Genomic DNA, 72,089 nt, shown 5'->3' on the forward strand with positions numbered 1-72,089 from the left:
TCGGAAATATGTGTTTTCCGATGGTCTTAGGCGACCCCTGGGAAAGTGTCGTTCGACCCCCAAAGGGGTCGCGACCCCCAGGTTGAGAACCGCTGGATTAGAAGAACTGAATTTTTTCTCTTTTAAGAAGAGGAGATTAAGGGGGGATATGACCAACATGTATAAATACATCAGTGGTTCATATAGTGAACTCGGTGTAGAGCTATTCACCCTGAGGTCATCACAGGACAAGTGGCACTCTTTACGTACTGGAGGAAAAGAAATTTAATCTTTAAACATGGAAAGGTTTCTTCACAGTGAGAGCTGTGAAAATGTGGAATAGACTCCCTCAAGAGTTGGTTCTGGCTAGCTCAGTGGATTGCTTCAAAAGGCCTGGATTCTCTCTTAGATACACAGAAAATAACTGGATACTAACATTTATAGGTAAAGTTGATCCAGGGAATATCCGATTGCCTCTCGGGGGATCAGAAAGGAATTTTTTTTTTCCCAGCAGGAGCAAATTGGATCATGCTTTGCTGTTTTTTTGCCTTCCTGTGGATCAACTGTGGGTATAGGATTATAACTTTTTTTTTTTTTAATGGTTGAACTGGATGGACTTTTTGTCTTTTTTCAGCCAGACTAACTATGTAACTATTAGAAATGGGTGGATGCAGGGCAGTATATTCTAATGGTGGGCATGCCACACACATTTTCTGGCAGAGATTTCTTCTCTTTTCTTCAATCAGCTCAGAAACTGCATAAAAAAAAGAACATAACATATATGCCCAACAAGGACCAGCGACATTCTGGTGCATCACTGTACTTTGAGTGGTTATACTAGGATTATGCCTGATATCCTTTTTTTCAACCGTCAGTTGGCTTTCATGTAAAATCAATCCTAGCGGCTAATTAGCCGCAGGACTGCTTTTACAAGCAGCTGGAGGAGATGCCCCCCGCTGCCTCTCACAACTTTCTCGGGATGCTCCATACCATCAGGGAACCTGAGAATGCAGCCAGCATTTCCACCAGCTGACCATACAGCTGATTGGAGACCGGAATGGCTCCAATCATCCCTATAGTCTAAGAAACCGGAAACTATGAGCATTTCATCACTTTGGTTTTGCCGGATATAAACAGCACCATTTTGTAATTTGGAAACCATCTGATAACAGCGATCTTGGTGAGATAAGGGCAGAGGAAATATCTAGAGTCTAATAGACCCCAGATTTCTCAGAAAAGAGTGCCTGTCACTGCCTATTGCTATCACAGGGGATACTTACATCACTAAGTGATGAAAAAAAAATGAAAGGAACAGTGTAAAAAAAAAAACAAAATAAATAATGAAAAAAATTAAAGCACCCTTGTTCCCCCGCACTCGCGCGTAACAGCATATGCAAGCGTTGGCCCTGTGCCAGTATGTAAACAACGGTTGCACCATGCATGTGAGGTATCGCCGCAAACGTCATTTTTTTAGGGCAGTAATTCTAGCATTAGACCTGCGTAAATCTAAAGTGGTAGCCTGTAAAGGCTTTTAAAATGTCGCCTATGGATATTAAAATGTATGTAGTTTTTCGCCATCGCACGGGGCGTGCATGGTTTTAAAGCTTGCCATGTATGGTATCTATTTATTTGGCATAACATCATCTTTTATACTTTACCAAACAATTGGTCAATAGACTGTGTTTTTGTGCATTAAAATTCAAAAAAGTGTATTTTTTTCAGATACATTTGCATTTTAAAAATTGCTGCACAAGTACTGTGTGACATAAAAAATTGCAACACCCACCATTTCATTTCCCAAGGCATCTGCTTTAAAAATATATCATGTTTGGGGGATCAAAGTAATTTTCTAACAAAAAATACAGATTTTTTTGCATGTGAACAAAAAGTGTCAGAAAAGGCTTGGTCTTTAAGTGGTTAGAAGAGCTGGGTGGAGCCTGACTATGACGGCACGGGAGAGCGTGCAGTAAGCACTCTCCGTTAGCCTTCCCTGGTTTATCCTCCCCAGGAGTCTCCGATAGAGAGACCAGCTGCATCGAGGGTGAGCGGTGACTCACCCGACTGGAGACGGTGCGTGGTGTCCGTGTCCCTGGAGACGGTCGGCTTCCTGGACCTGAGAGAGAGAGATCTGGCAGAGAGTTGGGGGAGGAACGCCTCGGGGCTCTCCTCTGATGTCCGGTGGAGGAGGAGTGGAGTTGCCGGGGAGACGGTCGGGCTGTCAGTCAGATAGCCTAGGAGCCAGGAGAAAGCCGGCTTCGGAGGGGGAGTGAGGTTGTCAGGGAGACAATACTGAGACGGACGAGGCAGTGGAGCGGCACCGACACGTGGGCAGCCGCAGAGAAGCCTTGGGAGATCCGGGTGTGGGAGAGCTTGCCTGACATACAAACAAGTAGGAGAAGTGGAGGAGGTAAATCAACACACTCCTTTCACATTACATCATATCCACCCTGTCTTCCTAACACCTCAAAATCTCCCTGCTGCCATACCACTCCTGCCACTCCATACCACTCCTGCATCATACTATTCCTATTGCCTGACACCACTGCTATAATAAGGCTAACCCTCTAAACTTCTATATCTTTCCCAATCTATAATCTAATATATATCAGTACATCGCCTCCAAAATAAGGACGTATCGGATGAGAAAGATAAGTGACTTGAGCTATATTGGACCCACAGGAATCCCCCTAAGAACTTCTAATGAGAAAAGAGGACTGCTTCTGGAGTGATATCCCAACGTGAAGGGTGAGTGAGGACCGTGGGCCTTCCTGCAGGTCTTATTCTATATTATATATTGGACCTATACAGTGGAGCCTTATATACATTGATTCCTCGTATTAGACTTTCAGATGACTGTGGTAAAACTTTGCATTAATTATAAAATCTGAAAATAAAAGAGGGGATTCCTAGGGCGGGTCTGAAGATCGGGAGGGGTAGGTGTCCAGGAGAGCAAGAAACAAGAGTAAAGGCTTTAAAAATAAAATGAAAGGTAAAAACATCAAAGGGAGTGGGCCTAAGAACTCACAATCTGGTACGATCAAGAAGTATGTGTCACAAGGAAATGTTACCCCAGAAAGATCTCAGGCAATAAATGAAAAAAGTGAATTGGAAATAAGTCTGGATAATAGCCCGAGACTCTTCCTGGGCCCGGTATATAATAGCCAACAATTAATGGAAAGCCAGGATCTGAGAGATTGTGAAAGAGATATGCAAATACCTAATAAAAAAGAAATGGCGGAGATGTTTAAAGGCTTGGAAAAATCAATGAAGCATGAAATGGGGATGATTCGGGAAGAAATGGGACAATTGTTAACTAGAGTGAAAGAAATGGAGGAAAAAGTGCAAAATTATACCCAAACCATCCCAAAATTAGAAAAAAGGCTATTAGAAGATAGAAAAGAACAAAGGAGATTGCTCTATAAGATGGAAGAACAAGAAAATAGAGAAAGGAGAAATAATCTCAGAGTAAGAGGAGTCCCAGAACTATCACAGAGGGAAGATATAAAAGACTTAAAAGAGCTAATTGGCAAAATTTTGAACTCCATAATGGACAAAGTGGATGAGGAGATGTTTAAATTGGGCGGAGTATACAGGATTGGAAAGTATCAACAAGACAAAGGGATAGAAAAACCAAGAGATATAATTGTTAAATTCCATAACTACGGAGATAGAGAAGAGATATGGAAAAAGATTAAAGGAAAAACAAATATTATATACGGAGAGAAAATTATTCAAATTTTTGCAGATTTAACACCAGAGACTCTGAGAAGGAAGAGATCACTGAAACCCCTATTAGAAGTGATGAAAAATCATAATGTGAAATACAGATGGGGCCGCGATACAAGTTTAATCGGGTGGAGGGATGGAATTACAGCTATCTTAAAATTTCCGGAAGATTTAGAAGACTTCTGTGATAAACTTGGACTGCAGAGACAAGCGATACCGGGTTGGGAAGTGGAAGAGGGAGAGTTGGACACGGGTAGATGGCAGTTGGTTAAAAGAGGAAATAGAGAGACATTGGGGAGGAGGGGGGGGGGAAGGTGAGCGGTCATAGTTGGAGTCGAACCCCTGTAGAGGGATCAAAGGTGGAACATGATCCATAGGCAAAGGAGGCCTAGGAGGGGGAGGAGGTTGGGGAGGGGGGAGGGGAAAGGGGAGGGATATGGTGAGGGAGGGGGAGAAGGATGGTATAGGGGGAAATTTTTAAAAATACTCTGCATAGTGAGGAGATGTATACAAGACATATGGAAGATATAAAGTTTATAACCTACAATGTAAAGGGGTTGAACAGTCCTGGGAAGAGATTTAAGTTATTTAAGGAGTTGCAACATAGAGAAGCTTCGGTAGTTTTTTTACAGGAGACGCATTTTGAGATTGTCAAATATTAAATTAATCACTAGAAACTATCCAACATGGTTTTATGCAGACTCCCCAATTAAGAGAGCTAAGGGGGTGGCAATTGGGTTTGCTAAAAATGTAAGGTGGGAGGTAGAGGATAGAGTGACGGATCCTGAGGGGAGATTTTTGTTTCTGAAAGGTAGGTTGCAGGAAATAGAGTGTACAATAGCGAATATATACTGCCCAAATAAGAGACCTGAAGTATACCTGAAAGGGATACTGAGAAAGCTGATGGATTTTAAAAAGGGAAGATTGATAGTGGCGGGAGATCTGAACTTATGTTTAGACCCACAGATGGATACAACCTCTCGTGTGCAACGAGAGGGAGGTAGGTCTATGAAAATCTTAAAGAAGGAGATACATGAGGGCCAACTAGTGGACATATGGAGAATAATGCATGGAAAGGAAAGAGACTATACCTTCTTCTCTAATGCACACGAGACTTACTCGAGATTGGATTATATAATGGTAGATCATCAACTTATTGAGAGGGTGGTTAAAGTAGAAATAGAGACAATGACTATCTCAGACCATGCCCCAGTTATAATGAAGGTAAGATGGGGGAGGCAGTTGACAAGGGGGGTAGGATGGAGGTTAAATGAGGCCCTTTTATTAGATCAAGAGATCGATCAGCAGATCAGAAAAGAGATGGAAAGATACTTTCAAGAGAATGAAACAGGGGATGTATCAGTGGCTACTGTCTGGGAATCCCATAAGGTATATATTAGGGGTATATTGATCGAGCTAGGGACAAAAAAGAAAAAGGAAAGGAGTAAGAAACTGACAGGGCTCTTAAAAGAAATATACGACCTGGAACAGATCCATAAAAATAGAATAACAAGTGAGATAAGGCAGAAGGTATTAGGAAAGAAGGAGTTGGAGATATTAATGGAAGAAGAAAGGAGGAGAGTACTTAATAAAGTAGCAGTAGAGAGGTATAGATGGGGAGATCGACCAGGAAAACACTTAATGAGAACCCTGAGAAAAAAGAAAAATAGAAATTATATAGAAAAAATAAGAAATCCCAAGGGAGAAATGGCTCACTCTACTAAAGAGATTGGGAAGGTATTCAAGGAATATTATAGCAAGCTGTATAATATTAATTCCCAGAATTTAGCAAATAATAGTGAAAATAATAACAGAGAAAAAAGAAGGGCATATTTAAAAAATGCAGGACTACCAAAGATAGATGAAGATCTATTAAAATCCCTGGAGTTGGAAATTACACAGGAGGAAATAAAGATAGCGTTGAAAGATACTAAGGTGGGGAAAAGCCCTGGCCCAGATGGATATACCGTGAGGTATTATAAAAAATATAGTGAACTGTTAATACCTAAATTGAAGGAGTATATGAATGCCCTGGGTGGAGAAATGGAGATTAGACAGGAATCCCTACAAGCCCATATAACACTTATACATAAGGAAGGGAAGGACGCTACTCAATGCTCTAGTTATAGGCCAATTGCACTCCTAAATATAGATACAAAACTATATGCAAAGGTCTTAGCAAATAGGATGAAAAACTTGATGCCGGAATGGATTCAGGGAGATCAGGTTGGTTTTGTATCAGGGAGAGAGGGTAGGGACAACGGAATCAGAACTTTGTTGCTGATCCAGAAAGCTAAAAAAGGGAAAACCCCAGCAGTGGTGCTCTCGATCGATGCCAAAAAAGCTTTTGATAGAGTAAACTGGAGCTTTATGATGGATACCCTAGAGATCATGGGAGTAGGTGGTAGAATGAGGGAGTGGATAGGAAAGTTGTATAAAATGCCATCCGCGGTTATTTTGGTAAATGGTGAAAAGTCTGAGCCCATTGGGATGTCAAACGGGACAAGACAGGGATGCCCACTGTCCCCATTGTTGTATGCATTATCATTGGAACCCTTGTTGGAAACAATTAGGAAGAACGTAGATATAAAGGGAATACAAATAGGGGAAACTGAACATAAAGTGGCAGCTTTTGCAGATGACCTGTTTTATGTGGGAAATCCTAGGATAACACTCCCGAATTTAATAAGAAGTTTAAAAGAGTATGGGGAAATATCAAACTTAAAAATCAACCCGACAAAAACTGAGATCTTAAACGTAAATCTTCCAAATGGTGAGAAAGAAAAGATACAAAGAGAATTCCCTTTATATGGAGAGATACAGAGATAAAATATTTAGGGGTTAAACTTACTGCTTCATATACAAAATTGTATAAATTAAATTATATTGCTCTTCTAAATGAGATCAAAGAGGAACTGAAGATAATGGGAAGAGGAATTCCCTCTTGGTTAGGACGAATAAATCTGATAAAAATGATAATTGTACCCAAAGTCTTGTATAAATTTCAGATGATCCCAATAAGTCTCCCAGAGGCCTTTTTTAAAGAAATTAAAAAGATGATAACAAAATTTATATGGAAAAATAAAAAACCTAGAATATCCTATGACCTGATGAGTAGAGGTAAAGAGAGAGGGGGATTGGGAGTGCCAGATTTTAGGAGATACTATAACGCTGTAGTTTTAACAAGAATTTATGACTGGACACACAATATAAGGGGAAAAAGGTGGGTTAAGATAGAGAACGAACTGAGTGGAGTTGACCTGAGTAGAAGCATATGGGCACCAATACAATATAGAGGTTTAAAAAATACCACGAGTGTATATACACTGAATGTTCTAAAGGTTTGGGATAATTTACATAAACGTATGAAGTGGGATTTTAATTCACAATTAATGTCACTAAGAAATATGGAATATTTTCCACCAGGTATAGAGGGGATTATGGGAAAATGGATTAAAAAGGAAGACATTCAATTAAGGGATATTATGGATGGACAGAAATTGAAAACATTAAAAGATTTAAAGAAAGGTGGAGGGGAACTTTTTATTAAGATCGATGAGTGGAAATACCACCAATTAAAACACTTTGTTGAGAGTCTTCCGAAACCTATGAGAGGGAGAAAGGATTGGAACTTATTTGAGAAGTTGTTGGAATCACGGGGAGAGGGGAAACAGGGCACGGCAAAAATATATAAAATTCTCACTGAATTAGTCACAGAGGTAAAACCAATGTATATGGGAAAAGGACTTGGGGACAGAGATAGATGAGGATAAACAGAGGAAAATATATAGACTCACACATGAAAATATCAGCATGAGAGAAGTAGAGGTAAATTATAAAAGTTTGGTAAGATGGCACATCACACCAAAGGTAGAACATAAAATGGGTATAGAGAGAACACAAGAGTGCTGGCGTGGGTGTGGAGGGATTGGTACGTGGTTTCATATTTGGTGGGAATGCCCAAGGATTCAAAGTTTTTGGGAGAAAATGGTCAACTTAATAGAGAAAATCTCAGGGATAAAGATAGGATTAGATCCAGAAGTGTGTTTGTTACATAAGATAGATATACCAGTGAATAAATACAAGGATTCGGGTATATGGTACTATGTAAATGCAGCAAAGGGGTTGATACCTAGATTCTGGCATAGTTTAGAGGTCCCGAGAGAAAAAGATTGGGTAGAGAGAGTAAATCAGATTAGTAAGATGGAGAAATTATACTATATCCAAGAGGGTAAGATGGAGATATATAATAGGAGATGGGAGAAATGGGAGGATTGTGTACTTCAAACGAATATATATGAAGCAGTAGAAATGAGAAGAGAAGAGGGGTAGGATACGCTTGCTTTAGACAGAAAGTAGGGAAGAACGCAGAGTGGGGGGGTTGTTTGGGGGGGAGGAGGAAGGGGGTAATGTTTTAAGAAGGGAAAAATAAAGGATAAGAAGGAATTCTGTATTTATTATGAAAAAGATGAAAGTGTATTGTTATCTTTATGAAAAATTAATAAATATTTAAATAAAAAAAAAAAAAAAAGTGGTTAGAAGAGCGAGTGATGTGTGGCATAAGCTTCTAATGCTGGGCATAAAATGCCAAGATAACGACCCCCCCCCCCCCCAAATGACCCCTTTTTGGAAAATAGACACCCCAAACTATTTGGTTAGAGGCATTTTGAGTCAACAAAAGAATTAAAATTTTTGGAAAATGACAACTTACAAAATACATTTTGCTACTTCTCCCGAGTATGGGGATACCACATGTGAGAGACTTTTCCGCAGTCTAGCAGCATACAGGACCCCGTAATTCAATAAGCAATAATAGGCTGTTAAAGGGCTTTATTTCCTCATTATACTTCCTGACTACCTATCACAGTTTTGGAGGCCCTGAAATGCCAGAATAGTACAACCCCCCCCCCCCCCCAAATGACCCCTTTTTGGAAAGTAGATACCCCAAGAAATTTGATAAAAGGCATGGTGAGTATTTTGCAGATCTCATTTGTTTCCACAAGTTTTTGGAAAATGAAGAAAAAAAATAGATCTGCAAAGTACTCCCCATGCCCCTTATTAAAATCCTTGGGGTGTCATTTGGGGGAAATATTCTCAGAGTATCCCAGGTATAGCTAGTGATCCATCCATCACTGTAAAGCAAAAGAGAGGAATCAGGATGTCGATTTGGTGGATGCCCAACAAGATCCCTCACAGAAGAAGTAAAAGTAGACCTGTGGTGCCATGGCCTGTGTCATTGTGATCTAGGAGCAGCATCTGGGTGCATGTTAACCCACAAAGCAGGCTGAAGAAAAGAGCTGTACCAGTCTGGAAGTTCCACAGCCAAAAGGTCCAGGGAGTCACAAAAAGACTGCAGATCTGCAGGTGTTCTCAGAATTGATGTATGACTGAGAGACAAAAAGGAAATTTCCAACTATACGGAATGCCTCTAGTGCACAAAATATTAAGCAAAGGTTGCAGATCACTTCTATGCTGTAAAGTTAAATTAGAAAGATCTTGGAAGATCTTAAACTCTATGCCACTTGGAAGAGACAACTTTGCATCCGGTCACCCCTATGGATGTCTTCTTTAAATGAAAAGTCCTGTTCCCTAGGCCTGAGAGCTGTGTGACAGCTTTCCATGTCTTTAGATGATTTTGGCAGTCTGCTGACAGGATTGTTAAAAAATAGCCCAGACCAGCGGCTCCAGTTGGGGGCCTTTCACAGACTTAGGTACCCCCTGATACTGAAGTTATGTCTCTGACCCTTGGGCCTTGATTCACTAAGATGTGAGTGTATTAGCAGAGACTGACCATTCAGGCAGACTCCGGTCAATCAATCAGTTGTCTGACCAGCGTCTAGCAAGCTCATTAACGAGCGTCTACTTTGCCATTAGTGAATGTGGTATCCTGTCTGGCACATTTTTAGGTGCAATACCGGATATATTCGCTAGATGGCGCACAAGCACAGGCTTTATTAACATTGGCGTTTTTCTGATAGCAAAAGAGAATTTTTAGAATGTAATAAAGAGTACAGCTGTATTAGAATTTTCTGGGGCGTGTCCAAGATGGCGACCGGAGCGGCCGCATAATCCGGAGCTCCGGTGCCGAGCTTTTAGATCCGCTGCCATCCGTGCGGCGGCGGGTCACGGAGTGCCGGCGGAGGACCCGGGTAGTATCCCTGATCCCGGGGAGTCGGAACCCAGGTGATATTTCCACCCCTCGTGGCGGCTGACGTCCGCGGCCTGGTGCGGCCGCGCGGGCCGGGGCTCCGGCGCCGCCCATCAGCTCTCCCATCCGCACCTGCTGCCATCCGGTGCCGAGCTTTTAAGTCCGCTGCCATCCGTGCGGCAGCGGATCACGGAGTGCCGGCGGAGGACCCGGGTAGTATCCCTGATCCCGGGAAGTCGGGGCCCGGGTGATATTTCCGCCCCTCGTGGCGGCTGACGTCCGCGGCCTGGTGCGGCCGCGCGGGCCGGGGCTCCGGCGCCACCCATCAGCTCTCCCATCCGCACCTGCTGCCATCCGGGCTGTGGGAGATCGCCTGGGGACATCCGCGGCGCCCTCTGCATTGCTGGGACTGGGGGAGAGACGCCACTGAGCCTTGCTGCTTCCCGCGGTGGCGGCGGCCTACATCACCGGTCTGGAGCCACCATCTGGTCACAGTGAGTGGGGGATGCGGGTGCCCTCTTATTATTGGCTCCCCCCGCAGTGACCTGGGAGTGGGCCTCACGTTGCTGACCCCGGAGCCTGCCATCTCCTGTAACCACAGCCCCTGTTGGGCTCAGAGGCCTACTGGGGCCTTGATATTGCCCCGTGGAGTGTCTCCCTGGAGGGCCCTGTGCTTGGTGTTGGAGGTCCTCTGCTTCCCACTTGTCCCTCTTGTGTCCTAGATTGGGATCTGGTGCCATCATCCTGCTCCGGTGTGCTATATCTGCGTGTTACTGTGATCTATGTCCTCTCTACCCTTCCATGACTTGCTAATTATCTTTACAATATAATGTTCTCGCAGATGAATCTAACCGCATTCATGTAACTACAACCCTAGACCTATTTTGGGCGTTATAGGTCCCCTGGGGTTATAATCTCCATTCATTATCCTATTTTCAGTTGATCACCCCCAGGAGACTCCCTGTATGCCGTCCACAAAGAAAAAAAAGGGACAAGCCCAGAAGTCCCTCACAACATACCTACTTAAGGCACACGAGCTTTGTAACATGTCTCCAGTCAATACAGAGCGAGCATCCCTGTCCGATCCCACACAGGATACCACCGCTCCCTTATCGGCCTTGGTCAGTGAAAATACACAGCAACTTACAAAAGGAGACTTGGAGTCCTGCTTGGAATCTATGTACGCCAAACTAGCCGCCAAATTTCAATCAGAATTGCATAAAAGCACTAATGTTCTCTCTCAGGAAATAGCCACATTGGGCTCCAGGACAGACCGCTTAGAAACCAAACACGATGAACTTAGCCTGGCCTATGGTGAACTTTCCAGAGAGCATGATCATTTACAAACGGCCTTTTTTCAACTACAGGCGCAGGTGGAGGACCTTGATGATCGCAATCGCAGGAATAATCTGCGAATCAGGGGAATCCCGGAGTCTATGTCTGACCTCTCCTTAATCGTGACCAAATTATTTCAATCACTCCTCCCGGATCGTGACCCTGGGTCTTTTGCCTGTGACCGCATCCATAGAGCCCTGCGCCCTAAACCTCCTACTGACAAGCCACCTAGGGATATTGTCCTGTGCACGAGGGACTTTTTGACCAAAGAGGAAATACTCAGAGCGGCTCGCAATACCCCTACGATCTCCTTTGAAGGCTCGGTCTTACAAATCTTTCCGGATGTTTCCCCGGCCACGTTGGAGAAGCGTAGAAAAATGAAAGAAGTCACAACGGTCCTGTTCTCAGCTCGTATTCGCTACAAATGGGGCTTTCCCTTTAAGTTGATTGTTCCACATAATGGGAGCACATATATAGCTACATCTCCTTCTGAAGGTAGAGCAATCTTGGCCAAACTGGGCCTAGCGGATGCCCCATCACCTCAACGTCCACCCTCCACCCCTCGTGTCTCTCCCATTTGGCATACCCCATCTCCACGGAGAGATAGAAGGAGAGTCAGACAGGATCCGGGTTGATAGGTCCATTCTCACTTGCCTATTACCTATTGTTTGACAGTCCTTGGTCTTGCCTATTGTCTTTTATGACTTTACCGAGAATTGAGACACAGGGATTTTGTTTCTTACATCTTACGCTGTCAGGATGTGTATTTCTATGGTTACTGCTATGTTAATTTTATAATCCTGAGTAATATATGTGTGCCTTGCATTGATAGCTGGACGAGTTAAGGTATAACAAGGGTCTTTGGTCCCTCTTAATTGCGCCCATTGGTTTATGGTTCCACAACTCTTTGACACGTTACCCCACCCTGCCTCCTGACATGGCCGGAAGTGTCGCTGCCCGATTGAGAGGTGGCAGTTCCGTTTTCCATGTTTTAGGGAGACAGGGTTTGGGCCCATTTGGCCCCTTAATATTTGAACTTTTTGTTTTATCAGGTATGACAAATTTTCAGCCTGATCCATGTTCTTTAGTTACCTTATTTGTAGGAGCTCTTCAAATCTCCTCTCTATTGTTTTTTGTCTTCTCTTTTTTTCAACACTTTAGTGCATGAGGATTGTGTTGTGTCGGTCTATGGACATCATGGCCCCCATCTTGGGGCCGGAGGGTCCCCTGGGCTGGTTCTGCCACCTGTACGTCTGTCTGCTATAGACCTGCGGATCTCTATGTCTAGCCAATTAATTTTAGGGGATATCTTTGTAATGTATACTTTTATGATGATAGTAATAAGCTCTGTTTACTATGGTAATTCAATGTATTTCGCATAATGTCCAGGGTTTCAATTCGCCAAACAAGCGCAAAACGGCCTTTCTTCAATATAAACGACTGGGAGCCAAGATTATCTTATTACAGGAAACACATTTTGCAGCTGCAAAACACCCGACATATTTTCATAGATCTTATAGGCAGGGGTATTATACCCTGCATTCCTCCAAGAGTAGGGGCGTAGCCATCTTTCTACATAATTCATTCCCCTTTGAGGTTCAACATGTGTATCGTGATCCGGACAGTAGGTTTATCATTCTTAAAGGCACCCTTTCAGGTCGAGAACTTACTATTGCTAATGTATATGCACCGAATTCAGCTCAAGCTACCTTTTTTTCAAAATTTTTTGGTACTCTGGATAGGTTTTTGTCCCCTCATCTCTTGGTGGGTGGGGATTTTAATCTGGTGGCAAATCCTCTTTTGGACCGTAGTTCCCCCTCGCATTCTTCCCAGGCTTTCCCAAAATCCCTTACTAAGAAATTAGATACCCTCCAGTTGGTGGATGCCTGGAGAGCGCACAACACCGGAGCCAGGGATTACACATTTTATTCCCACCCACATGACTCTTATGCTAGATTAGACTATATATATTGTACCCCAATTTTACTAGCTAATTCTAAGGTAGCTTGCATTCATTTGAGCCCCTGGTCGGATCACAGTATTGTGGCCTTATCTATCACATTTGTGGGATTGGCACCTACTCCTTTCTCTTGGAGACTTAATGATTCTATGCTAACCGATATCGACTCTCGCCAGGAAGTGGTTACATCTATTCAGGAATATTTTCAATCTAATTTAACCCCTGATATTTCCCCAGCCACACTCTGGGTAGCCCACAAGGCGGTCCTACGAGGCCGACTTATCTCCATGGCCTCATCCAGAAATAGAAAACGTTGGCAGCAAATACTACTTCTAACCCGAGAATTAGAAGCACACTATAGAAGCCATGTCGCTAATCCATCTCTGCTTAATAAACAGCTACTGTCCCAAAAGCGCTTGGAACTGAATGCCCTGCTTTCCCAAAAAACTGAAAAGGCCCTTCGCTGGTCGAAGGCCTCATTCCTATTACATAGTAACTCGGCATCTACCATGTTCGCAAGGAAGTTGAACCACTCTCTGCGCCCCCCACACGTGTATAAATTACGCACAAATTCGGGTGCTATCTCATCTCTACCTCAGGAAGTCTTGGGTATTTTCGAACATTTTTATTCAAAACTACTAGCTCCTCCGCAGTCGGATTCTGTCCCTCTGTCGGACTCTTGGCTGGACTCTATACCCCTCCCTGCCCTTACACCCTCTCAGATTGTCACTCTTAATGCCCCCTGTACTTTAGAGGAAATAACATGTGCGATAGGCGCGCTCAAGCGCTCTACTGCGCCGGGTCCTGACGGATTTACCGCTAGCTATTATAAACATTTTGCCTCTACATTGGCTCCATACTTGATAACTTTATTTAATGATGTTTTGCAGGGGGGTAAGTTCCCTGAGGAGATGTTATTGGCTAACATGTCTCTAATACCCAAGCCACAGAAGGACCACTGTTTGCCACAAAACTATAGACCAATCTCAGTCATGAATAATGATCTAAAGATATTTAGCCGTATTTTGGCGGACCGGTTGGCCCCTATCATCTCCTCTTTGGTCTCTCCAGACCAGTCGGGTTTTATTCCTGACAGATTTATTACTGATAACATTCGTCTCACTCTAAATGTTATTCAAGACGCCAATTTACATTCCAAAGAGGTTCTGTTGATGAGTTTGGATATAAACAAGGCCTTTGATAGTGTTCTTTGGCCCTACTTGTTCTCCTTGCTACAGAAAATGGGCTTTAGTGAGGGGTTTTTGGCAGGCATACATGCCCTGTATGACTCTCCTAAAACGAGAATTAGGCTTCCTGGCTGTAACTCTGACTTCTTTACATTGAGTAGAGGTACCCGCCAGGGCTGTCCTCTTTCACCCCTTTTATTTGCGCTGGTGTTGGAACCTTTGGCATTGGCGATTAAATCACATTCGGATATTTCTGGCTATTCATTATTAGTTTCACATTTTAAATTGAGCATGTATGCTGATGATGTTATGCTTTTTATTACTAACCCGTTGACTTCTTTACCTAACTTGTGTGCTGTATTGAACGATTTTGCCAAAGTGTCAGGTCTCACAGTTAATTTTACCAAATCTGTGGTCATGCCTGTTAATGTTCCTGACTCCCTAAGTGCATCTCTCCGTAGTTCTTTCCCATTTCGCTGGGTCAAGGACAGGATATCCTATCTGGGGATTAACCTCACTCCCAGATACTCGGATATATTTGCGGCTAATTATCCACCATGTGTATCGCGTCTCTCTACTCTACTGAAGATCTGGCACGGTTATCATATCTCCTTTCTGGGTAGAGTCACGGCGGTTAAAATGAATATTTTGCCCAAATTGCTTTATCTTTTTAGAGCACTTCCAGTTCCGGTCTCAAAAACCTTTTTGGATCATTTTCAGCGGACTATTAATAATTTTATTTGGGGAAATAAGCATCCACGTTTTGCCTCATCCATTCTGTACCGCTCACAACGGTCGGGAGGTCTCGGTCTTCCTAACTTTTGGCTATATTATCTCTCGGCTCGCTTTGCGCAATTGTCACAATGGGCTACTATTAACTCTCAAATCCCGTGGATCAAGTTTGAGTCTCAGTCGATACGCCCTTTTTATTTACCGGGAATTTTATGGTCTAACATCTCCCCCCGATCGACTGTTTTTCATAACTCCATAGTGACTCACTCACTGACGCTTTGGTCCAAACACAAATCTAAATTGGGTTTAGTCTCTTCTATTCCCCCAGATGTGTCATTTTTTGGGGATCCTACTTTTGTTGTAGCCTTTTCTTCCCCTCATATGTTTCGTTGGTGGTATGATCGATCTTTTATCAGATTGTCTGATTTCCAAAGAGGAGGATCTTATATTACCTTTGATATGCTGCGCGTGTTGTTTGATGTTCCTCTTCGCGAGTACCTTCGTTATAGACAGATTAGGCACTTTTTTAAAGCGCACTTTGGCCTTGCCCCATCCTCTCCGATTTCCTTTTTTGAACATGTCAGCCATGACTCTCCCAGGGGTAGGGGTCTTATCTCAAATCTTTATCACCAATTTTTGATCTGTCTTTTTCATGCTCCCCCTTTGTACAGACGAAAATGGGAGGAGGATTGTGGCGTCACTTTTTCGGATGAGGATTGGGATTCCATGGTGGATAATATATGCAAGAGCTCTAGATCTCTTTCGGTTCGTGAGACGGCCCTTAAAGTTCTAACCAGATGGTATTATACCCCGTCAAGACTACATGTACTGTTTCCACAAACGTCCCCTCTATGTTTTCGGGGCTGTGACTGCACGGGTACTTTGGTTCATATATTTTGGGATTGCCCGACCATATCTTTGATCTGGCGTAGGATTTCTGAGGTCGCTACCTTATTGTCGGGCGCCCCGATACGATTGTCCATGCAGACCTGTTTGTTGGGGGCCCATATCCCAGGGGTCTCTGATGCCAATCTGAGATTGATACACACATTATGTATTGCCACTTTATGGTCTATTGCCCTACATTGGAGGTCCAATGTTGTACCCTTAGACTCCGTTTTACACAGAATTGACACTGTAATGCTTATGGAACGCATTCATTATACCCTACTGGATAAGCTGCACTTATACGATAAAAAATGGGAGTCATGGAGAGATTGCAGACACTTATTACATGCTTAATAACATCCCCAGTAAAAGTTGGCTGGCATGTACTATTGACAGGTGTATCACCTAACCTATTTTGTCGTTTACGTACTTCATGCACTTGTAACATCCTCTTTTTTTTCTTATCTTCTTTGTTATGTTAATATACCTTTATGTATTGTACTTTTCAAAAGTGCCTTGTTTTTGCTGACAATATCACTTTTAAAATGTGCTGTTGTTCTACTGTCTACTCTTGTACAATAAAATCGTTTGTAAACAAAAAAGAATTTTCTATTTTTTTTTTTTTGCTGTTTCTCTAAAATGATCAGGAAAGTAATGCATTTACTAATGAATGTCATACATTCTATTTTCAAATGGTAAACATTTTCACACTTATATCTCAAATAATTTATATACTTCTAATTTCCCAATATAGTTATATATCTTCATTCTCTTTAATCACATAACTATTCTATGTTAAAGACAAGTGCAGTGCTATAAATGCATGTGATCAATAATGAACGCATGTAAAAACCAAAAAGTGCAAAGAATTGCAATAATGATGTAAACTGGTAAATCGTGCTAAAATAAGTTCATATAATCATTCCTGAATAATGGAATGTCCTTCGTGTGAGAGTACCAACTCAGAGAGTGCCTATGAATGGCATGTGTGGTCTCTCCGTGACGGACAGTAGTGCATGAACTCGTGAAAGGTAAACCACCCTTGGGACTGGTCTACACTCACCAGAACAAAAGTATTAATGTGCATGGGTTATACACATCGCACATCTGGGGGTGCAGCGGTATGCTGGCAGCTATGGGTTAGTCATCCAGCTCCATCCATCCATCCATCAGGGTGGGTGCCCAAATGGTCCTGGGGAGGAATTAGCTCAGCCACAGGAGCCAGAAAGGTGCTCAATAGTGTAGTACACTGTCACAGGGGTGGATGACCTTTCACGAGTTCATGCACTACTGTTCGTGGTTATATTTATCTTGTGTAATACCATTTTACTAGTCTATATCATTTGACCAGCGCTCGCTTTATCATTTTTAAACAATGTAACTATTCTACATTATAACTCAAACTGTGTTTCCCACAGTGGTTTAGTGGTTAGAGCTCAGAACTTACAGCACTTGGGTCATGGGTTCTAATCCCAGTCTTGGCAACATCCCAAAAAAATGGAGATCAATTTTCTGGGTTGTGGCAGGAATATTGATCAATCAATTATGATTTTGCCTAATGACTAGAAAGTGGATGAATGTTACTTGCGTACTGTTCTTCTGCCAATTAGGTCATGTGCAAGTTTCATGCCGTGTATATTTCATTGTAACTTTTTTCTCTTTTAAATCTGTCTCCTTATACAACTTGACCCCCTCCCCCACCCCATCATCACCTGTCCCATATGCAAATCTATGGATCACCGCCCCACTCTTTAACTATCTATTTACTGATCAAGTGAATGTGTCTCATTTTCTATCAGCTACAGCTCAGATCTCACATTATTATACAATTGCTGATTGTATCTCACCATTAGTCTGATTGAATTCACAATTCCTGGTCAGTCCTGTTCCCTGACCTCTAATAACCTTTAGGGCCAGTTCACACTACATGTGTTTCAGTTGCTTTTTCAGCATCACAAACGCACAGAAAGAAGGTTATATGGTTGTCAATGTCATAGTTCACATCAGCGCTTGCATTTTCAATGCATTGCAGGTGCTGTAAACAAAGTTGACCACGCTGCATTGTTTCTGCACAGAACTGTACTGGAACACATTGAAACGTCCTTGAATGTACTAAAACGCACATGTCCCTAACTACATCGAATACAAAGAAAATAGAAAAAAATAAGTGGAAGGGATACAAAAATGCAATGTAAACATGTCCAAAACGCATCCAAAATGTACTGGAACACACTAAACATGCATGCCAAAAGGGCATGAAAAAAACCCATCAGGAACACATCTAGACTGTTTCTATAGTGTGAACCGGCCCTTAGGACTTGTTCACACCATTGGTGGTGCAGAAACGCATGCAAGAACACACATTTTCCAGCACAGCAAAGAAATGCAATGCCCTATGTATATGTGCGCAGGTACCATGATGAAAACGTTGCACCTACACACGTCTATTAAAAACAGCCCCATTCACAGCCACAAATACGCATGGCACCACACTACTGTGCGGTTAGGTGCGACACACTTGGAAAATAACATAAAAATAAGCCAACATGGCTAAAACATATCTTGAAAATATGGGGACTCTGATATCCGGCGACAGTCCGTTCACGAACGAGAAGCAATTCTGCACCCTAAAACCAACATAGAGGAAAGGGATGGTCAAATTGCTGTGCTGCTTCCAAACCACCTCTGGCATGCCAGGGTCATTATGCAGGTCCTCGATGCCAGTTCTTGCCTGCGGCCACAAAATATCCACTGGCCACAAGTGAAGGTGAGTGGAGGACGTGAAGGTGGATTTCTACCAGCTTCAACCGCAAGCAGTACCACTCCTGAAAAATGAGAGCAAATAATCATTGACACGTCATCATGACAGTCAATTCTCAGTGCAGGCTATCTAGAGTGTCTTTCCTTTTTAACCATTTCAAGAGTTCAAGGAAACATTCTTGGAGCATCTACTGTGTTTGGAAAGGCCAAAGGTCCCCCCCTCCCCCAGGCACACTAATGCTTATGCAGGCCATAGACGGGGAGAAAAACAGCCGATTTTTCTTTTAAAAAATGAAAAATCGGTTGTTCAAGCGGTCGACGTTACCAGCAATGGTAAAAAAAAAATCGGCCGATTTTCATCCCGTCTACAGCCGGCAAAAAGTGTCCCTGCAGAGATCTCCACTATTTCTTTGACAGTTCTTTGACATTTATAGCGGTTGCAACAATGTATTTGTATCCATTTCGGATACAGATGTTTTTATTCGGAAACAAATAGATACAATGTTGCAACCGCTGTAAATGTCAAGGAACTGTCAAAGAAATAGCGGAGCTCTCTGCAGGGACACATTTTGCCATACTGGAATTCCTCTCATTTTTCATCCTTCTTCTTCCTCTTCTTCTTCCTCTTCTTCTTCATCATCATCATCCTCTTCTTCTTCATCATCATCATCCTCTTCTTCTTCATCATCATCATCCTCTTCTTCATCATCCTCTTCTTCTTCATCATCATCATCATCCTCTTCTTCTTCATCATCATCCTCTTCTTCTTCATCATCATCCTCTTCTTCTTCATCTTCTTCTTCATCATCATCCTCTTCTTCCTCTTCATCATCATCCTCTTCTTCATCATCATCCTCTTCTTCCTCTTCATCATCATCCTCTTCTTCATCATCTTCCTCTTCATCATCATCCTCTGCTTCATCATCTTCCTCTTCATCATCATCCTCTGCTTCATCATCCTCTTCTGCATCATCATCCTCTTCTTCATCATCATCCTCTTCTTCATCATCATCCTCTTCTTCATCATCCTCATCTTCTTCTTCATCATCATCATCATCCTCTTCTTCCTCTTCATCATCATCTTCTTCTTCATCATCATCCTCTTCTTCATCATCTTCCTCTTCTTCTTTTTCTTCTTTTTGTCTTCATCTTGCAGGTCACTGCTCATGTGCAGATTTTTTTATCAGTAAAAAAATCGGCCGATTTGCCCATCATTGCCGCGAAAATCGGCCGATCGGCAAATTCGGCCGTTTTTTTCCAACTTTACCGAAAAAAAAAATCTGCCAAAATACCGAAAAACGGCCGAACAAATAGCCCACTAACGATCCGAAAATCGGCCGATTTTATTTTCGACCGAAAAATCGGCCGATTTTCGACCCATCTATGGCCTGCATAAGATATGGTGTGGCCCTAGGGTCAATGTGTGTTTAGAATACTTCCAAAATGCACATACAAAAACACTACATCCAAATGCATGTTGCATTTCTATAGCATGTTAAACAGAAGAAAAATGCACTTCCATAATGTTAACATGCGCAAGTAAAAATAGACAAAATCCACATCCTTTTATTCTGGCTTCACATACATGCATTGTGGTCTAACACCGCACTCCTGGGCAAATCACATGCAATTTGTGTGCGTTGCAATTAGAGACAAACATTTTGCACACCTCAAATTGCACCGCATCCGGGCCAAAAATGTGCAGGACCCTTTTTCAGGGTATGCACATGGGTGTGAATAGGCATGCCATCCAATTTGGCAAATCGCAATACGCTTTGTGTACCAATATTGGTGTGTTGGTAACTTCACCTAGAAAGCCGCAGCAGGTGGCATGAAGGGGTTGCGGTTGTGATGCGGTGCAGCGCTTGCACATAAAACACTGCAAATTTCACATCGCATCTGTGTGACACCAGAATGTGCCAATATGTGGCTTGACAAAGCACAGTGGTCAGTGCAGCTTATTTTCAATCCATGTTTTTTTACACTTTTCATTCACTGGTTTAACTCAGGTGATCATTAATCACAATTATCTCCGGAGATCACATGCAGCCCCTCAACCATCTACACATATCTCTGGAAATCTATACAGATCTCCTTGAAAAAATGTCTCCTCTCTTCTTCGGAAAACAATTGTCCTCCCCCTCATAAACAGGGGGACAGAGAAGACTTCTCCTTGATAACTAAAATCAGATGACTTATCTGTGCTTAATAAACATACACCAATACTGCAAATGCATTGTACTGTCCAAGGCATTGCACACTAGAAATGTCAAATGCGTTAGTGTGTACAGTGCATGAGTGTAAAATGCTTTAGTGCACACTGCAGTGTACAACGCATTGCACACTGTAATACACTGTACAAAGTAATACCGTGTACACCCACACATTGTAGACTGTAATGCACTGTACTCTGTCATTCAGGATGGAGCAACGCATTGCACACTGTGATACCGTGTACACCCACACATTGTAGACTGTAATGCACTGTACACTGTCATGCAGGCTGGAGCTACGCATTGCACACTGTGATACGCTGTCCACTGTCATGCAGAATCCAGCAACGCATTGCACACTGTAATACCATGTACACCAACACATTGTAGAATGTAATGCATTATACGCAGTATACATGTCCAGATATTCAAAGATTAGCCATGAAGGCCTAGCTGGTTACCTATTTGGCGACCGCAGATAGCCGAATAACGCTACACTGCATCCAGGCAGCTCTGGGAGGGTGTCATATGACATCCAGGCAGAACGCGCTCTCCGTGATTGCTGTGTCCTAAGGATACAGCTGATCACGTGATGTGGTAAAGACCAATCACAGCGGCTTTTTACCATGTGATCAGCCATGTCCAATGACACGCTGATCACCGGGAAATGCATTTGCCGGGTCTTGGCTGCACTTTCATCACGCTGTCAGAATGTGTGGAAAGTACTGCCGAGAACCAGCAGTTATCAAAGCAGGGGTCGGCCCCGATGATCAGTGCCTACCAGTGCCACCCAACAGTTCCGCCCACCTGTGGCCAGCAGTACCGCCTCATCAACGCACATCAGTGTTGCTAAATTACCAGTTTACCAAATGTTATAATATAAACAGACTTTTATTCATTATGAGCTATTTTGTGGTTTATCGAGCAAAAAGTAAAACTCACAGCAGCAAGTCAATACCACCCAAAGAAAGCTCTATTTGTCTGAAAAAACTGATACAAATTTAAGATGGGTACAATGTGGCATGACCGCACAATTGTCATTCAAAGGGTAACAGTGCAGAAAGATGAAAATTGGCCAGGACAGGAAGGGGGTATGAGTACCCAGTAGGCAAGTGGTTAATATCATTGACCCAGCAATACCCAGGAGCTAATGTACAGATAAGTAGCATGTGCACCAAGTGAGATTCTGCTAGGCCCCACCCACAAAATTACAATTACTTGTCCCTCACATGTTATAAACATATTTGCAATGGCCACAGTTACTTTACATATAAGGATCATCTCCTCAGTTGAGAACTGTGCTCTCGCCATGTCCAAATGCCAATAAAGTTATCAAAGTTTTCAACCAACACAAAACCTCCAACCACTTCTCATCCACTTACACTCCCCACAAATACATCCGGGTGCGCGCGCACCAGATGACGGACTTCCAGGAGGATAGCTGCTCGTGCGCCATGGGTGACACCTGTTTGGCGTTTATTTGTGCACGATCGCGCAGATCTATGCACGATCGCTCATTTCTATGCACGGCTATGATAGCTTTCGCAAATGTGTGTTTCTTAGTGATTTTTTTCTTTTTAAACCTTGGCTAATATATATTTGTTGCCAAAGGCCAAAAATCAACATACAGTGGGGACTATTTTATTACTGTAAATCAAATTGTAGAAAACCTGTAGCTGGCTGCACAGTGAATGTGACATATTCATTAGTACATAACAATATTGTGGTGCAAGCAGGTTTTTTATTTTTTTGTTTGGTTTTGAAAAAGCCAGTTTGCACCCACTTGCATATTCACGCTCTTACAAGCTACATTTGAGCAGATTATATAAGTATACAAAGTAACTATTAAGGTTGTTCATATATTGAACATAAAATAAACACAAAAACATCGGTCAAACATTTATTGATCAAATATATCTTCATTTATTTGGTCAGCAGGAACAAGTAGGTACAGTCAATATCTTGGTGAGTCACAAAAATAGGATTGATGTGGCAAAAATAAAACACTCCTGCTCATAAGAGCTTACAATCTAAAGATACTTCTAATGAACTGTGTGTGCTCAGGTTATAGCAGGAAACAAAGGGGAAGATGAATCAAGTAACATTTTCGTGCACATAAGGTTTACTTACACAATCATTTAGTATAAAGATCCATTCACAAAAAAAGTCTACAGATCAAAATATCAAGAAAACAAGACATATGTGAAAAACCCCTCCCACCTCTACAAATCCCCTACACATACATTTGTCAGCAGGTTTGTCAGAAAAATGCATTGGAGTCTAAATAAGCAAGCAAAATTAAAACAAGAGCAGATTTTAAACAAAACGATTGACATGTGTGAGGCTTTCAATGCAAAGAGAAAAAACACAATCATTGTGCAATAACACACAAACACACTTTACAAGGCCAAAAATATGCAAACATTTCCAGCCCACTTCCAAACACAGCCTGAGTGGTGTCTGGGGCAATTCAGCACAAAATCTCTTCCTCCCCCAAACCACTACAAGCAAGGACTTAGTCACAAACCACCCGGCCTAGTAACAGGCCAAATCACTCCCTACTGCACATCTTTATATAAGCTAGGTTGTATTTGGAGCGTGCCAAACAAGGCCCCACACCCAATGAAGCCACACCCACCACTGACCTTAATTTGGTCAGTGAAAGTGTTTTCACCTGATGAATCCGCTTCCTACCTGCATTAACCCTTGGTATACAGGCCCCACAAATCAGAAAGATATATACAGTGAAATGTACGTGTGCAGCATACAACAGAACATTGAGCAGGGATGTGAAAGGGAACCCCAATTGGAACCTTTATTGCTACTATGGTCACAATTCCCTCCAGATTCTCGCATGAGTTAAGACAGTCACATGACCACATCTTGTATGCAATACTGAAAATGACAAATCGATTTGACTAGTATGGTGAATTTCCCATCAATTGGTAAAACACTCCAGAAATCAAACATCACCAAACATTACACTCTGGGCAAAGCTGATTTACAAATCATGCAACTTACAGTAAAGTTGACCATTTCAATGCAATTTTCAAGACATCTGACACAGATCTCTATGCAAATTGCCACTAAAGTAGTACATGTACTACTATAGAAATCAGTGTTTGAAACGCACCCATGTGGTCACTCTAATAGCAGACAATAGGGTGCGACTTTGCAGACGATTTACAGCTTGCATGTTGTGCAAATCACATGCCAAGTCCCACTCAATGAGCACGCTATTGGAGCGTTCATATTGTTGTGGTTCAAACTTGGTAGGAGCCGCAAGTAATAATAGAGTAATGAATACACTACTTTTCATGCAATTTGCTGAGAGATCGATGTCAAATGTCTTGCAAATTGCACTTGAAATCACCATGTACCCCGACTTTGAAATCATGCAACTTCTATGCAAGTCACATGATGTGACTGTGGTGTCAATAACACCACTTAGAAATCTGCTTTAATGTGACCGGGTAGCCCCCAGTAACATTGTTTGCGATTGCCATGCAATTGGCATGACAGGCGACTTGCAAATCGTAGACCAAGTCGCACCCTATTGGCCACTGTAGGCTCTGTTCACATCCAATTGGATTGTGAACTCGTGCAACTTCACTGTAAGTTGGACAATTGCCGCATCGGATTAGATGTGACAGTGGTGTTGGCCCCCAGTAACATTGGGTGCAATTTGCCATGCAAAGAGCAAGCTGCTGGCCATGCCAATCACATGACAAGTCACATCCAGGGTGTGCAATTTCAGGTGCGATTTGTGCATTGACATCGTACCTGATATTGGATATAATGAATGTGAGTGTATTAACATACACCATTTGTTGCAGCGAGAGTTCAAAGGTATTTGAGAATTGTGGCCATTTATTAGCAATTTAACATCTAGACTCAAATAGAAATCGCAATGCTACACACAATTGAAAACACAACTAGTTAGTAATTCTCTAGAAAACACAGTAAAATTGGCAACTTAAAGAGTAATTTTCAATTGCATATAGTGTGAGCGAAGCAGGAAAATCAACAAAGGAAATAAATCTTTGAAGGCGTGCGGTACCTGCCTGCTGGGATAAGGGTCTGCTATGCATTTGGGGGAAAAATGCACGCCAGGATTTGTGACAAGTTTGATGTGTGGATTCACCAACCAAGTCTTTTCTCTCTCGTTCACTCTTCTGAATGTCTCTCTTTATCACTCTTCAGTATGTATCTCTTGCTCACTCTTCTTTGTCTCACTGGCTCGCTCTTCTCTCTCGCTCACTCTTCTGAATGTCTCTCTTTATCACTCTTCATATGTATCTCTCGCTCACTCTTCTTCGTCTCACTCTTCTCTCTCTCTGTCAGCTCTTTGCTTGCCAAATCCTTCACAAAAGTGGGTGGAGTGTAAACCATCATTATCAAATCTATTAGTGATTCAGGCCCTTATCTTATCCCATTGTATGACATTCACATAAGGTGCAGCTTTGAAGGTGTTTCAACAGACAAGGCCTCATTCTAATTCACATTTTAGGGATCATTTAGACAGAAAGCAAAGATGTTGCCAGAATATGTATGTGAAGACGGCCACACACGGAGATCATGCTACTACCTCGCCGGGGTTGGGATTCAAACCTACAACCCTAGAGTTATGAGGCAGTAGTGCTAACCACTAATCCACGGAGCTACATTGCTAACCCAGCCTGTATTTCTGTGCTGTGAATCAATCCTAGGTCCCTGGGCATGGTCAGTATAACTAGCCAGATATCTCCAATGTGACACAAATGTTGTGCTATGTTGCCAATTCAGATGTATGTTGGTTCTATGTATCCCAATACAAAGGATTGCAATACTAATACAGGCGTACCTCGGTTTACCAACGCCTCAGGGAACGTCATATTTGGGGTACAAATGTCAAACCATTTCAGTTAATTGGTCTGTTTACAAATGTTTGAATAATTTGGTATGGGCATGTGGCCTGGTATGGTTCAGGAGACGGGGAGGCGCTCGCTCGTCGTCGTCCCCCCCCTTTCCTGACCTGCCGGGCTGCATGCTCGGATAAGTATGTGTTATGGATTTAGGGGGGTACCCCATGCTGTTTTTTATTTAATTTCAGCGTGGAGTTACCCCTTAACATCCATACGAGACCCGAAGGGCTTAGTATGGATGGGAGGGGGGACCCCACGCCAGTTATTTAAAGAACTGTTTATAAATCACTGCAATACTTTGACATTCAACTGTCAGTGGGGAAATCCGCCGACAGCTGAAACATGAGCGCTGCATTGGTTTTCATTACTAAAATGCTGCATGAGTTGATAACATAACTCATGCGGGATTGTAGGAGCGACAGCCATGAGTTAATGTTTCAACTGTCAGCGGGGTTCCCCACTGACAGCTGAATGTAAAATAATTCCCTTTATTGCATAAATAATAAAAAAAAAAGCGTGGGGTCCCCCCTCCCATCTGCACCAAGCCCTTCGGATCTGGTATGGATATTAAGGGGGAACTCCACGCTGGAATTAAAAAAAAAACCAGCGTGGGTCCCCCTCAATATCCATACCAGACCCTTATCCGAGCATGCAGCCCGGCAGGTCAGGAAAGGGGGGGGACGAGCGAGCGCCCCCCCCCTCCTGAACCATACCAGGCAACATGCCCTCAACATGGGGGGGGTGCTTTGGGGCAGGGGGGCTCCCCCCCCAAAGCACCTTGTCCCCATGTTGATGAGGACAAGGGCCTCTTCCCCACAACCCTGGCCGGTGGTTGTGGGGGTCTGCGGGCGGGGGGCTTATCAGAATCTGGAAGCCCCCTTTAACAAGGGGGCCCCCAGATCCCGGTCCCCCCCCCACGTGAATGATTCTGCGGTACACGGTCCGCAGACTTATTCACAAAAAAACTAACTGTGGTGTAAAAAAAACACAGTACAGGGTCTTTGACAAGTCCTTTATTAAAACAATGTCCCCCGAAGTAGATCCAACGTCAATCGCGGCGGCATGGACCCGAAAAAAAAAAGTTCCTCTCCCGTCCGAGGCTTCCAGCCTTGTGAAGAAGAGGCTAGCTGACATTTCTTATATAGGTATGGGGCGGGGCCAGCCGGGGACATCATCTGAGTGACCCGCCCCATGTCACATGCTTGCTCTTCCCGGCTGGCCCCGCCCCATAGCTATATAAGAAATGTCAGACTGTCTCCTGCATTCAGCTAGTTAGCCTCAGTGGAGAGACAGGGTGACATTTCTCAAATAGGTAAGGGGCGGGGATGATGTCCCCGGCTGGCCCCGCCCCATACCTATATAAGAAATGTCAGCTAGCCTCTTCTTCACTAGGCTGGAAGCCTCGGACGGGAGAGGAACTTTTTTTTTTCGGGTCCATGCCGCTGCGATTGACGTTGGATCTACTTCGGGGGACATTGCTCTAATAAAGGACTTGTCAAAGACCCTGTACTGTGTTTTTTTTACACCACACTTAGTTTTTTTGTGAATGAATCTGCGGACCGTGTACCGCAGAATCATTCACGTGGGGGGGGGCGGGATCTGGGGGCCCCCTTGTTAAAGGGGGTTTCCAGATTCTGATAAGCCCCCCGCCCGCAGACCCCAACAACCACCGGCCAGGGTTGTGGGGAAGAGGCCCTTGTCCTCATCAACATGGGAACAAGGTGCTTTGGGGGGGGGGAGCCCCCCTGCCCCAAAGCACCCCCCCATGTTGAGGGCATGTGGCCTGGTATGGTTCAGGAGGGGGGGGTGCTCGCTCGTCCCCCCCCCCTTCCCTGACCTGCCGGGCTGCATGCTCGGATAAGGGTCTGGTATGGATATTGAGGGGACCCACGCTGTTTTTTTTTTTACATTTCGACGTGGAGTTCCCCCTTAATATCCATACCAGATCCGAAGGGCTTGGTATGGATGGGAGGGGGGACCCCACGCTTTTTTTTATTATTATTTATGCTATAAAGGGAATTATTTTACATTCAGCTGTCAGTGGGGAACTCCGCTGACAGCTGAAACATTAACACATGGCTTTCGCTTCTAAAATCCCGCATGAGTTATGTTATCAACTCATGCAGCGTTTTAGTAGTGAAAACCAATGCAGCGCTCATGTTTCAGCTGTCGGCGGAGTTCCCCACTGATAGTTGAATGTCAAAGTATTGCGGGGAATTAGAAACTGTTTTTTAAATAACTGGTGTGGGGTCCCCCCTCCCATCTGTACCAAGCCCTTCGGATCTGGTATGGATATTAAGGGGGAACTCCACGCTGAAATTAAAAATAAAAACAGCGTGGGTCCCCCTCAATATCCATACCGACCCTTATCCGAGCATGCAGCCCGGCAGGTCAGGAAAGGGGGGGGACGAGCGAGGGCCCCCCCTCCTGAACCATACCAGGCCACATGCCCTCAACATGGGGGGGGTGCTTTGGGGCAGGGGGGGCTCCCCCCCCAAAGCACCTTGTCCCCATGTTGATGAGGACAAGGGCCTCTTCCCCACAACCCTGGCCGGTGGTTGTGGGGGTCTGCGGGCGGGGGGCTTATCAGAATCTGGAAGCCCCCTTTAACAAGGGGGCCCCCAGATCCCGGTTCCCCCCCCCATGTGAATGATTCTGCGGTACACGGTCCGCAGACTCATTCACAAAAAAACTAAGTGTGGTGTAAAAAAAACACAGTACAGGGTCTTTGACAAGTCCTTTATTAAAACAATGTCCCCCGAAGTAGATCCAACGTCAATCGCGGCGGCGGCGACCCGAAAAAAGGAAAAAAAAAAAAAAGGTTCCGCTCCCGTCCAAGGCTTCCAGCCTAGTGAAGAAAAGCCTAGCTGACATTTCTTATATAGGTATGGGGCGGGGCCAGCCGGGAACAGCAAGCATGTGACATGGGGCGGGTCACTGGGATGATGTCCCCGGCTGGCCCCGCCCATACCTATATAAGAAATGTCAGCTAGGCTTTTCTTCACTAGGCTGGAAGCCTCGGACGGGAGCGGAACCTTTTTTTTTTTTTTCCTTTTTTCGGGTCGCGGCCGCCGCGATTGACGTTGGATCTACTTCGGGGGACATTGTTTTAATAAAGGCCTTGTCAAAGACCCTGTACTGTGTTTTTTTTACACCACACTTAGTTTTTTTGTGAATGAGTCTGCGGACCGTGTACCGCAGAATCATTCACATAGGGGGGGGGGGACCGGGATCTGGGGGCCCCCTTGTTAAAGGGGGCTTCCAGATTCTGATAAGCCCCCCGCCCGCAGACCCCCACAACCACCGGCCAGGGTTGTGGGGAAGAGGCCCTTGTCCTCATCAACATGGGGACAAGGTGCTTTGGGGGGGAGCCCCCCTGCCCCAAAGCACCCCCCCCATGTTGAGGGCATGTGGCCTGGTATGGTTCAGGAGGGGGGGGGCGCTCGCTCGCCCCCCCCCCTTTCCTGACCTGCCGGGCTGCATGCTCGGATAAAGGTCTGGTATGGATATTGAGGGGGACCCACGCTGTTTTTTTTTAAATTTCAGCATGGAGTTCCCCCTTAATATCCATACCAGACCTGAAGGGCTTGGTATGGATGAGAGGGGGGACCCACGCTGTTTTTTTTTTTTTTTTTTTTTTTTTTTTTTTTTTATTGCGGACCTTTATTTTTACATTCAGCTTTCAAAATAAATATTATCTAGACCTTCAAAATAAGTAAAATCATAACAGAAATAATTATAAAGGATAAGAAACAAAAATAGAATCACTAGAACTAAGGAAATCTAATTAGATTACATGAAGATATGCCGAGTGCTGTTTATTAAACACAGTAGTCGCGACCGAGTGTCGGCTGTCAGAGGAATCCACAATCAGATTCACTATTAGTCAGTGGCTAAAAAGCAAACGCCCATGGCAGAGGTCTAAAAGGTGTTTGCACATGCTCAGTTCTATCTGCCAAAGACACTGCACGGGCATCTAGATTTTTACTGTGTCGATTTCCTTGAAAAAAACGATTTTTAACACATTCTTAATTTTTTTGGAAATAGCAGATATTGTTTAAAGTGAAGTCCTGATATTTGGCAAAGCAAATTTCTAAGTGAACATGTCTCTACAGTGATTTTTCATGGTGTTAGACGTGCTTCTTAGCAAGTCTGCTTTTGTGAGTCTGATTCCGGGCGTGTGTCTTTTTGTGAATTAGATTGGGCGTCTGCTTATGGGCTCTGCTCAATAGTGAATTAGGTTGCAGGGTAAAAAATGGACGGACGCCCATGAAAATTGGGCTTATGTCCATAAATATGCGCCCACGCCCAATAGTGAATCAAGGCCTTGTTGTCAAGGTCTTCAATATGATGATGCAGATTGATAAGGTGTTGTGTGAAGGGGGTTTGTAACCTGCTGCACCTGAGTAATAGCTTCTCCTTGTTTCACATTAATCAGCTCCACTGCTTCCAGATGAGAAACGATAGCTCTGATGTTCGCTATCAAGTCTGATATGGCCGCAGACAGTGTGTTTTTGATGTCTAAAGCTACTTTCTGAAGGTCCACCAGACTGGGAAGTTGCCCTGAATTTAAGCCGGAGTGGAGGTGCGCAAAAACAAAAACCTGATATGTGTATAAAAAAAATGCAAGTGCAAAAACACTAACACAAAAGTGCACTTAGGGGTCTGCTTTTAGTCTACCCCCCGAAGGGGGAACAAAGGGTTTCCAACGCGGTCTTCCTAGCTAAAAGGCCTGGAGGACCCCTTTCCTTTTGATCAGCTGAAGCCGACCACCAAGGAACCTGAGGGCTATACCTAGACATCAGGGCAGGCCTGAGGACCCACACCCTCCATCCAGTGAGGGAAATAACACACACAGAAGTGACACAGTGACAAAACAGTGCATAAAATACATAAATAAATAAGTGGATGCGCAATTGTGCACTGGCTAGGTCCTGAAGCTCATAGCAAAAATATTGCCCTGGACTTACAAAAGAAGTGCAAAGAAAGTGTTTGAAACAGTGACCATGTGCACTTCTCCCATGTGGAATCTCACCCCCATGTGTTACTAAGAGCACCCCTGGGGTGACTACTCCCAGGGGGCACAGCTACGTGGACTCTCTGCCTCCTGGGCATTCAGATCAGGAGGAACTCCCCAGTTTTTCCTGGGGAATTACTCCTGGGCCCCAACAACCTGTGGGCACCTCAGTTTCTGTTCCAGTTGGTACTAGCCTTCAGAGCCCCCAATCATACCAGCAGGGGTACTCTACAGCCATCCATCCTTGCCAAAAGGCAAGAATGATGCACCCCTACTGGACACTGATATGAACAGTTACTACACTTGATTTTAGCCAAAAGACTGAGAAGCTGGGGCACACATTCAACGCTTGAGAGCAAAGCTCAGAAGTGGGAGTGCTACTGGAAAGACCCAGGTCTATGGCCTGTGTAGCAGCTTGTGAGGCAGCAGAGAGAAACCAGAAAATCTCCAAGATGTTGAGGCTGTGCTGAGCACCTGAATCCTGTTGAGAGCAAGTGGCTGAGGCTTCTCCCAGTCTTTCCAATCCCTAATGTAGATGGATTCCTGTTCAAAACAGCAAATGAAGGAGAGCTGAGTTCCAGAGCTCTTGGCTTTTTATGTCAACCTTCCTAATTTTTTTTTTCATTTATAAAAAAAAAAAAAAAGTTTGTTTTCTCCTCAAAAAAGCTGAACAACACATTTTTTTATTCGAATTTTTCTGAAACACTCAGTTAATTCTATTGCATAAAACCCTCTATTTGCATATGGTATGTATTAATGACTTTTTAGGATATATAATTTTTAGAAGGAACAGCTGCTTTGTATCACTTGCCTACAGTGCTTTGCCAAAGTCTATGATTTAATCAGTTCCAGTTTACAAATTTGGCAGCCGTATTCTCCTTCAGAAAGGTGATGGAAGATTTCCCATTAGATTTAGTTCTCTTGAAGGTCACAGGGTAAATTCATAAAGGTGTATATAAACAGTTGTTGATTGTTGGTTGAAAGTTCTCACTTTGGTGTCTGAGAAAGACAGTGAGTCATGAAGATCCTTCTGCTCTTGGGGCTGGTAGTTCTTGCAGAATGTGGTGTGGTAAAGTATGTAACTAAAAGGGCATTTTTTAAAGTTTAACACAGTAATACTTTGAGAATAATTGTATAAACAGAGTATCATGGAAATGTTAATCTCCATATTTCAAAATCTTTGTACAGGGTTCCCCTCAGAAAAGGAGAATCTTTAAGGGCCCGCTTAAACAGACTAGGATTATTGGGTGACTATTTAAAGAAACATCACTATAATCCAGCAACTAAGTATTTTCCATCTTTAGCTCAGGCATCTGGTGAGCCCCTGCAGAACTATATGGATGTGAGTAAACAACTTATTTTTTCCATGCAGCATTTTTTAAATATTTTTGTTTCTAAAACTACTTAGATTTTAGATCTTAGAACTACATTATTCCTAAAATGTTGCTGATTGTTTCTGTACTATTAGACCTAACTCTACCCAAAACTTTTTTGGGGAATGGCCAGATTGGCTGACACGTTTTTATTACCCTTCATTTTTGGCAGTGTGATGCAAGTACAAAAATTAAAGTGACACTAAATTATATCCGTATTCTCCAAAAACAATCCATACACATCAACTACTTAATGGCCCTGTGATTTACTTTTCATAAAATAATTTCTTACTGTGTTTTTCTGTTGTCATGAGTTCCTGAATCTTTCCTTTTCCCCTCACTTCCGTTTGTTTGAAACAAGCAGTGCAAGTTAATTAGTGCCATATGCAATAGTCTATGCACACTACACATCCTACAGTCCCTAGTTCAGAGGGGGTGGCTATGTATGTGGGACAACAGAGAATAAATGTGACCACCCTCTTAACAGAATGTCAGATCACAGAATTTAATCCAGAGTTTAGTGTCACTTTAAAAAAATTTGGTTAGTGGGACACTGAGCTCTTTTCCTGTTTAATATGTTTTCAGAGCAAAAATGTTGTGATATATGAGAACCCAAGAGCATCAGGTTTTCTATTTTTCCATGCTTGGCTATCACAATACACTAACCAGATCACAGTGCTAACCCAAGCGAGCTGATGTTGGAGATGTTTAATCATCCACAGTAAGCGTTTGTTTAAATTTAGAGTACGTGTTACTATTTTAACATGCACATAGTACTACCTTGTTTACCATACTTTTTTAAGCATACAGCTATGTGATGGCAAAAACATAATTCTTGTATTTTTTTCTGTCAGATTGAATATTTTGGAACTATTTCCATTGGAACCCCACCTCAGTCCTTCACTGTCATCTTTGATACCGGATCTTCAAACTTGTGGGTTCCCTCTGTTTACTGTTCCAGCTCAGCCTGCAGTGAGTAATTTGCAACGAATTTACAGGAAATGAAGTAAAATAAACACAATGGAGACACAGATAACAATAAAAGGGGATGGGGAGTTTGAGACTCAAAGGCTGGTAACAAACAAAAACATATATATATATATATATATATATATATATATATATACATATATACATGTAAATAATTAATTGCAAACATTTTTCACAGAGAAAAATGATGGCTCCACTCCTCTCATATAACAATACTTAGACAGAGGTAATACTAAAAAATGAATTATAATATGCTATATATACAATTGAAATTATACTTATTTATACAATTACAAATTTACATAAGCATCCTTAAAGTGGTAGTAAAGTCGTATACTTTAATTTAAAAAATGGTCCCTCGTGCAGGCTTAGGTCATAATGAACTATATATGAAGAGAGGAACGAGCGCTGGATATGATAGGATTCAAGCTGCTAGCATATAGGTAAACCTCGTATACCCCCTTCATCAAAAGTCAAATACAAAAAATTGCAGCGCTTGAGTGTATAATACAGGGAATTAACATGAATAGCAGATTAAAATGTTCATATTTCAACATGCACCAGATTCCACATTCTTAAATTGTTGTAAACAGTAATCAGATAAGTAATGAAGATCTATCCGACTAATCAAGGTGCATATAGTGATGGTGATGTTAAAATCATAAGTTCTGTGATGTATCCAAAAAAATCCGTGACTTCCGTGATAGGGGAATGACTGTATAATGCACTAACCAGATAGCGCAAGTACATGCGCATTGGAGTATAATGACCTACTCCTGGTCACAGCCAGATGGTCCTCAGCGTGAAGCCCTCAGGAACACCAGTGCACCACTCTTGCCGTCTCCTACCACCAGGGGGAGTGCGCCTCTTTACAGTAACACGAAATCACTTTATATCCTCTATCGCCAGGATTGGTGTACTTTCTTATCAGGAGATCATCTCAGGGGCTCAGCAATAAGACCCAAAAGAAAGAAATCTTGATAGTGTAGTATTTTATTCAAAGGTAAAAAGTAAGTAATACACTTACATGGTAATGTCCAAAAAGCTGATGCATAGAATCCAAAAAGATGGCCGACAGTCAGATGCATGAAACAAGTGGATAATCAATGGTGTGAGAGGTGTCCTTATCCCTAACGCGTTTCGTGGCAATGGCACATTATCAAAGGGAATGTGCCTCTCAACCATGGTCCCTTATATATAGAGGACCTCTTAATTGTGAAAAGACGCATTTTCGCGTCATTTTAGCGCTACTGCGCATGCGCGAGGCTATGACACCCGCGCATGCGCAATGCAAGCCTCCCGCGTCATCGCGGATAACCCGCGCATGCGCAGATCGTATCCGGCGGCCATTTTATAGAAGACCAAGACTGCAGAGCCAGAACAAGGGATCCACAGCCCAGACAAAGGAGGGGTTTTTTGATGGGAAAGAACCAACCCAACACATCTTACCATGCCAGGAGATCTCAACATCACAGCAATCATTAGGGGAGAGTGAGGAGGAGATAACTTTAAAGGTTACACACAACACCAGAAATTTCACAAAATGAAAGTTAAAATCTACAGTAATTAAAAACACAATCACACACAGCCAATGCAATGTGCAAAATATAAAAAGCGAACTGTCATATAAATCATGATAATCATATGATCTAAATGTTAATGTTGATCATAAACATAACATAAATGGTCATGAAACATAATGAAAAATACAACTAGTATGCACCGCCACTGCACTGGGGGCCAGTAAGTTGTGTTAATATGTTTCAGTTTGTGAATGAACAGGACGATTCTCTTCCTTTTCATTCATCTGTGCAGACTTGATACGTCGTAATTAAAAAAAAAAAAATTAAGGGCTCTTTCACATGTGTTTTGCTCTCTGAAAAACAGCCAGCATATTGATCCTCACTGCATGCTTTAACCCCATTTCACTGTGGCAGAAGAGATAGTGGTGCAGCACAAAAATATGAATGGCAGGCAGCTGAAGAACCTGTAGCAAGTGCACTCCCAGTGCAGACCACACCCCCTGCACCCCCCTTAGTATGCCACTGAGAATAGTTCACATGATAGATCTCAATCAATGAATAGCTACTACAATGGAGGCAAAGACCACCTGTGCCAATAATCACAAATAAAAAATCTGCATAAAATAAATACCTTAATTCATATATAATTAATAATCCATGTGTAAATACATAAGTCACATAAATGCATAATCCCAAGTGAATATCCATAAAATTCTATATGGAAAACATTAATTGCGCCTGTGCTCAAAATCACTTCATAAACCAATATAATTAAGTGTTCTTGCATGGCAAGACCACTTACTGTTATCTCACATACAGTATATATTCTTATTATTATAGCCAAATTTACCACCCTAACTCCTCCCACAGTTTTTACACTACATAGACAGTAATATTGGTCCCATAGGAATGAATGGTGGAATGTTCAAAACTAGAGTGGGAGCTGACAAAAGCTAGAGTGTGAGCTGAAAAATCAGGACATGATTTCTAAACTGCCACCACTCCCTCATTTTCAAGCCCACCTACACGAATTTTATATCAAAACATTCAGCTATCCCTGCTGCCACTAAAAATGTTCATGGCTAAGCCATAGTCCTGATAGTTTTCACAATATGATCATTTGTTTGCAACTCACGCCACCCATTGACTTTTTCACAGTTACTCCAGCCACTCTAATCACACAACAGTTACTCAAGCCACTCCACCCAGTTACTCCGCCCACTCCAGTTGTAGACTACTGGTGGAGGCAAGAACACTTCACACAATTTCCCCAGAAATTGTAGCTTTTCTAGTTGCTTCAGTGATCTTTAAAATATCTGTGTGCTTCACCAGCGTGTCCCACCACCACACTTATGGATGGCTGCTTATCTGAGAACCAGGACCTATATACTGTACCTAAATATACAGGTCTAATGCACTTGTTACATTCCAAAATATGGACTCAAGATGGCAGTACTGTATACCTCCTCCACATAAGTAGTCACTCTACTCAAATTTGTGGTGCCTCCTTCTCCTCCACTCGGCATCCCCATAAGGAAGATTAAAAAATGGCCTCTGATCGTATAATGCCATTTATTGAATCCAAAATATTTTGTGTGCCAAATTTGCACTCACAATACAAGATATATAAAGAGCATTTAACATATAATCAGACTTCTGGTCCACGGACCCCTGCCTCAGTGCGTCACTAAGCTCCATCCCATGCGCTACACCACTACCGACATGGCTTCGTCAGGGAAAAAAGATCTAAGTTTAGTCATGCAACTTCCAAAAAGCTGTCTTGCAATCGGTAAGTGCCCGAGCACATGGTAATGTACTGTAAAAATCTAAAGTTCAATATGCATATAGGCTTAGCACCCAGCTGATGGCTGCCTCCCAAGGTACAAAATGCAAGAACGAAAGGCATGATATAATTGGTCATACACAGGGTATTGCAAACAGCATTACTATTGCACAAATAATCATGTAACAGTACAGATACACACAAATTGCTGTCTCTGAAGTGATTGTATGATATGATAGTGAATGTGTAAATCTTGCAAAGGTGGACAAAGTCAAATATATGTAAATGCAAACCAGTGCTGAATATAAGCCCAAATGACGAATGTCATAGTTAGTAGGTTATAATCCAACATGGGAAGGCTGGAGGAGTATATAAACTAGGATCGAGGGGGGAGGGAGAATTAGATTATAATGGGGTAGACAGATCAGACGGGTCAGTACTTATTGGTGGGTGGAATGGGGAAAGATGGGGGGAAGGCTATGGCAGATGATAAGAAGGTTCCCATGTTACAAACAACCAGTGGAATTGGTACAATTTGTATGAAAATAAAAAATATGCAAAATACGTGTAAACAAGGTGTCAATGAATTAAAGTGTTTGTTCACCAATGCCAGAAGTCTGCCGAGCAAAATAGGTGAGTTGGAAGCTTTGGTGTATGAAGAGAACTATGATTTAATTGGTATTGCTGAATCTTGGCTTCATTCTTCGCATGACTGGGCCATTAATATTCCTGGCTATGTTCACTGTCAGAGAGACAGAGTAAATAGGAAAAGTGGTGGTGTCTGTCTCTATATGAGAAGTGATCTCAAAGCGAGTGTGAAAGAGGACCTAGTTGATGGAGAGTGTGATGAGGCTGAAGTATTATGGGTGGAACTGCACAACTGGGTGCATACTACAAAGGTAATCATTGGAGTTTGTTATAGGCCTCCCAGTGTTAATGAGGAGGTGTTAACTCAGCTCCTTGCACAGATCGAAAGGGCTTCAAGGGCTGGGACAGTGATAATAATGGGGGATTTTAACTACCCGGAAATTGACTGGAGTAATGGTACTGCAGGAACAGTTAAAGAGCAAAAATGTTCCCATGGGCAACAAGTTTGAAAGGTTAAAAATCAAACCTACGTGGCTTACGGCCAAAGTTAAAAAAGCTATAGATAATAAAAAAAGAGCTTTTATTAAATATAAAAATGAAGGAACGCTATCATCGTTTAAAGATTACAACGAATATAACAGAATATGCAATAAGGAAATAAAGGTCGCAAAAATTGAAAACGAACGACAGATTGCAAAAGATAGCAGGACCAACCCCAAAAAATTCTTCAAATATATTAATAGTAAAAAGGTGCAGTCTGAGCATGTAGGTCCTTTACAAAATAATCTAGAGTGGGTGACTGGGGACAAAGAGAAGGCAAATTTATTTAATACCTTCTTCAGCTCTGTGCATACAAAGGAGCATGGGGGAGCTCTTGTCCATAATGGGCATAGTAATAACACAGCTCCAGGTGATCCACATTGGCTCACAATTGATATGATCCAAAAATATTTAGACAGTATAAAGGTGAATAAAGCACCTGGACTGGATCGCATACACCCATGGGTCCTTAAAGAATTAAGCTCTGTCATTTCAAAGCCATTGTTTCTAATTTTTGGGGACTCTTTAATGACTGGCATTGTACCACTGGATTGGTGTAAGGCCAATGTGGTGCCAATATTTGAAAAGGGGTCAAAATCTTTACCAAGTAATTATAGACCTGTTAGTTTAACTTCTATAGTTGGAAAGATATTGGAGAGTTTAAAAAAAGACCACATAGATGAGTTCTTATTGGAAAAAAAATATTTTAAGCAACAGACAGCATGGATTCATGAAAGACATTAATATGACACCTAAAGGTTTGCTCAGCGCTGTACATTATAGTGGGGGACAGTACATGAGACAATACAATAACAAGACAAAACACGAGAGGTTCGAGGGCCCTACTCTTTCGAGCTTACAATCTAGGAGGGAGGGGATAGTGGTACAGGAGGAAGTGGCTGAGGCGGATGGAGTGGTAGGAGGAGTGTAGAGTGTAGATCGGCTGTTAGGTCAGGGTGGGGTAGGCTTCCCTGAAGAGATGGGTTTTAAGGGTGCGCCTAAAGGTGAGGAGGGAAGGTGACAGTCTGATGGATTGGGGTGTGAGTTCCAGAGGATGGGGGAAATCCTGGGGAAGTCCTGCAGTCTGGCGTGGGACGTGGAGACCAGGGAGCTAGAAAGTAGGAGATCTTGTAAGGAGCGAAGATTACAGGTAGAGTGGTATTTGGGTATCAGGTCGGTGAGGTAGTTTGGGGCAGGGTTATGAATGGCTTTGTATGTCAGTGTTAGTAGTTTGAATTTATTGCGTTGGGCAATCGGAAGCCAGTGGAGGGAATGACAGAGAGGGGGTGGCAGAAGCGGAGCGGTTGGTGAGGTGAATGAGTCTGGCCACTGAGTTCAGGATAGACTGAAGCGGGGATAGTCTGTGATGGGGTAGGCCAGTGAGGTGGGAGTTGCAGTAGTCAAGTCGTGAGATAATAAGGGAGTGAACGAGTTGTTTAGTAGTGTCTGGGGTTAGGGACATACGTATTTTGGAGATGTTGCGGAGATGGAGCCTGCATGAGTTTGCCAACGATTGAACATGGGGTTGGAAGGACAGGTTTGAGTCAAGAGTGACACCTAGGACTTTGGCTTGTGGGGTGGAACTGATGGTGGCGTTGTTGGCCGTGATGGAGAGGGTGGGGGGGGGGCACGGGCTGTGGGGAAAATTAGGAGCTCGATTTTGGAAAGGTTCAGTTTGAGGAAATGGAGCGACATCCAGTCTGATATGTCGTTCAGTAGGTGGGAAGACTGAGGGGTGGAGAGGTAAATTTGCGTGTCATCGGCGTAGAGGTGGTAGTTGAAGCCGTGGGAGTGTATCAGTTTGCCGAGGGAGGAGGTGTAGATGCAGAAGAGAAGGGGCCCGAGGACAGAGCCTTGGGGGACCCCAGCAGAGAGGGGGAGAGAGGAGGAGGTGGTGGCATTATAGGTAGCGCTCAAGGAGCGTTGGGATAGATAGGAGGAGAGCCAGGAGAGAGCGGAGTCTCTGATGCCGAGGGAGTGTAGTTTATTAAGGAGGACAGGGTGGTCAACTGTGTCGAAGACCACGGAAAGGTTGAGGAGTAAGAGGACTGAGTAGTGGCCATTAGCTTTGGCAGTTAGCAGGTCATTAGTGATTTTGAGTAGGGCGGTTTCGGTGGAGTGTAGGGGACGTAAGCCAGACTGTAGTGGATCGAGGAGGTTGTTGTCAGTGAGGTGGGTGCTTAGGCGATTGTAGATTAAGCGCTCAAGGAGCTTGGAAGTAAATGGCAGTAGGGAGATAGGTCTAAGGTTGTTCAGGTCCGTGGGGTCCAGCGAGAGTTTTTTGAGTATGGGAGTGATGTGCGTGTGCTTTAGGAGGGAGGGGAATGTGCCAGTGGAGAGGGAGAGATTGAAGATATGGGTGAGGGAGCGTAGGATGGAGGAGGAGGGTGACTGGAGGAGTTGTGTGGGGACAGGGTCAAGGGGGCAAGTGGTGAGGCGGGCTTCTGAGAAGACCTTAGTAACCTCCTCAGTGGTAGCAGTCCTGAAGGAGCGGAGTGTTGGGGAGGATAAGGTGTGCGGGATGTTAGGTGTGGTGGGGGGCAGGGCGGTTGCGAGGTCAGAGGAGGGGAGAGTTGATGGGTTTATAGTGGGAGGGAGGCTAGGTGGGGAGGCAGGTTGCGCATTGGCGATGTCCTTACGGATTGCGTCAATCTTATTTTGGAAGTGAGTGGCAATCTCGTGGGCGGTGAGTGAGGTACTGGGTGGGGGGGGGGAGAGTAGGGAGTTGAAAGTGGAGAAGAGCCGGCAAGGACAGGTGGAGAGGTTGTTGATGAGGGTAACGAAGTAGGCTTGATTGGTGGCGTGGAGGGAGGAGGTGTAGGTGAGGAAGGCGGATTTGTAAAGGGAGAAGGCTCGAGGGGATCTGGTTTTACGCCATAATCGCTCCTGCGCACGACTGCGTCGTTTAAGATTTTTAGTGTGGTCGTTCTGCCAGGGTTGAAGCGGTCGGGGTCTAATGCTACGTGTGGTCAGGGGTGCTAAGGAGTCTAGGGCAGCTGATAGTGAGTTGTACACAGTAGTGGCCAGGTCAGGGCATGACAGTGGGAGGATACTGTCATACAGACGGTCAGCTGCAGAGTGGAGAGGGGCCGGGTTCAGGTTGCGGAGGTTACGACTAGTGGTGGTTTGAGGTTCGGGGGGGGGTATTAGAGGACGGAGAGATGGAGAATGTAATGAGGTTGTGGTCAGATAGAGGGAAAGGGGTGTTTGTGAGGTTGTGGAGGGTGCAGAGATGGGAGAAAACGAGGTCCAGGGTGTTCCCGACGGTGTGGGTGGAGGACTGTGTGCACTGTGAGTGAAAAAGCAGAGGTTAAGTGGAGTAGTTGGGATGTAGCTGGGTTGTTGACATTGATAGGGATATTGAAGTCTCCAAGGATGATGATGGGTAGCTCAGGGGAGAGGAAGAAGGGTAGCCAGGCGGAAAAGTCATCAAGGAAGCGGAATACGGGTCCAGGAGGCCGATAGATTACTGCAATCCTCAGAGGGGTGGGGGAGAAGAGTTGGATGCAGTGGGCCTCGACGGAGGAGAAGGATAGAGAGGGGGGGTTTGGGAGGACCTGGAAGGTGCTCAGCGGTGACAAGAGCATGCCGACCCCACCACCTCTACGGCTGCTCGGTCTGGGTGAATGGGACCAGACGAGACCTCCATAGGAGAGTGCCGCAGGGGAGGTGGAGTCAGTGGCTTGGATCCAGGTTTCGGTGACCGCTAGGAGGTTGAGGGAGTGGAAGATAAAGAGGTCATGAATGGCGGTGAGCTTGTTGCAAACCGATCGGGCGTTCAGGAGTGCAACCGGTAGTGGAGGGGTGGATGCAGGGAGGAGGGGGACAGGTGTAAGGTTGAGGGGGTTGCAGCGGTTTGTGGGAGTAGGAGGGTGCCAAGTGGTTGAGTGAGGTGGTGAGGGGCCAGGGTTTGGGGAGATATCCCTGGCGTTTAGGAGGAGGAGAAGGGTGAGAAAGGTGGCATGGGAGCGGGATGTGCAAGAGCGTGAGTGTCTGTTAGTGGTGGCGTGTGGGTCAGTGGGAGAGTGGAGTATCAGGAGGAGGTGGCGAGAGCCGTAGTGGGGAGATGAAAGTAGTGAGAGTCCGATGTATAGTTGTTTTGGGGGAGTAGGAGGGTAGAGGGAGGAGATTTTGTGAATGGAGGAGAGGAGTACGATGAGGAGGAGTACAGGTGGCATATTAGGAGGGTGGGTGGAGTGCTGGTCATTTGAGGGAGGTGAAAGGTTTCACATCAAGCCGTATAGATGCGGAGAGTCTGTCGCGCAGTGGCGGAGGAGTTCATCTGTGGGAGGGGAGGGAGAGTGGTGGGCAGCTGGATCTGCTGCTGGCTAGTGACGGCAGTCTGTGGGTGCTGTAGGCCGGTGTCTGTGGGTGCTGTGGAGCACGGCGATGGAGGTGCTGTGGGGCACGGCGTCCGGAGGTGCTGTGGGGCGCGGCATCCGGAGGTGCTGTGGGGCGCGGCATCTGGAGGTGCTATAGGGAGCAGCATCTGGAGGTGCTGTAGGGGCCAGCGTCTGGAGGTGCTGTAGGGCCTGGCGTCGGTAGGTGCAGTAGGGCCCGGCATCGGAGGTGCTGTAGGGCCGGCGCTTGTAGGTGTTGCAGGGCAGCACTTGTGTGTGCTGTGGGCCAGTGCTTGTGGGTGCTGTAGGGCCCAGCGTCTGTGGGAGCAGCAGGGTCCAGCACCTGTGGGTGTTGTAGGGCCCGGCGTCTGTGGGTGTTGTAGGCCGCGTGGCAGGCTCACGTTACAGGGCTCAGGGCTGAGTGGTGGCAGGGCACAGGGAGCAGCTGTGTGGCACGATGGGGAGGAGGGGAGACGTGCTGGTGGTGGTGGCTTACCCTCTCAGTGCCGTCGGTGGTGGCTTCTCCTCACGGTACAGGAGTAGGAGGCAGGGGCTCTCTCTGCGGCGGTGGCTGTAGGTACCGGTGGGGGTGGTGGTAGGTTCCTCTTTCTGGCACGGGACGGTGGCTTCTTGGGTTGGCAGGGAGGACCGCAGCTTCGCAGGTCGTGGTAGGCCCAGTACCCCTCCTGGGTGACGGCAGGACTTCTGGAGCAGTGGTGTCACGGGTCACTGCGGCAGTTGTAGGTACCAACGGGGGTGGGGGTGGTGGTTGCGTCCCCTCATCCCTCTTGCTGGAGCGGAGGCATCTCGGTACGTCGCAGTAGGCCGCAAGCCACTGGAGCTCCGCCGGAGGGAGAGAGCACCCAGCACCCCTTCAGGGTGTTCGCAGGACCTCCGGCGGATGTTTCGGGGCCCACTACCGCCCGAATGGTGGTGGATTTGGCAGGGGCGCCGGAGCTGGCGATCATGCGGCCACTCCGGATGCCTTCTTGGCAACATTTCAAGATTTCAAACAAATCTGATTTCTTTTTATAAGGGGGTGAGCAAAACCTTGGACAGATGGGTGGCGATGGACGTGGCATACTTGGATTTTGCAAAAGTGTTTGATACAGTTCCCCACACACGGCAAATGTGTAAGGTAAAGTCTACGGGCTTGGAAAAATCTGTATGTAAATGGATCGAAAACTGGCTAAAAGATTGTATTCAAAGAGTAGTGGTTAACGATTCATACTCTGAATGGTCTATGGTGTACCCCAAGGTTCAGTGTTGGGACCCTTACTTTTTAATATATTTATAAATGATATAGGGTCTGAGATTAGAAATTCCATTTCAGTCTTTGCAGATGATACCAAGCTGTGCAGTGGAATAACGTCCTTACAGGATGTCTTCAATTTACAAGCTGACCTCAATGCACTGTTTAATTGGGCAACTATGTGGTAAATGAGGTTTAATGTTGATAAATGTAAGGTTATGCACTTGAGGGCTAAGAATATGCATGCATCATACATACTAGGGGGAGTACAACTGGGGGAATCAATGGTGGAGAAAGATCTGGGAGTTCTGGTAGATCACAAGCTTAATAATGGCATGCAATGCCAAGCTGCAGTTTCTAAAGCGAGCAAAATCCTCTCTTATATTAAAAGAGGTATAGACTCCAGAGAGAGAGGTATCATATAACCCATGTACAAATTATTATTAATACCTCATCTGGAATATACAGTTCAGTTTTGGGCACCAATTCACAAAAAGAACATTGGGGAACTTGAGAACGTACAGAGAAGGGCAACTAAACTGATAAGAGGCATGAAGGAGATCGTTAGAGGAACTGAATTTAGCCTCTCTTGAGAAGAGGAGATTAAGGGGGATATGATCAACATGTATAAATACATCAGTGGTTCTTATAGTGAACTCGGTGTAGAGCTATTCACCCTGAGGTCATCACAGAGGTGAATAGGTTCTCACGTCTGGAGAAAAAGAAATTTAATCTCCAAACACGGAAAGGTTTTTTCACAGTGAGAGCTGTGAAAATGTGGAATAGACTCCCTCAAGAGTTGGTTCTGGTCAGCTCAGTGGATTGCTTCAAAAAAGGCCTGGATTCTTTCTTAGATACACAGAATATAACTGGATACTAACATTTATAGGTAAAGTTGATCCAGAAAATATCCAATTGCCTCTCGGGGGATCAGGAAGGAATTTTTTTCCCAGCAGGAGCAAATTGGATCATGCTTTGCTGTGTTTTTGTTGCCTTCCTCTTGATCAACTGTGGGTATAGGATTATAACTTTTTTTTTCTATGGTTCAACTGGATGGAGTTTTTTGTCTTTTTTCAGTCAAACTAACTATATATCAGCATGCTTGTTAAATGAATAGTCCTTTGTATTCAAGATTGGTGCACTTATGGATGTTTTAATGACACTAGATCCCACAGTCCTTACCAAAAAAAAATAAAGATGGATGTCTGGACTGAATTAACAGCAGTCAAAACAGATATGGATGTAAGGCTGTTCAAGTTCAGAGAGGAGAACTAGGCCAGTAGTTATGCATATCCACACCCTTCCTTCTGACTTAAAAAAAAAATGTTTTCTTTGCAAGGGAAATTGCACTTTGAATAGATACTTGCCCCAAAGCTTGATTAATGAGATGAGGCTGTTTTTTTTTCTTGCATGTGCTTGGGTATATTTTACAAAGTACTTTACCACATTCACAGTTCACTAAACTTTGGAGAAAATTCCCATGTAAAGTGAACAGTCTATTTGCCTTTAGTATATCAACCCCAGTGTGTGCAGGCAGTAAATAAAACTGCCAGTGAGAATCAAATGACTCTTGCCAATGGCCACTGCTATTTGATCATGTGTATGTAGCCTGAGTTGGTGATCTGTAGATTTTATTTAGATATAGGAAAATGTTCAAGAAAAGATAGACATTTTCTTAGCAAGGTCTGTGGGGTTTTATAAGTACTGTTATGTATTCAGAAGATCAATAGCTTAGCTTCATTAAGCTTACTGTAACTTTTAGATTCTTACTAAACTGTTATTATACTCAGGGGGAAACGGTGCTAATGGCTAGGTGCACTTACATTTCTAATGTTATTACATTAATTATTTATTCACTCTCTCCCTACTAGCCAGGGATTGCTGTTGTCTTCAATAACAGCCTGAATTCCATTTCTGCAGTGGATCCTATTGCCAGCTGGATCCCTATGGAGCCACCACAGCATCTGCACTCCCCGCTAAGACTACACTGTTGCATCCTGCTGCTATGTATGCTTACAATCAGCACAGGAGAAGCAGGGCATGACTAAAATTATTGAAATGCCCTCTTCACCACTCACCTGTTTTGATGGACAGAAAATCTGTGATATGCTAATCACCAATGTGCATTAGTATACCAGACTCAATGAACCATGGGACATGTAGACCCCGCACTGGATGCTGGGGTAGGTAGTGTGTGCACTTCCTGCATGGAAGTGAAGAGAGAAGTGCAGAACCAGAAGAGGAAGTGGTGCCAGCTGGGAAAAGTAGAATAAATAGGTAAAATTTTGTATTTTTTAAAAAACAAGAAATTGTTAACAGTAGGATTAACATTTAAATGCGTAGATTTTTTTGTGGGGATTACTTTACTTTATGAAAATGTTTAACTGTGCACCACTCAGTTGTACTTTATATATTACATTTATACACGGTACATACTTATGTAACATGACTACATTTTATCAAGTCTGTTCTAAATATCATATTGAATCTGTAAACTAACATTTAAGATCCTGACACTTTCAGTTAACACAGTAACCCATACATTTCATTAATGCACCACTCAACTATGTGCCAAGGTACAGAAAAAGTGTATGGTTGTGGCAAGGGAAACCCTGGCCCCAATCACACCTGATGGTTTTGATTTATGATCTATTTTTTTTTTTTTAGCCAACCACCACATGTTTAACCCACAGCAATCATCAACATTCCAAGCTACCAATACCCCGGTATCTATCCAATATGGCACTGGCAGTATGTCTGGGTTTCTTGGATATGACACAGTGCAGGTAAGATCTCGCTATTCTTATGAATAAAGAACATCTGCCCTGGGGTAAAATTAATCTAGTAATATTTGATTGGGTCAGCATTTACACGGATTGAATGTACATGCAGTTTCACAGAATGAATAGTTATGCATTTTATTTTATAAATACTCTCATTATGTAACAGAACATAGTTAAAATCAATTTAGAGATTTTAGGATTAAAAGTTATTTTGGTCTTTTTATACCCTCAGGTCGGAAACATTCAGATCACTAACCAGATTTTTGGTTTGAGCGAGTCTGAACCTGGATCATTCTTGTACTATTCTCCTTTTGATGGAATCTTGGGATTGGCATTTCCAAGCTTAGCATCTTCTCAAGCTACACCTGTTTTTGATAATATGTGGAGCCAGGGTCTCATCCCTCAGGATCTCTTCTCTGTCTATCTAAGTTCGTGAGTGAATATTGCTATTTTAAAGGTTGCATTCAAGGTCCCCAATTTGCAACTTGGACTTAAAATGTTAACGTTCCAATTTCAGTCCACAACCGCAAATATAATTTTGAGCAGAGGTAATATACTGTACTCAAAGAGTAAAAAGCATGAAAGTTAAAGTAAGGTAAGGTGAAACAGTATAGTACAAGTGCTAAAAATAAACACATACACTCTTAAAGCAAAACTGTGTCCTCACTGCATGGGTTAACTGATTGTCTTGTCCAGGGGGCCCCCCGAAAGGCTATACTTACCCAATCCTTTGAACCTCCCAAAAATGGCACTCCCCCACATCCTGCGTTGGATGGTTCTTGCTGTCCTCAAGTCTGTAGTTGGTCTATGGGTGTGATGATGTCAGGAACAGTCTATTCAGAAGACTGCTAGTGTGCAAGGGGGCAGAAGCTGCAGGGACTGGTCTTGTGCTTGGAGGATTGGTGGATTAGGTGAGTGTATCTCTGTTTTTATCACCCCTGTAGAAAAACGAGCCAGCCCCACTGCATGCTACAAAAATAAATTTGCCCAGAATTCTGCTTTAAGGGTACTGTGTTGCAAGGTAGTAAATGAAGTTAAATATTGCTTTTAAAATAACTTAGAAGTGTATGCACAAGTAACACAAAACCATATTGTTTTGAGTTTGGTCAAATTCTTCAGTATAGATACAACATCTTTAGAACAACTATTGGGACCTTTATGCTAAAAGTGCTGAGTTTGAAGTTGGTAATCCAGAAAGGCTCCAGTGTCAAGATATAGCCACAATCAATTCTCTTCTTTGCCCCTATTTGCTGTACATACTGCTATTGGTGCCTGCAGTTGTAATAGAGAGTTCCACACTGCAATCAATGCAGTTAATACTAAAATATAAAATAGCTACTCTCCACAGAGAAAGTGACATTTCTAATACATCTATGGAATATCTAATTATTTTATGAAGGTAGAACATTTGCTATATTGTATTTCTAATAAATTGAAATGAAATTAGAGATCTGTCAGGTATTGAAACATGACATGTCCCTAAACATTTTCCTAGTGTGGACTGTAGAGGTCATAGCGATGAAGAGTAGGCAAATGTAAAGCACATTAGCCTTTCTCAATTTACTTGCATATGTTCTGAAAAGTTTCACTATTTAAAATGAAACAATTGAGTACTGTCCGTGATACTTTTTTTATTTGCACTAACATACAATTTTGAGGACAAGCTTTCGGGGAATGTCCCCTTCTTCAAGGTCTAAGCAGTACAACTCACAAAGTTAGCAGAATGTTAGAAGAGATGAAAGAAAAAAAAAAAAGGAGGCTAGAGATAAGATGCAGTCAAAGCGAGGGGGGAGGGGGGGGGGATACTACACTCACACAGAGGGAGTCAAGCTACAGCTAATAGTCATAAAAATATCAGATAATGATTGAGGAATCCCATGTCCAAATTAAGGCCCTTATCTCTTGTGTCAAATAGAATTATCATACAGATACTATTGCTATATTGATGATATTTTCATCATATGGACAGAAGGTGAAGAAAACCTAAAACAATTTTACTCACTGATCAACACTTTTCATCCATCAATCAAACTAAAAATGGAATACTCAAACACACAGGTCAACTTCCTAGACACCACAGTATACATCAGGGATGATACGCTTCACACCTCAATATACAGGAAACCCACTGACAGATGCAACTACCTCCACAGTTCCAGCTTCCACCCCCAACACACGAAACGTGCCATCATGCACAGTCAGGCCATCAGATACCACCGAATATGTTCTGACCTAAGAGAAAGAGATAAACATCTCGGGACACTAGCAGGCTCCTTCCATAAGAAAGGTTACAAGGACAAAACTATCAACACCGGCATAAACACAGCCTTGAGAACCCAAAGAGAAAATCTGCTTCAGTACAAGGAGAAAAAAACAAACAACCATGTACCTCTAGTAACCACATACAACCCAGCACTAGAAGGGATAAGAAAAATAAAGATTTACAACCCATCATAACAGAGGATGGAACTCTGAAAGAAATATTCCATCAACCCCCAATACTGGCCTTCAGACAACCCCCTAACCTCAGAAATAAACTAATCAGTAGGAAACTTCCTTCTGATAATGATGTCACAAATAATGGAAGCAAACACTGCAATAAGAAACGCTGTAAACTGTGCAACCAAATCAATCCATCAAAAAGTGTCAGACACTCAAAAGGGATCTTCAATATCTCCGGATCATACAGCTGCACCTCCAGTAATGTTGTGTATCTTATCCAGTGCAGAAAATGCAGCAAAGGATCTTATGTTGGCAAAACAGGACAGAAGTTGCAAACAAGGATAAATTTGCACAGACATACCATCAAGGAACATAAGGAAGATGACCTCTGCACACCTGTAGAGTACTTAAAGGAAATTTCAAATCCATTCAGGAAAGAAAAACTTTTGAACAAAGAAGGATAATTCTATTTGACACAAGAGATAAGGGCCTTAATTTGGACATGGGATTCCTCAATCATGACTATTATTACTATTATGACTATTAGCTGTAGCTTGACTCCCTCTGTGTGAGTGTAGTATCCCCCCCCCCCTCCCCCCTCGCTTTGACTGCATCTTATCTCTAGCCTCCTTTTTTTTTTTTTTTTTTTTTTTCCTTTCATCTCTTCTAACATTCTGCTAACTTTGTGAGTACTGCTTAGACCTTGAAGAAGGGGACATTCCCCAAAAGCTTGTCCTCAAAATTGTATGTTAGTGCAAATAAAAAAAGTATCACGGACAGTACTCAATTGTTTCGCAAATGCACTAATACGGCTACAATCAACTCAAACACTATTTAAAATGCTAAATTTTGCCAGCTGACTAACTTTAATATAATTAATTGAAGGCTTCAAAGGATGCAACTTTTATTCGTATGATGATGGTGAGTGAACATGAGCGAGTGCAATTGGTCCACTATATAAAGCAATGGCTATTCACCAATCTGAAAAGTGCAGCGCTCCCACAAATATGCAATTGGCAATATATTCAAAAAAGGTATTAAGTGCACAATATAAATAAAGTGCTATCCGTGCAATCCGTGTAGTGTGAAATCAATAAAAGTCGTGATCTTCATATGATTTCAATAAACATATAAATAAATAAAATAAATAGGTAATTCAAGAAGCAATAAATTCAAGTTAAATTTATTAATAATACGTACACAATATGATATTAAAGTGCTATTTGTGCAATATGTGAAATTAAATAAAAGTCCATGATATTCATATGATTTCCAATGGGTATATAAATAAAGCGGGAAATTCAACAGGAAACTTTCTTCAATATGCAATATAATTCTGTGCCCAAAGTGCAATGGTGCATGTGTCTTTAAAAGTAATCCACCACTTCTTATGGGTGTGCACTCACCAGAACTTTGATGTATACAGGCATTGGTTACAATCTGTCACATCTGGGTGCAGGGGTAGTAGGACAGTTTAAGGGTTAATCCAGCATCCTCAAAGTACCGATGGTGCATGCCTCCTTAAATCTGGGGAAGATTGCAGATCCTGAGCACATCTGAAGGTGGCATCCAGCAGCATGAATTTCCAGGGCTCCAGAGCCCTGGAAACTTCCCACTTTATTTATATACCCATTGGAAATCATCTGAATATCATGGACTTTTATTTGATTTCACATATTGCACAAATTGCACTTTAATATCATATTGTGCACGTGTTATTAATAATTTTAAACTTGAATTTATTGCTTGTTGAATTACCTATTTATTTATATATTTATTGAAATCATATGAAGATCATGGACTTTTATTGATTTCACATTACATGGATTGCACGGATAGTACTTTATTTATATTGTGCACTTAATACCTTTTTTGAATATATTGCCAATTGCATATTTGTAAGAGTGCTGCAGATTTGTGAATACGTTAACTGGGGCTGTTACCTATACCTTTTAGTGCTAGCGGCTACCTGGTATAATTATTTAATATTTTACATGTAGTGCTCGCTTATATATTTCTTTAATAATGGCTATTCACTGATAAGGATTTTGATAAGGATTCACCATTAAAAATATCCAATGTCAAAAGACAGCTTGGGGCTACTATTGAGATCTGGAATATAGATTTTCCATTGGAGAAATTAGTTTTAAAGGTTAAGTTCACCTTTTTGGGCAGAATTTCACTTATCATATTTAGAATCCTTTTATAATGTCCTTTTTGCCCAGCAATCCCAATGTTCTTATCTCTCAGTTACCTCATCCACAGAAACTTTGAAATTTCATGTTTCTGTTTGAGTTTCACATCCCATCATTCACTGAGTTGCTGCATCACAGAAAAGGGCATGATAGGACTAGTGTTACCAGTCTAGACCACACCTCCCTCATAACTATACCATCCCTCTGTGTTATTTCCAACCACTTTCTGTACAATCTGATTGCACAATCTCCATCTACCATCAGCTGTGAAATGTAAGAGTCTGTCTAATTTGATACAAATTTAATAGATTGTTCAGGTGGGTCATCCTACCAAAGGTGGGTCCTTTGGTAAATATAAAATAAATTGTACAGAGATTGTATAATCAGATTGTATAGTGTATGGCCATTTTTATACCAGTACATAGGAGGGAGTGGATGGAGACACTCAGCTGTCAAGCCCCATTCACATTTTCACATAGTGGGTACATATGTTCCCACATGCATTTTTTTTTGAGGGGGCATCTTGGAGCATTTCTATTCATCATGCATAGAGCATGTGGGACAATTGCCCCAAAGAAGCTCCCAAACTGTTTTTAGAGTGGAGCATGGTACATTGTTTAATGTACTTCTTGTTTTATTTGCCATGTTTGCCATGCGTTCGGAAACACATAAATGTGAATGGAGCCCCTTTGCTCATGTGTAAACACACCAGTTTCACTTCCAGGCCCCATTCACACCTAGTGTAGTGGGAATGCACTGTTTTGTTGATTTTGTCCTGCCACACACATAGCTCAGCCCACTAATTTAAAAAATCAGAAGTAAATTACTGCCATCCACTGATCATCACATCAATAATGATGGTACACAGTATGCCTATAACTTCCAGAATTACTTTTTGTTGTTGCTCCACAATAAATTTAATACAGAATTCTCCGTTAGTTTACAGTTAGAGACATTAACCATTCTTAGGCCAGTACAGACAACCAATAATTCTCTTTATTCTTTAAATTCAATTTCCAAATGTGTTTATTATTCAAGCTGTAAAGAGAAAAAAATTCTGTCATTCCAGTTTGCTATAAATATTAAGTTTAATTTTACATGTATTGTTTTTCCTCTTCTAGTCAAGGGCAGAGTGGCAGCTTTGTTCTCTTTGGTGGTGTAGACACCTCTTATTACACTGGAAATCTGAACTGGGTTCCTCTCACTGCAGAAACATATTGGCAGATAACGGTGGATAGGTGAGAACAAACATGACTGGAGCTATCGTGTGTTCCATGGTGCTTGCACATATGCAAGAAATAGAATGTTTATCACACTGATTAAACTGTAAAAAAGCTCAGAGTGGGTCAATCATCTATTTAAATATATTTTGTTTTGTGCATAGCATTTCCATTGGTGGTCAGGTCATTGCATGCAGTGGCTCCTGTTCAGCTATTGTTGACACTGGAACATCTCTTCTGGCTGGACCATCTACCCCTATTGCAAACATTCAGTACTACATTGGAGCAAGTCAGGATTCAAATGGACAGGTAATTCTTTTGTAGCTTTTGTGCTGAACTAGGCTGGAGACACTAAAGTATAACTAAAGGAAAAACATTTTTTGTTTTGGACAGAGTGGAGAGGGAATACAATGCTTGTCAGTTTTTAATACTATCTGTGCCCCCGTTAAGGAGTTTCTCCCTCACCATTTGTCCTCTTTACCACTATCATTGAAAGTAAAAGAAAATTCCAAATTTTGGGTTGTTCCCAGAAAAGTAATATAGGGGAAATCTTCTGATAGAGACACCAGTTTTGGTGACCTGGGGTCCCCAAGGAATTCCCTTGACTTTCAGGGATTTCCTCTCACTTCCAGTTTGCTATAGTACAGGAAGTGAAGGGAAATCTCCACAATTGGACACAGATGGCAAAAAAAAATCTGACAGGGCTTATAACCCTCCCTTGCTCTATTCAAAATGAAAAATAAATTGCCTATAATTCTACTTTAGGATGTGTGTGTGTGTATAGCCTTAACTTGTATTTATGTATGTTTACATTCTGTTTTTAGTATGTCATCAACTGCAACAATATCAGCAACATGCCAACTGTTGTAATTACAATCAACGGTGTCCAATATCCACTGCCAGCTAGTGCATATGTGCGGCAGGTAGGTTCTTCAGTGTAATACTGAAAAACATATTTTAGATCTTTTATCAGGACCATAAATATGTGTGATGGGGCCTTTAGCTTCTACTGCAATACCAATTCCTATAATAATTCCGAATAGTAATTGCTTTCCTAACATTTGTATATAAGATTCTAAACTACATATACATTCATTGTATGCAAATTTATTTGCATATGCATCACTCTGTAATTTGCTTCCAGACTTCACACTACACACATCAGGCACATGGCTACAGTTACATCTTGTTCGCCATGTTTATGATAGCATGACATTCTTTGCTAATACATGTTTTCAACATTCCACAGAGCCAGCAAGGCTGCACCAGTGGATTCCAGGCCATGAACCTGCCAACCAGTTCAGGAGATCTGTGGATTTTGGGAGATGTATTTATCCGAGAATACTATATGGTGTTTGACAGAGCCAATAATTATGTAGCAATGGCACCAGTTGCATAAAAATTAGATTTGCATTTTCTCTATTATTCCCTTATATCCTCTCTATCAAAACTGTGTAGCATTGTGCTACATATTATTGCAGATGTTAAACTGTTCTGTTTTGATAAACAGTCTTTCTAGACTGAAAAAGTGCAGTGCAAAATACACAGTATCAGTACAACACCAACCCTGGCTTGCATTCAATTAAAATGTAACATTAGGATAATAATTTACAATAAAACATCTTTGAGCATTATGAGTAATGTTATATTATAAAAACGTTATAGTAGATCCTTTTAATTCTGTACAAAATGAGCTACAGATTTTTATTAACGTGTATGCCATGCTTTTTTTTACTTTCTAATGAGTTGGGAAGGCTCAGAATCTTTGCCAAAGTTACATCGCTATCTATTTCCCTGCTGGGGAGATTCAGCCTCTCCTGAGACCTATGACCATTGTCACTGATTCCAAAAGTATGGCAAAATCCTAATTTTGATGGCAAAATGTTGTTTTATCATAGCACAAGGTGAGAGGAAATGTATCTATGAGGACAATTATTCCTCTGACAACTGTCTAATTGATTTTTTTCTCACTTCCTGTTAAAATGAATGGAAATCACCTAAGCAGACAAAACAGCAAAAATGAACCTGATAGAGCTTTAACTCCTTCCCTCTTCTATCCTAAACTAATCTAAAGTGTTGGTTTTTCATACACTTTACCACGAAAACAGACATGCAAGCAACATATCTATTAATGATAAATGGAAACGTTAACCTTACCAATAAGGTTACAGGCATATCTGCCATTTCAAGTACAATTGGACACTTTGTAACCACACTAACCATGGCTGCCCCTGCCCCTGCCCCTGCCCCTAGACCTTAGAGTGGAACTGCACTGTATCTGAGCACCACAAACCAAAAATGCTATTTAATTCATTTTTAATATTCAAAGCAAACTCACCCATTCACCCATGTCTCTGTGCTTTATTTTGCTGAGAAATGATTTTGAAAAACACTCCTGGCATTTCAGGAAGTGGCCATCTTATGTAAGTGCAGATACGTTATGTATCATTTACTTCCTGGAATCTATCTGCCTCTAGCTCAGGTGTAGGCTGAGCTGAGAACTCTCCCTCCTCTCCTGAAGATTGCTGGGATATGTGACATCATTTGCCTAGGCATGGAAAACAGGAAGTAACTAAAGAAATGTAAAAAAAAAAGTTTAAAACAAGTATACATGATATACTTTCCTATCTATGTACTAATGTTAGCAGCATAAGGATTAAAAATCGTCTATGTTGATTGAGAGAGTGAAGTTCCGCTTTAACCCACACTGGCTAACTGGGATGGTTGCTTTGGAAACAAAGGGGAGGGGTTTCCAACTTGCTGGAGTGAAGAAGAGGAACATTTAGTGAATAACTAGTTTTCTTTCATTAAATAAACAAAGTGATGCAAGGCTGCTAATGAATGGACATTAAACTGTCACAGTAAACAATACAAGTGAATATACTGTGCTCATAATCATAATATGAATAAATTACTAAAAAACATAAGTGAATAAATATAAATAACATCCACTAATGAATAATGTGAATAAAGATGCTATAATGCTTTCAATAAATAAGTTCATATGTTTCCATGATCCAACACCATGACTTCAATTCTGTGGTGAGTGTGAATTTATATGCAATAAATAGTGCCACTGCGTATTATTTAACCACTTGCCTACTGGGAACTTATACCCCCTTCCTGCCCAGGCCAATTTTCAGCTTTCAGCGCTGTCGCACTTTGAATGACAATTGCGTGGTCATGCAATGCTGTACCCATATGAAATTATCATTTTTATCATTTTAACATTTTTATAATCACAAATAGAGCTTGTTTTGGAGGTATTTACTTGCCGCTAGGTGTTTTATTTTTGGCGCTATAAAAAAAAAAGCATAAAATTAGAAAAAAAAGTTTTTCTTTGTTTCTATTATAAAATTTTGTAAACAAGTAATTTTTCTCCTTCACTAATGTGCATTGATGAGGCTGCACTGATACTCAGCACTAATGGGCACTGATAGACAGCACTGATGAGGTGGCATGGATAGGTGGCACTGATGAGCTAATACTGATGATGCTGCACTGATATGCAACAATGATGGGCACTGATAGGCGGCACTGATGAGCACTGATGGGCGGCACTGCTGGGCACAGATGGGTAGCACTGCTGGACAGCAGCAGTGATGGGTGGCACTGATGGATGGCACTGCCGGGCACTGGTGGGTGGCACTGCTGGGCACTGGTGGGTGGCACTACTAGGCACTGATGGGCACAGGTGGGTGGCACTGCTGGACACTTGTGGGCAGCACTGCTGGGCACAGGTGGGCAGCACTGGTGGGTGGCACGGATCATCAGGGCACTGATCATCAGTGCCCTAATGATTGGTGCTGATCCGTCCTCTGACAATTGCTGGTTATTGGCAGTACTTTCCTAATGCTTTAACAGCGTGACAAAAGTGCAGCCAATAACTGGCAACTACATTTACCGGAGATCTGCTGTGTTACTGGACACAGCAATCATGATTGGCCTTTAACCACATCACTTGATCAGCTGTGTCCGTAGGACACAGCAATCATGGAGGTCGCCGGGTGCGCGTCCCCGGGGGTGCGTGGGAGGGTGCGTTCTGGGAGGACATCATATGACGCCCTCCCAGAACTGGACAACTGCGCTGTAGCCGTCATTTGGCTATAGCGCAGTTGGCAAGTGGTTAATAAGACATCTCCACACATCCAGACCTCACGATATCTCCTTTATCTGCTACTCTTCTCATATAATGGATACTCTTAAGATGGTATTGGAAATCCTCCGTTACAGCGGATACCAGTCACCTCCAAAGCATGTAACAATCGCATATATTTAATGAGACATCTCCTCAGATCCGGACCTCACAATATCTCCTTTAGCCACTAGAGGGCTAACAACTCCTCCTCCCATGTAATGGATAATATTAAGGTAATAGTCAAGGCCTGGACTGAGCGAAGTATAAGGGAGGGCCAGCATGACTGGGGCGTGCAGACGAGGCGGAGAGTGTAATTTGGGTAGAGTATAGGCAAGGAAAAAGGGGATGGGGGGTGGTTACTTACTTGATTGGTGTACGCAGCATTGAGGGTGGTCTTGCAGGATTTGAAATGGGGGGTTGTGTCTTGTCGGAGTCAGTCGGAGCTTGTGCCATCACGGAGGTGGTTTCTCCCGCCCTCCCGCCCTGAAGTTGGTTTGTATTCTGTTTGTTGTGTTATAGTTTTGTCATTGTGTTTGTTCCGGTGTTGTTTTGCTGTTTGGTGGTTGTTCGAGGTGTTTTTTTATGTGGGTTCATGGCGTTTGTTCAAGGTTCAGGACAGCTGTTGTATCCCGAAGTGTTTGTTCGTTTGTCATGGCAGCTGGCAGGGGTCGATGGGTCTTTGAAGGCGGTGGTGGAGTGACAAGTTGAGGAATTATGGGTTGGGCCCATCGTAGGTATGGGTGTCCCTTCCCAATAAAAGGTCATGTTGGTAATGTGGGAGTTCATTTGGCTGTATCTGGGTTAAGTAACGGTAGTATTGTCCCCGAGTGTAGTAGCGGCTGGGGGCCTTTCATTGGGTATCAGATACAGCCGAGTTGGTGATGGGAGTAATGGTGCCTTCAGAGACCTTGGACCCGGGTGGTAATTTACTGTCAGGTATCAATTGAGTTATTGTAAGAAATTTATGTTGAGTTATGTTAAATAAATGGCTGCTCTGGCCGGTTTTACACCAAAAAGTGAGTTGCGTGTTTATTTGGGTGGAAAGGTTTTTGAAGGGGTGGTGGTGTTTTAAGAGGGGTAGGTAAGTATTAGCCTCGGGGATTCTGCAAGTCCAACAGTCAAGTTGAAATTCTCCGTTCCTCCAGGTGCCAGTACCTCACTCAAATGAAAGAATGCCTCATATAGTGTGGTAAGTTAGTGAAAAAACAATATTTATTAAACTCACAATTACGTTGTATTTAAAATAGCAAGCACTTTAAAACAAGTATGGATCCTCTCACTTCCTCAAACTGCCTCAGCCCACATCTGCCTCAGCCCACGTGTTGCGTCACTGTCATGTGACTTCATCAGGGGATCCCTTGCATGGCCCCCTGCCATGTAAAAGTGTGTCTAGGTTGGTTTGGGGCACATTATGTACCAGACCCAAGAAATTATTATTAGGTACAGTTGATTATGTCAGTTAGTGGTAAAGACTCCATTTTTTTTTTTGCGTAAAATAGTTTCTGATTAAATAAATTAAAATGTAACTTTTTGATTGTTTAAATATCAGATTTATAACATTTATAAATAGCAGTATTAGCTTATTATGTTTATGTATCCAGGCAATGTTTTTCCCCATTTAATTTTGTTCTGTTTGAAGGAGAACAAAGTGTGTTAAGGCAGCTCACGCCTTTTAAGAATATCTAAACTCAAGCACAAAATTGTAACTTTTATATACTGCACGACATTAAGCCTTGGATCACACTGCTCTGACCCCATTGTTGTGCGATTTCCAGTGCGACTATGCAGTGTGACTTTCATACAACTTGATGCAACTTTAGAGTCTATGGAACTCAAGTTGCATGAAGGTCACATCAAAGCAGTGCAGGAACCTTTTTAAAAGTTGCTGCATCTTGAGTCGCATTGATTGGAAAGGCCGCCATTGAAAGGAATGGGTTTTCACTTGTCATGCAACGCTATGAAGGGTCATTCACTAACCAGAGAGTGCAGCAGCCAAAATTAGGCTGATTACTGCTCCCACAGTCTACTAATTAAGGGTGTGACTTGGCACAATGTGGTGACGGTGCCGATGCCGGTGACGCCAAGTTAGTAAATCCCAATTCAGTGCACATTGCGAGCAGTGCTATAGTAAATGTGGTATAGGTGTCTTCAATGGCATATAAATGTTAGAATCACCTTTTCTCATGCTGTTAGCATGCATTGAAAAATACCTAAAAGTGTTCTTTTTTAATTATCTCCCTTTGAAGCCAATTACAATATCAATTCTTTTGGGTGTTTTGTAATGTGTTTTGCCATGTTCTAAAAATACTTTGCACTTGTAGCACTACCCCCTCAGGGGCTGCTGAGTAACTTTTGGGTTTCCTGTCTCTTGATCCCATTCTGAAAGCCCAGCCCCTGCTGAAACCACCTTAAACCTCTGGTCAGAGGAACCCTCTGGCTGCTACCACAAAATAACTCACAGACGGTTTAGAGTGAACTGATATATTAGTTTTATTGAGATCAAATATAAGCACAGTAAAACAACAGAAATGTTTGTGCATGAAATTCTAGCTATCTCTCGTAGTAATTTCAAGTAAAAGTCAAAACACAGCAAAATCTCAGTCGGTTCTGGATGTCCTGCAATTCAGAATTTAACCAGTAGCAACAGTCCTGAGATGTTTCCTGCCCTGTGAGCAGGAAAAAGAGACTACCATATAGAATGGCTAGCTCACTTTGGGCTCTCAGAGGCTGTTGACAGGGTTTAACTCTGAGGCAAAGAAATACCAATTGAATAGGTCAATGCCACTTTAAACTGCAATATAAAATCTTCTGCGCACTTGATGGGGCCCAAATTGGTGCACATAAGGAATTCAAATCTCTCTGGGAGCAAAGGTAGATGTTCCTTAATAAAGGAGCTGCCGCTTTAAATGGTACCCCTTGAATACACACAGGGTAAGATGTGAATTTAGGCAGAGATTAACCACTTGCCGCCCTGCCACTGTATATGCATACACGTATGTGTGCAGGGCGGCACTGGGGCGCAAAACCACGTTTTAAAAAGGGTTCCGCGCTCCCGACATTTTCGCCGGCAGGGGGCACGCGCGCGCTCCCGCCGACCCGTGGGTGCCACCATTCGATCCCTGAGGGATCAATCATTAGATTTCAGCCAGTGATGTCTGGCTGAAATCAGATGATCGGTCCCTGTCCTATCCTGTCCTGTGTTGACATTTACACAGGACAGAATATGATGTCATTCTTCTCTGCCTGGACACATTCCGTTCCAGACAGAGAAGAAGACACAGTAAACGTGAGTAAAACACTACACATTTATAGTTAGAACACACCTAGGTCACATTTAACCCCCTGATCGCCCCCCCCCAGTTAACCCCTTCACTGCCCTGTCACCAGTGTCACTGATCAGTGAATCGATTTTTACTGATCACTGTATCAGTGTCGCTGGCGACTTCCGATAGTGTTAGCGCCCCTCCCAGATAGCGCTAGTTTGCCCGCTAGTACACCAGTAATCCCATTTAACCCCTTAATCTCTCCCCCCTCCCCCCAGTTAACCCCTTCACTGCCTTGTCACCAGTGTCACTGATCAGTGAACCGATTTTTACTGATCACTGTATCAGTGTCGCTGGCGACTTCCGATGGTGTTAGCGCCCCTCCCAGATAGCGCCAGATTTCCCGCTAATACACCAGTAATCCCGTCTAACCCCTTGATCGCCCCCCCCCCCCGAGTTAACCCCTTCCCTGCCCTGTCACCAGTGTCATTGATCAGTGAACAGATTTTTACTGATCACTATATCAGTGTCGCTGGCGACTTCCAATAGTGTTAGTGCCCCTCCCAGATAGCGCCAGTTTGCCCGCCAGTACACCAGTAATCCCATTTAACCCCTGGATCGCCCCCCACCCCCCCCCCCCCCCAGTTAATCCCTTCACTGCCCTGTCACCAGTGTCATTGATTACAGTGAACAGATTTTTACTGATCACTGTATTAGCGTCACTGGTGACTTCCGATAGTGTTAGCGCCCCTCCCATATAGCGCCAGTTTTCCCGCTAATGCACAGGATTTTTTTTACCAAAAATATGTAGCAGAATACATTTTGGCTTAAATTTATGACTAACTTTGAGTTTACGATATATTTTTTATAGCTGAAAGTAGAAAATATAGTTTTTTTTCAAACTTTTTGTTTTTTTTTGTTTATAGCGCAAAAAAAAAAAAAGCGCACAGGTGATAAAATACCACCAAAAGAAAGCTCTATTTGGGTGAAAAAAAGGACATAAATTTTGTTTGGGTAAAGCATTGCATGACCGCGCAATTATCATTTGAATTCGTGCAGTGCTGTATGGAAAAAAAAGGCATAAATTACAGTATCTATACCATAGTTGGTAGACGCTATAACTTTCACACAAAGCAATCAATATACACTTATTGGAATTTTTTTTACCAAAAACATGTAGCAGAATACATTTTGGCTTAAATTTATGACTAACTTTGAGTTTACGATATATTTTTTATAGCTGAAAGTAGAAAATATTGTTTTTTTTCAAAATGTTCGTGTTTTTTTTGTTTATAGCGCAAAAAATAAAAAGCACACAGATGATAAAATACCATCAAAAGAAAGCTGTATTTGTGTGAAAAAAGGACGTAAATTTCGTTTGGGTACAGCATTGCATGACCGCGCAATTATCATTTGAATTTGTGCAGCGCCAAACAGCAAAAAAGGCCTGGTCATTAAGGGGGGTAAATCCTCAGGAGCTCAAGTGGTTAAGGCATGAGCAGAAGCCCTTTAAGTAGATATTAATTCCTCTTTGGATCACAGTGGCAAACTGCATCAGAGAAGAAGTTCCTTGGTGAATGTGGGCCGACTGCGATAGAAGCAATAAAGTGGCTTAACCTGCAGAGGGCAGACACTGCAGTAGGCTCTTGTAATTGGAATTATGGTGAAAGTGTAGTAATTAGTAGTCCGGGTGAACTAGGCCTTAACATGTGCAATTTGTGAACAGTGTCAGTTAAAGTAGGCAGAAAGCAGCAGACTTGAATAATGTCATTGGCAAGTTAAATGGCTTGAGATTGGAACTCTCTCACCCGATTCGTGGCACCGGTCAGGTAGCTGATGGTCTCTCTGTAGATGGGGGGCCCCCCAATGTTCTTGCGGTTCCTACTTCAGAGATCACTCCGTACAGCAGCACTCCAGACCACTAGACCGCAGGGCAGTTCACCAGACTCATCAGCGGTGTCAGCAGTCATCAAGTCCTCCTTCTTTCTCCACTCTATCTGCAGCATGGCCTGGCCCGGTCCTCCAGCGTCCCACACAGCCTTCTCCTCACACCTACTTTGCAACTCTAATCACTCACTTCCTGTCCTCGGGTTCCATGGTTTTTGTATTTGTTTGCCTCCGCCCACACACCAGCTCCTCTGGAAAATGTATTTTGTTAGCTCGCTGTCAAACAAAAAAGTCCTGCCATCAGTCTATGAATCCCACAAAGCTTTTTAACAGAGTCTGTGCAAGTGGGCTGCAGGACACTGCCATCTTATGTCCATTTAACATCCTGCAACCAGCATTGTAGCAGGGTGTTACACAATGGACAGAGAAATATTTTGAAACCAAACAAATGAATGGACTAAATCATCTAAAGGTGACCATATGCTTTGCAGTCTCCTTTAGGTTTTCCATAAATTACATGTAGTGCAAAGGCCTGCCTTATTTCATACAAAATGAATTAACTGTTTGGGTCGGCTCTCCTATTAATTAGTTTGCCTAATCTATAGGAAGTTGTACATAGATTGGACAATCAGATTGCATAGTACATGGCCAGCTTAAATTTATTAGATAGAATATAGATGTGACATGACCCACTTGTATGTTCCACACAATTCTCGTTATTATACAAACCACAATATCACCCATCACAGATTATAGTCACAAAGACTGAACAGTTTATTTGCTTTAAGAATTGTAAGACTGGCGGGGGGCGTGTCCAAGATGGCGACCGGAGCGGCCGCATAATCCGGAGCTCCGGCGCCGACCTATGGAATCCACTGCCATCCAGGCAGCAGAGGACCACAGCGGGGCAGCGGAGCCTCCATAGGGTATCTCCTGACCCTGGGAGAGGGGCTCCAGGTGATATTTCCGACATCCGCGGCCTGGCACTGCCGCAAGAACCAGGGCTCTGGTGTAGGCCTGTATAATCCGCTGCCATCCGGGCAGCTACAGGCCACAGCGGAGCAGCGGAGGCTGCTGGGCACATCTCCTGATCCTGGGAGAGGGGCTCTGGGCGATATTTCTGCCCTTTGTGACGGCGGACATCCGAGGCCTAGCACAGCCGCATGATCCGGGGCTCCAGCGGCTATTGTCTACATCCACGGCCATCCGGGCAGCGGAGGATTGGTGAGGGCATTTTCTGCGCCCCCTAGGTCTGGAAGGGTGGCGCAGTTGAGTATTGCCACTCTCGTGGCACCGGACGTCTGTGGCCTGCTCCACTTAATACGGACCCCCTCTCACAGTGAGTACGGGGGGCAAGGGGGCTGGCGGCATTTGGTTATTGGGTCCCCCTCCAGTGTTTCAGGGAACGGGGCTTCCATTTGCTGCCCCAGAAACTGCTTTCCTCTGTCGCTACGGCCCCAGTTGGGCCCAGAGTCCTACTGAGGCCTATATAGTGTTCCGGTGAAGCACCAGGGCTCCCTGGATCTGCCCTGGAGAGCCCAGAGTTCATCATTGGGGGACCTCTGTTCCACACGTGCCCCTTGTCCCTCTCAGACACTGAGTTGGGAGCTGAAGCCACCATCTTGCTCTTACAAGTTATTAATGATACACCACGGCCTATGCCTTCTCTATGCCCTCATGGTTTGCTAAATATTTTTACAATCTAAAGTTTCTGCGGATAAGCCTGTTAGCATCTACAATCCTAAACCTGTTTCGGGCGTTATAGGTCCCCTGGGGTTATTAGCTCTTTAGGCTATCCAATTTCCAGTTGATCACCCCCAGGAGACTCCCTGTTTGCCGTCCACCAAGAAAAAAAGGGGACATACTCAAAAGTCCCTCACAACATACCTACTTAAGACACATGAGATTTGCAGCATGTCTCCAGATAATACAGAACGAGCATCTCTGTCTGATCCCACGCAGGATACCACAGCTCCTTCATTGGCTCTGGTTAATGAAGATATACAGCAACTCACAAAGGGGGACTTGGAATCTTGCCTGGAAATTATGTACACCAAGCTGACCGCTAAGTTCCAATCAGAACTGCAAAAAAACACAAATGTTCTCTCTCAGGAAATCGCCGCATTGGGCTCCAAGACCGACCGCTTAGAAACCAAACATGATGAACTTAGCCTAGCCTATGGTGAACTTTCCAGAGATCATGATCATTTACAAACGGCCTTTTCACAATTGCAGGTGCAGGTTGAGGACCTCGATAATTGCAATCGCAGGAATAACCTGTGAGTCAGGGGAATACCGGAGTCTATGTTGGATCTCTCACAAACCATAACCAAGGTATTCAAATCACTCCTTCCAGATTGTGACCCTGGGTCCTTAGCTTGTGATCGCATCCATAGAGCCTTGCACCCTAAACCTCCTAATGATAAACCGCCTAGGGACATTGTTCTGTGTATAAAGGATTTCCTGACCAAAGAAGATATTCTTAGAGCTGCTCAAAATACTCCAACGATCTCCTTCGCTGGCTCGGTTTTGCAAATCTTTCCAGATGTTTCTCAGGCTACGTTGGAGAAACGCAGAAAAATGAAAGAAGTTACAACTGCCCTTTTCTCAGCTCGTATTCGCTACAAATGGGGCTTCCCTTTTAAGCTGATAGTTCCACATAATGGGAGCACATATATAGCCACATCCCTTCCCGAAGGTAGAGAAATCTTGGCCAAGTTGGGCCTGGTGGACGCCCCCTAACCTCAACGTCCACCCTCCACCCCTCGTGTCTCTCCCATTTGGCATACCCCATCTCCACGGAGGGATAGAAGGAGAGTCGGACAAGAACGGGCTTGACGGGACTATGCTCACTTGCCTATTACCCATTATTTTGACAACCCTTAGTCCTGATCCCCAGTTTATTATGACTGAGACAAAAACCAGGATATAGGGATTTTGCTCATTTGTATCTCTTATATCTTAACCACTTCCTGTCCGGACACTTTTACCCCTTCCTGTCCAGGGCAATTTTTAGCTTTCAGCGCTATCATACTTTGAATGACAATTGCGCGGTCATGCAATACTGTACCCATATGAATTTTTTACCATTTTTTTGAGACAGATAAAGCTTTATTTTGGTGGTATTTATTCACCGCTGGGATTTTTATTTTTTTTACTATGTAAATGAAAATGTTCAAAAATTTTGAAAAAAAGTGTTTTTTTAAATAAAATTTTGCAAATAAATAATATTTCATCATAAATCTTAGCCAAAATTTATTCCGTTATTTTTTTAGTAAAAAAAAAAAATCCAAATTAGTTTATAACCAAAAATTATAATTTTTAAACATTTTTTTTTACAGTTTATTTTATTTTTTTATATTATTATTTTTTATTTTTATTTTTTTTTTTACATACTGTCACCCTAGCAGTACACTGTCACCATGGTGACACTGTACTACTTGTGGAGGGTGATGAAGATTTTTTTTTTTTTTTTTACACTGATTGCTTTTACACCCATATAGGATGTAAAAGCAATCATTTCTCTTTCTCTCTGTCTGCATTCTTGCAGTCATTGAGAATTACTGAGTGAGCTGTGAGTGGTCACAGCTTGTCACATGGTACAAGGCTGTTGTGAATAGCCTTGTACCATGTGACCTCTGTGATCATTCACAGATATCACACATAGTAAGCAATGATGTCACAAGTGACATCTTGCTTACTACTTTGCATGTGATCACTGATTCGCCAATCAGTGATCACATGATCGGGACCTTGTACAGAGGTCCCATCCGACGATCGGTGTTTCACTGTGTCCGGAGGACACAGCGGGCACCGGATCGCGGTGGTGCGCTCTCCCAGGGAGCGTGCACAGCTAGAAAAGGCGGGTGCCGTTTATGGACGGCAACCCGACCCTGGACTGCCACCGCCCTGCCGTTTATAAACAGCAGGTGGACGGCAAGAGGTTAAGGATGTGCATTTTTGTAGTCACTGCTGTGATGTTTCTGTGTTTCTGAGACCTATTTATGCTTTCTCATTGATAGCTGGATGTGTTGAGGCTTAATAAGGGTCTTCGGACCCTCTTAATACCTGCCATTAATTCATGGTTTCACAACCCTTGAACACGTTCCCCCACCCTGCCGCCTGACATGGCCGGAGATGTCACCGCCCGATTGTGGGGTGGCAGCTCCGTTTTCCATGTTTTACGGAGACAGGGTTTGGGCCCATTTGGCTCTTTGATGTTTGAACTTTTTATTTTTTCAGGTATGGCATACTGCCTACCTGATCCATGTTTCTCAGTTGCCCTTTTAATTATAGGAGCTATTAAAGCTTCACTTCTATTATTTTTTATCTTCTCTCTTTTCAAAGTTTTAGTACATGATGTTGGTTTTGTGCTGGTTCATGGACGTCACGACCCCCATATTGGGGTCTGGATGTCCCCTATGCTGGTACTGCTGCCTGTAAATCTGTCTGATGTGGACTCACGGGTCCTTATGCCTAGCCAAATAATTCTGGGAGATGTCTTTTCAATGTGTATTTTTATGCTGATAGCTATAACATTTGTATACTATGGTAATTCAATGTATTTCGTATAATGTCCAGGGTTTCATCTCACCAAACAAGCGCAAAACAGCCTTTCTTCAATATAAGCGATTAGGGGCTAAAATTATTTTATTACAGCAAACACATTTTGCAGCCGCAAAACACCCAATATATTTCCATAAATCCTATAGGCAGGGGTATTATACTTTACATTCCTCCAAGAGTAGAGGAGTAGCTATCTTTCTACATAATTTATTCCCCTTTAGGTCCAACACGTATATCGTGATCCGGACAGTAGGGCCCTGATTCACTAAGATGTGAGTCTATCAGCAGAGTCTGACCATTCAGGCAGACTCCGGTCAATCAATCAGTCGTCTGACCAGCGTCTAGCAAGCTCATTAACGAGCGTCTACTGACTACTTTGCTATTACTAATGTGGTATCCTGTCTGGCACATGTTTAGGTGCAATACCGGATATGTTCGCTAGATGGCGCACAAGCGCGGCTTTATTAATATTGGCGTTTTTATGATGGCAAAAGAGAATTCTTAGAATGTAATAAATAGTACACCTGTATTAGAATTTTCTATTTTCTTCTATTTCTTTTTTTTGCTGTGTCTCCAAAATGATCAGGAAACTAATGCATTTACTAATGAATGTCATACATTCTGTATTCAAATGTTAAACATTTTCACACTTATATCTCAAATAATTTATATACTTCTAATTTCCCAATATAATTATATATCTTCATTCTCTTTAATCACGTAACTATTCTATGGTAAAGACAAGTGCAGCGCTATAAATGCATGTGATCAATAATGAACGCATGTAAAAACCAAAAAGTGCAAAGAATTGCAACAATGATGTAATATTGTAAATGGTGCTAAAATAAGTTCATAGAATCATTCCTGAATAATGGAATGTCCTTCGTGTGAGAGTACCAACTCAGAGAGTGCCTATGAATGACACGTGTGGTCTCTCCGTGACGGACAGTAGTGCATGAACTCGTGAAAGGTAAACAACCCTTGGGACTGGTCTACACTCACCAGAACAAAAGTATTAATGTGCATGGGTTATACACATCACATATCTGGGGGTGCAGCGGTATGCTGGCAGCTATGGGTTAGTCATCCAGCTCCATCCATCCATCAGGGTGGGTGCCCAAATGGTCCTGGGGAGGAATTAGCTCAGCCACAGGAGCCAGAAAGGTGCTCAATAGTGTAGTACACTGTCACAAGGGTGGATGACCTTTCACGAGTTCATGCACTACTGTTCGTGGTTATATTTATCTTGTGTAATACCATTTTACTAGTCTATATCATTTGACCAGCGCTCGCTCTATCATTTTTAAACAATGTAACTATTCTACATTATAGCTCAAACTGTGTCTCCCACAGTGGTTTAGTGGTTAGAGCTCAGAACTTACAGCACTTGGGTCATGGGTTCTAATCCCAGTCATGGCTACATCCCAACAAATGGAGATCAATTTTCTGGGTTGTGTCAGTGCCAGGAATATTGATCAATCAATTATGATTTTGCCTAATGACTAGAAAGTGGATGAATGTTAACTATGTACTCTTCTGCCAATTAGGAAATGTGCAAGTTTCATGCCGTGTATATTTCATTGTAACATTTTTCTCTTTTAAATCTGTCTCCTTATACAACTTGACCCCCTCCCCCACTGTCCCATATGCAAATCTATGGATCACCGCCCCACTCTTTAACTATCTATTTACTGATCAAGTGAATGTGTCTCATTTTCTATCAGCTACAGCTCAGATCTCACATTATTATACAATTGCTGATTGTATCTCACCACTAGTCTGATTGAATTCACAATTCCTGGTCAGTCCCGTTCCCTGACCTCTAATAACCTTTAGGGCCAGTTCACACTACATGTGTTTCAGTTGCTTTTTCGGCATCACAAACGCACAGAAAGAAGGTTATGTGGTTGTCAATGTCATAGTTCACATCAGCGCTTGCATTTTCAGTGCATTGCAGGTGCTGTAAACAAAGTTGACCACGCTGCATTGTTTCTGCACAGAACTGTACTGGAACACATTGAAACGTCCTTGAATGTACTAAAACGCACATGTCCCTAACTACATTGAATACAAAGAAAATAGAAAAAAATAAGTGGAAGGGATACAAAAATGCAATGTAAACATGTCCAAAACGCATCCAAAATGTACTGGAACACACTAAACATGCATGCCAAAAGGGCATGAAAAAAACCCATCAGGAACACATCTAGACTGTTTCTATAGTGTGAACCGGCCCTTAGGACTTGTTCACACCATTGGTGGTGCAGAAACGCATGCAAGAACACACATTTTCCAGCACAGCAAAGAAATGCAATGCCCTCTGTAGATGTGCGCAGGTACCATGATGAAAACGTTATTGCACCTACACACGTCTATTAAAAACAGCCCCATTCACAGCCACAAAAACGCATGGCACCACAATACTGTGCGGTTAGGTGCAACACACTTGGAAAATAACATGCCTGCAGTATTTTGGCATGTTTCCACATGTTAAGCAGCCCATTGAATTCAATGGGCTTTGTGAAAAAATAAATATAACAAACACAGAATGCCACATTCACACAGGTCCTCTGACCTGTACAGCATGAATGAGTGGGTTGTTTATGTGGCTAGAGCCACCTGTTACACTATGGGGACAATGCAGCTGTATGAACACAGGTTTTAATCTGACAAGTGTGAAGGCATGGGGAAGTGGCCCTGAATGCAGGATCTGCAGTATTCACATGGGTTGCATGCTAATGGCAACAGCCACGAAAACCAAACACTGATTCGCACTCTACAGGCCACAGCACCCATGTGAATGAGCCCTCAATTACACAACGTTTGATTTATTAACTCAGTACAGTTTTATCATTTGGATTGAACAGGAATTTGTTTGTGATTGTGTCCATGAAGAAAATGTTGTGTATTGTTACCATATATATATAATTTGGATATTTTCTCTGGTGGTGGGGGCCTGTCAGGTATGCTGTATGGGGCCCCGTGATATCTAACAGTGGCCCTGGGTGTATGCTTGTGTCTGTGCCACCTGTATAGTTAGGAAGAACAATAAGTTCTTCTATGGAGTATCTTGAACCTCTGCTATGTACCTCAATGCATCTAGGGATCGGCCACGTTTTCCTATGAAAAATAACAAAATTCGTTGTAATGTTTCCCCTGAAGCAAGCGTGAACTAACCCCTTCATATTATAAAGCAGACCGAATTGGCATTTTCCACAATTATGCATAGGCCAGATCTGTGTGCCCAGACAGGACCTCCCAGTGGCTATTCTATGGACAAGGTACACCTTTCTGTATGCCTGATCTTTATTGAGCTGCAATAGTCAATACGCTGCAATGGGCAGAAATATTTGGAAACAAACCACATGAGCTCAAGTATCCAAACGTGAATGTTCCTTCATAGCAAGCCTCCATGATGTACTGTATGGGCCTGGCCCACTCCAAATGAATGCATTGTTCTGGTAGGTCTTCCTATGACAGACTTTAGCTACTTGTGGAGGACATTGCACTGACTTTTCCTCAGATTGCATATTATCTGGCGAATCTCGGGAATACAATCAAGAGGATCTGACACTTTTTTAAGGTAACAAAAAATAGTCTTTAATTGACTGAACATAAAAATAAGCCAACATGGCTAAAACATATCTTGAAAATATGGGGACTCTGATATCCGGCGACAGTCCGTTCACGAACGAGAAGCAATTCTGCACCCCTAAAACCAACATAGAGGGAAGGGATGGTCAAATTGCTGTGCTGCTTCCAAACCACCTCTGGCATGCCAGGGTCTTTATGCAGGTCCTCGATGCCAATTCTTGCCTGCGGCCACAAAATATCCACTGGCCACAAGTGAAGGTGAGTGGAGGACGTGAAGCTGGATTTCTACCAGCTTCAACCGCAAGCAGTACCACTCCTGAAAAATGAGAGCAAATAATCATTGACACGTCATCATGACAGTCAATTCTCAGTGCAGGCTATCTAGAGTGTCTTTCCTTTTTAACCATTTCAAGAGTTCAAGGAAACATTCTTGGAGCATCTACTGTGTTTGGAAAGGCCAAAGGTCCCCCCCTCCCCCAGGCACACTAATGCTTACTTGAAGTGGAGCCCCATCCTGATTTCATGATGTGCTTGAAAAGCTTGCCTCTCTGGTCTACATGGCTCATGAAGGAGTGTTCTTGGGCTCACACCAAAACAAGGTGCTTGTTCGGGGAGCAATGGACAGGAGAGAGGGGGCAAGGAATGCTGGCATGGGAGCAGCTAAATGAATGATTTTGGCTGCTCTGTGGTAAGCGGCTGCTTTTTACAAAGTCAGCAGCTACCGTTTTTGTAGCTGATGACTGTTATTTTTTGATAGGTGGAGTGTAAATCTGCTTTAAATGTACTGTACAGCATTTCTGACAAACGCGGCTTAAGATATGGTGTGGCCCTAGGGTCAATGTGTGTTTACAATACTTCCAAAATGCACATACAAAAACACTACATCCAAATGCATGTTCCATTTCTATAGCATGTTAAACAGAAGAAAAATGCACTTACATAATGTTAACATGCGCAAGTAAAAGTAGACAAAATACACATCCTTTTATTCTGGCTTCACATACATGCATTATGGTATAACACCGCACTCCTGGGCAAATCACATGCAATTTGTGTGCGTTGCAATTAGAGACAAACATTTTGCACACCTCAAATTGCACCGCATCGGGCCAAAAATGTGCAGGACCCTTTTTCAGGGTATGCACATGGGTGTGAATAGGCATGCCATCCAATTTGGCAAATCGCAATACGCTTTGTGTACCAATTTTGGTGTGTTGTTAACTTCACCTAGAAAGCCGCAGCAGGTGGCATGAAGGGGTTGCGGTTGTGATGCGGTGCAGCGCTTGCACAGAAAACACTGCAAATTTCACATCGCATCTGTGTGAAACCAGAATGTGCCAATATGTGGCTTGACAAAGCACAGTGGTCGGTGCAGATTATTTTCAATCCATGTTTTTTTACACTTTTCATTCACTGGTTTAACTCAGGTGATCGTTAATCACAATTATCTCCGGAGATCACATGCAGCCCCTCAACCATCTACACATATCTCTGGAAATCTATACAGATCTCCTTGAAAAAAAAGTCTCCTCTCTTCTTTGGAAAACAATTGTCCTCCACCTCATAAACAGGGGGACAGAGAAGACTTCTTGATAACTAAAATCAGATTAATTATCTGTGCTTAATAAACATACACCAATACTGCAAATGCATTGTATTGTCGAAGGCATTGCACACTAACGCATTGCACACTAGAAATGTCAAATGCGTTAGTGTGTACATTGCATGAGTGTAAAATGCTTTAGTGCACACTGCAGTGTACAACGCATTGCACACTGTAATACACTGTACAATGTAATACCGTGTACACCAACACATTGTATACTGTAATGCAGACCATAGATGGGTCGAAAATCGGCCGATTTTTCGGCCGAAAATAAAATTGGCCGATTTTCGGATCGTTAGTGGGCTATTTGTTCGGCCGTTTTTCGGTATTTTGGCAGATTTTTTTTATCGGTAAAGTTGGAAAAAAAATCGGCCGATTTTGCCGATCGGCCGATTTTCGCGGCAATAATGGGCAACCGATTTTTTACCAATAAAAAATCTGCGCATGAGCAGTGACCTGCAAGAGGAAGACAAAAAGAAGAAAAAGAAGAAGAGGATGAAGAAGAAGAAGAAGAAGAAGAGGATGATGATGATGAAGAAGAAGAAGAGGATGATGATGATGAAGAAGAGGATGATGAAGAAGAAGAAGAGGATGATGAAGAGGAAGATGAGGAAGAGGAAGAGGAAGAAGAAGAAGAAGAATGAAAAATAAGAGGAATTCCAGCCCGGCAAAAAGTGTCCCTGCAGAGAGCTCTGCTATTTCTTTGACAGTTCTTTGACAGTTCCTTGACATTTACAGCGGTTGCAAGATTGTATCTATTTGTTTCCGAATAAAAACATCTGTATCCTAAATGGATACAAATAGATACATTGTTGCAACCTCTGTAAATGTCAAGGAACTGTCAAAGAACTGTCAAAGAAACAGCAGAGCTCTCTGCAGGGACACTTTTTGCCGGCTGTAGACGGGATGAAAATCACCGTTTCTTTTTTACCATTGCTGGTAACGTCGGCCGCTTGAACGACCGATTTTTCGTTTTTTTAAAAGAAAAATCGGCCTTTTTTCTCCCCGTCTATGGCCTGCATAATGCACTGTACACTGTCATGCAGGATAGAGCTACACATTACACACTGTGATACGCTGTCCACTGTCATGCAGAATCCAGCAACGCATTGCACACTGTAATACTATGTACACCAACACATTGTAGAATGTAATGC

At 42.9% G+C, this 72,089-nt stretch overlaps 1 protein-coding gene across 1 annotated transcript; it reads left to right on the plus strand.

The window, feature by feature from the left end:
- The first annotated feature begins 31,867 nt into the window (after positions 1-31,867).
- On the plus strand, positions 31,868-53,492 carry LOC149441897 (pepsin A-like). Its single transcript, XM_089656771.1, has 9 exons — positions 31,868-31,923; positions 32,038-32,191; positions 33,077-33,194; positions 45,906-46,024; positions 46,254-46,453; positions 51,780-51,896; positions 52,043-52,187; positions 52,703-52,801; positions 53,128-53,492. The coding sequence occupies exons 1-9, from the start codon at positions 31,868-31,870 to the stop codon at positions 53,275-53,277; spliced, it is 1,158 nt and encodes a 385-aa protein (XP_089512897.1). The 3' UTR covers positions 53,278-53,492.
- The last annotated feature ends 18,597 nt before the right edge of the window (positions 53,493-72,089 follow it).

This window comes from Staurois parvus, unplaced genomic scaffold (assembly GCF_062004578.1).
Source record: "Staurois parvus isolate SC_StPar_1 unplaced genomic scaffold, SC_StPar_1.0 ptg000937l, whole genome shotgun sequence".
Classification (NCBI taxonomy): Eukaryota; Metazoa; Chordata; class Amphibia; order Anura; family Ranidae; genus Staurois; species Staurois parvus.

Bases quoted from the DNA above. Each gene is read 5' to 3' on its own strand.
- LOC149441897 (XM_089656771.1), top strand. From the start codon at position 31,868: ATGAAGATCCTTCTGCTCTTGGGGCTGGTAGTTCTTGCAGAATGTGGT. The intron at 31,924-32,037 runs GTATGTAACTAA...ATCTTTGTACAG, and splicing joins GCAGAATGTGGTGTGGTAAA to GGTTCCCCTCAGAAAAGGAG. The intron at 52,802-53,127 runs GTAGGTTCTTCA...AACATTCCACAG, and splicing joins CTAGTGCATATGTGCGGCAG to AGCCAGCAAGGCTGCACCAG.